This window comes from Ptychodera flava, chromosome 17, assembly GCF_041260155.1.
Source record: "Ptychodera flava strain L36383 chromosome 17, AS_Pfla_20210202, whole genome shotgun sequence".
NCBI lineage: Eukaryota > Metazoa > Hemichordata > Enteropneusta > Ptychoderidae > Ptychodera > Ptychodera flava.
Genome location: NC_091944.1, coordinates 11600461 through 11661408, shown reverse-complemented (window position 1 = coordinate 11661408; position 60948 = coordinate 11600461). Strand labels below are relative to the sequence as shown.

General features: G+C 37.6%; 4 protein-coding genes and 1 long non-coding RNA gene across 7 annotated transcripts in view; 2 read left to right on the top strand and 3 right to left on the bottom strand.

Moving 5' to 3' along the window:
• The first annotated feature begins 316 nt into the window (after nt 1–316).
• LOC139115416 (uncharacterized) lies at nt 317–5692 on the top strand. 2 transcript variants are annotated; one of them, XM_070677515.1, is made up of 2 exons: nt 317–447; nt 2649–5692. In XM_070677515.1, exon 2 carries the CDS (start codon nt 2673–2675, stop codon nt 3981–3983), a length of 1311 nt encoding a protein of 436 aa, XP_070533616.1. In that variant the 5' UTR covers nt 317–447; nt 2649–2672; the 3' UTR covers nt 3984–5692. The 2 variants fall into 2 exon arrangements, with proteins under 2 accessions (XP_070533616.1, XP_070533615.1); XM_070677514.1 differs by having other exon boundaries at nt 2624–5692.
• Nucleotides 3160–7181, bottom strand: LOC139115417 (uncharacterized). 2 transcript variants are annotated; one of them, XM_070677517.1, is made up of 3 exons: nt 7053–7181; nt 5433–6053; nt 3160–4393 (listed from the first exon to the last, which is right to left on the bottom strand). In XM_070677517.1, exons 2-3 carry the CDS (start codon nt 6031–6033, stop codon nt 4323–4325), a joined length of 672 nt encoding a protein of 223 aa, XP_070533618.1. In that variant the 5' UTR covers nt 6034–6053; nt 7053–7181; the 3' UTR covers nt 3160–4322. The 2 variants fall into 2 exon arrangements, with proteins under 2 accessions (XP_070533618.1, XP_070533619.1); XM_070677518.1 differs by lacking the exon at nt 7053–7181 and having other exon boundaries at nt 5433–6122.
• A 2157-nt stretch (nt 7182–9338) lies between these two features.
• LOC139116616 (actin-binding protein IPP-like) lies at nt 9339–9965 on the bottom strand. Its single transcript, XM_070679213.1, has one exon. The coding sequence runs from the start codon at nt 9963–9965 to the stop codon at nt 9339–9341; it is 627 nt and encodes a 208-aa protein (XP_070535314.1).
• A 1591-nt stretch (nt 9966–11556) lies between these two features.
• LOC139115419 (uncharacterized) lies at nt 11557–31885 on the top strand. The gene is made up of 3 exons (XR_011548117.1): nt 11557–11632; nt 30544–30706; nt 31200–31885. It is a non-coding gene; the product is annotated as an uncharacterized lncRNA (long non-coding RNA).
• A 26397-nt stretch (nt 31886–58282) lies between these two features.
• LOC139116465 (uncharacterized) overlaps nt 58283–60948 on the bottom strand; it is a 4022-nt gene continuing 1356 nt past the window's right edge. Inside the window, exon 2 of the mRNA XM_070679087.1 lies at nt 58283–59943. Coding sequence (XP_070535188.1) covers nt 59795–59943 — 149 coding nt within the window. The 3' untranslated portion in view covers nt 58283–59794. The remainder of the gene's footprint in view (nt 59944–60948) is intronic.

The following is a 60948-nucleotide window of genomic DNA, read 5'->3' as shown; positions in this document are numbered from 1 at the left end:
TTCAGTTGCCTTCTGCGGTTCTACATGCAGACTGTCTGACCTTGGTGACTTATCAATCAGGTTGTAAAGCTAGACACCTCCTTTTTTCCTTACCCTGGGCACACGGAACACTTGAAAACCCGAGATGGTAATGGATAGATGGCATATATACCAGTACATCATAATGTATATCAAGGGGTTTTTTTCAAATATGCCAGTATTGCGATGGTTTCACATTGTTTGTGTCTAGGAATACTCTGACTAGTTTTCGCTATACTGCGAGTATAGCTAATCACGTAATCTGGTAATTTATTACAATTCTGAGGGCGCTGTCACTCCCACTTTATTCATTTACATTGCATGAAGATGACACCTCGATGACCTCAGCCGTAGAAATCGAAAAAACAAGGGCTATCTGACATATTGAGTTACGTCTACTTTGAAAACACCGCAAGACCTGTACTGACGGTAAGACCTCGGTTACTCAGCTTTTCGTTGTGTCTGGTTAGGAATTGATTAAGTATAGACAAAGGATATCGAAAGAAAATGATATCCTTCAGATAAAATGTGTGCCACTGTGAGAGTGCATTTCAACGGTTCTCAGAGGTAAGTATGCATATGGGGCATCCCTTTTTCAAACACCAGCTAATACTGTGTAGCGTATGACGAGTACTCTCATTTAAAATGATATGAAGCCATATGAAATTATCAGTCTACATTTACAGTTCTCATGCGAATATTATGTTCACGCAAACGCCGATTTGGTACAGATTTGCGTCTTTAGTTTGAATACTAAGCTTATATCACGAAAGGGGCCCAACCAAGTGTACATCAAACAGCGTTGTCAGTTCAATGTAATTGTAAGATAACTAAATCCTTTGACGACTCGGATTAATCCTGCGACGGAAATACAGCATTCGAAAGCTTAAATAATTCATCAGTATTTAAATGAGTGAGATAGAAAAATGCGATGACCTAAATTTATAGAGTTGTTATACATATAATCACACGAGCTGCTTGATTTGCGCCGTTACATTAGAACTACCAGCAGTCATTGACATTACATATATAACCTTTGCATAACATTGAACTTTATTGATTAACATATATTGCAGCATTGTAGAGTGTTTATATGAAACAGTAAGATTTGGGGGAAATCGGATTTTTTTAACCTTAATGATTTTTGTCAGCAGGCATTGATAATGGTCAGTATGTAAGGAAATAAAAACTGCAGCCATGTTCTGAATGATATATCTTATAATCGTCATAACGAAACAACAAAAATATTAATAACCGTATATTAAGACTAGATTACTATTAACTGGGTTAATTACGTAATTCAACTTACAATTTCTACGAAATGGGTCAGTCCGTACAACAAATTCAGAATTACCTTCCATAGTTTCATTCATTACTTGACACTATCCCATTACATACTGCACGTGTCAAAGCTTAAACCCAGAACTCGCGTTCTTTTTAAAACAACCAAAGACATCGAACATCATATTATCGTAAACCCTATCGATGGCAGTCACGTGATAGGGTATCATAGACATTGCGTCAAGCCCCAATTTCCATTCACTTGCTTTTTTAAACAAATGTAGTATTGGAGAAATCAATTACTGCTAGCCAGTATGTCGTCGATTACGCATGCGTAGTATCATCAAATATGAGCCTCACTGAGTTTAATCACATTAATGATACAGTAATGAAACGACAGTGATAGTGTAGAAATTGATATGATGTCATACCAGTATATTGATGGCGCATATGCATTGATCTGATTGGTCGAGACGAGAAAAGAACCGTGGTATATTCGCGATACCACGGTTGGCACACGCGCGAGCTCTCGGCAAGAGCCAAAATTCTCTTTCTTTCTTTTTTTTTTACGTTCCATGCCAGAATTTCAATATACTGTTATGATATAATAGCAATAAATTACACCCAGCGAAGGTATACCACTTGATTTTGACCAGTTCATTTCATATATGCACTCGCTATCGCTCGTGCTCATGTGAATTGGTCAAAATCTCGTAGTATACTATCGCTAGGTGTGCTTTATTGCTTAAATATTAAATGACAGTGCATGATGTCAAAGGTCGGAGAATAATGCTGATATAATTATAGAATGTTATAGAAGGCATGTACATGTCCGTAGTTCAGTTCGAGTCATATCGTTCTCTAGGTTCATTAACATTATCATGGATTGCCAAGAAACAAATAGTCAATTACTGTACGATGTTGCATTTCAACGCATTTTCTCAAACTTTCGAAGTCACCATATTTGAAGCAGAGAGACGCTCGTATTTTTGTCATTGATATTCGGTGATTTACGACACTGAAATATCACTGACTTGTCACAATATTCGCATGGTGTTGTTTTCAGTAGCAATTCGAGTTATTAGTATATTGAAATGTATGGTTGATATGTTTTATATCTTCAATAATTCTAATCACATTTGAACATTGCAAGTAATTTTATATTACTGACATGATTCTATTAAAAACATTTTTATGATTATTTTTAATATTATGCTGTTTACGTGTTTTACCAGTTTACCAAGAGTCACGACTTTGCCAACACCTCTAATGCTAGTTTTGCATTTGTGAGGGTTTACTAGTTTACTGTATATCCCTTTTACAGGTAACTCAAGTCTGTTGTCGTTCAGTCCCCTAGGTGGCATTAAACCGTTATGGAGGTCGTCAAGTGTGAGAACGAAAACTACAACAGCGACAACCATGACGTTGACATTATTCTTGGAAACAAAGTGTTCAAGGCTCACTCAGAAGTGTTGTCAGAGAACAGTGATTATTTCAAGACACGCCTATCGTCGTCAAATAAAGATGTACACGCGCGCCCTGTAACGTTTGAGTTCGCGGATGCGCAGCCAACGCCTGCAGCCATGGAAACGGTCTTGAATTTTCTGTACGATGGGAAGATCACATTAGCATCTTCCTCCGTCAGAGAAATCTTGGAGACCGCAAGACTTCTAAATCTACGCCACCCGTCATTTGAAAGCACCATGATTGGTTATCTCGATCTTGAAAATTGGTACACATTTCTTGAGGCAAGTAGGGCATTCGAGTTCGAGGCTATGCTGGAGGACATCAGGCAGTTCGCTTCGGATCATTTCTATTTAGTGAGTTCTACGACAGAATACAATCATTTGGAAGACTCGGAGAAAGCTGACATCACTAGCAAAATCATGACGAAAGGGAAATACATGCATTCAACAGTGTCGGCTGTGTTGCTTCATCGAACGGAAGACGGAGAATGGGATTCTGGGAATGTTGTGTGTTGCTATAACGAAAAGGCTAAAGATTGGCTGTTTCTTGGCAAGGGGTTTCATTCTGATAGCGAGCGATTTAACAGCGATCCCATTTTCTACGGGGCTTCTACACATAAACATATCATGTGTTATTCCGAGAGCAGTCAGAATGGTTCGGTCACTGTCAAGTCGTTTAATACAAAAACCAATTCCTTGAAAACCTACGTCTCTAGCACAGAAGAAATATTACAGGGGTATGGAATCACGTCTACAGATGGGTCCAAATTCTACCAGATAGCATCTCGCATCACCAAAGGTAAACTGCCTATCATATTGGTATATGGCGATGCTAGCAATACCAGCCCACTGCATAGCCAGATTATTACTGTGACTTTCTCGAAAGAAAGCCTCGTTTTCGGTGAAGCCCGTGACAATATTAAAAACAATGTCGTGGATGCATGCAGTTTTAACGAATCCTTGTATTTGCTCGTTCAACAAGAAATAATCAAAAAGGGTATGAACCGAAGCGTCTTCCAAGGTATCCTTGTTGAGATATCAATTTCTTCTATTCGTAGCGAAGATGCGGACATCGGTGTGAAAATTGATCGCGAGATTATCATCTCAAGTTCGATGTCGATGAAGCCAATGCTCCGTATACTCTGCAATGATGATTTGAATGTGTTAGTCGTAGCAGAAGACGAAGCAACGTTATCAAAATATCGCGATGAGAAGTGACAGCGATATGGCAATGCCACGACTTTCCAACAACGTCCTCCCGCGGTCTGCTGACTATGATAGGGGATGTTGTGTACGCTTTTGATGCGCTGACATGTCGTCTCCGTTACTTTGACGTCCGCGAGGACAGCGCGGGCGCCCTCAAGCTTCCCTCAATCGTCACAAAGCCTTGGCACGTGGTAAAGATAGCAAAGCTAGACGTACCCGAGCAATTTCTAAAGCGGGGAAAAATGTTAGCTGAGGTTGAAATGATTGAGAGCACACAGCCAGAAGCATTTGCCGAACTTGCAATTGATGAGACACGAGAAGAAGATAGCGCCACCAATCCATGCTTTTGTTTTATTTATCCATTAATATGTTGCTGCTTTCCGTGTCTGGCATTCTACGTCTACTGCGTCGAACACAGGCCACTGAAAATTACAGATTTCAGACGAGTTGTCAGAGTAGTTCATAATTTATTGTGCTTTCCATGCAGAGTACGGCGACGTATTCGTGGCCGAAGTGCAGTCGTGTAAATAACAACAAATCATCCGCTGTTACAAAAAAGTTCCCTTAAAATCAGCAATGAAACAAAGTCACGGTAAATCGTGCTTTCTATTTGCCAACTTAAAATAGCTTATTCGGTAAAAGCACAGAGTACATACATCAAATAAATCGTCAGTATTCCACAAAAGTAGGGACAAAGAACATTGTTTAAAAACATTGTGTTACAAGAAAAGACAGAGTTGCGGGGTATTGCAGCCTGAGGATACAGGGCCTTTGATTATAATGGAAGTAATACACCGAACAAACCGTTCACCGTACGTACACTATTTCGGTAAAAAATCATTTTAGACGTGGACTATGAAAAGAGATATAATATTACAAAATTGTCAGAAGATAGAAAGCTAAGTCTATTTGCATCATATAATGCATCATGGCACAACTAGCAATAAATCAACTACTTAAGTAAATAGCAATGCAACCCTAGAATTTAACGCACATATATACGTTGAGTATTGCTTCAGATGCACCATGTAAGTGTTAAAGTAATCCTTCACAAAAAGAAAGACAGCAACATGTATCTTGTCTGATATCTAGATAAGCACTTCATACATTTTTCTCACAAATAAGTCTCTTCTAAATCTTAGTCATGAATTTTACAGAAGCATATGATAGTTGGATAATCATCAAACAATTACTAGGCACATACATACATACATACATACATACATACATACATACATACATACATACATACATACATACATACATACATACACACATACACACACACACACACACACACATACATACATACATACATACATACATACATACATACATACATACATACATACATACATACATACAAAAAATAGAAATTTATATTGACATTGACTTAATTGATTTTCCTGACCATGGTTTTGAATGAAGGACACTCGGTGATAACTGAAAGTGGCTTCTCACCATTGAAGACGAAATCTCGATAGAATATTTCTCCAATTTCCAGGTACCCTGACTTTGAGTAAAGATTTTGGCTTGCTTGACCACTAGGAGTGGCCAGAATCCAGCTACATCCTTTCTGTCTTGCAATATCTTCGTGCATTTCGACCAGTTTCTTGGCGATCCCCAATCGCCGGTAATCTTTGTGAACACCTAGTTTAAAGACATTGAGTATTTTACATTCTGGGTTTTTCCTGAAATCCGGCGACGTAAAGAAAAGGGATTCGGCTTGCAAAATTAAAGCAGTATTCGGTACAGAACATTCAAGATCTTCTTGGTCAAACTGAGAATAATCTTGTCCTTGTAAAATTTGTCCAGCGAGAACTCCGACTATTTCAGCAGTGGCATTGTCGATGGCAACGAGAGACGTCCCATCGTCAACCGACATCCTGCAATTCTCTTGGTCGTATTCTAGTCTTTCGTCGTAGGGAATGTCGACAACTTGTGCCAGAACTTCATCGTGGACGAAACTGTCCGCCAATAACTTCCCGGCTTTGCTCACATGTTCTTCTTTCAGTGTCAAATACACTATATCCGGTTGATCTGTCCCGAGTATTGCCGCCATACTCGATAAACCAATGTGACCTATGGATAACAAGAATCTTCGAATAATTACCCTTGACCAACTACATTTAAAATGTCTGTGTTCAATTTCGGTATCAAATGTACAGAGTTTTGTTGATTAAAATCATATTCATGTTCAAAATTATTTGTTTTCTGAATTTTCTTCAGGGTGACCCTCAGGGTGAACTCAGTTGTTTTCAATATGTGTTGTTGTCGTCCGCTTCTGCCATTATTAACACATTTCATGGAAAGCGGCATACATGGATAAGTATTAACTTCCACGACATTTTATCTCATTGTCAACTATTAAGTATCGATTTAACAAATAACATAAGAACCTTAGAGCACATTCGTGAGTCTAAAGTTTGATACACTCTCCCTTAGTTAATATTACTTTGGCATTTAAACATGCATGCAGTCGTTGCAACTTTTTCTTTACTGACAGGGGAAAAGGGTCAGGGCTATGCAAATTGTCAGTAAACTGCAGCTGTCACCATGACCTCAAAACAGTTGGGCATCGACTGCAGGTCAGTCCAGTCATGGGTGTATCATCGATTACAATCGCCTTTTGAATTTGAGAAAATTGTAAAAGGTATTATTGCGCTTGAAATATCGATTGAACGACATAAAATGGCTTTGCGTATTCATGTGAGACACAACTTGTTTACCTGTACTGGCTCAAGTGTCACGTGACATTTACATGTCAAGGGATATGTTTGTCGCTCCACCAGTCATTGCTCATCAACATTTCGAAGTCAGCGACTGATAGGCAACATAGGTACAATGTATGACACTGAATCTATTCTGATCATCGTTCATCCAATATTGAGTACAAGATAAAATTGAACCTTCAACAATTCAAACATAGGCTATAAACAATAATTAATTGTTCCTCGATAAACGGCCTCAAACTCTAGGGTGACATGCGCATTTGGTACTCAGCCTGCGGTGTCAGAACACTGCCGTTGTGAAAACTAGACACTGCTACGGTTTTATATGATATGAACTGTCTGTACGTACCTCCACAAAAGCTTCAATGTAATGATTACGTCATGTTTTATACGAAACAGATTACAGAAAATCTGTGCTTCAACCAACAACAAACCTCCGATCTGTGTACACTTTCTTTGAGTTTATCGAGGTCATGGCATTGTCAACCTATGACCTCCACGCATAAATTTACATGAGGGTGTAAACAACGTTTCGACAATTGTATGTACTATGCTGTAGAAGCCGAGACTGTATGGTAAAAGTTTTTTTAAAAGTTTTTGTTTTTAGAAAACAAAATATGGGGAAGGGTATGTGCCCTACGTAGTTGACAGGACAAATGGTCATGTCATTTCTTACAGACCGTCTACAGAATAGTACCAGTGTGTTTCTGCCGTATTTTGTTCCCACTGGAACCCTGGTGGCGGTGCTGCGATTATCAATGATTTGATATGGCAACTTTCAATCCATTAAATCCCTGGCAAAGTTCAAAATGCCATGTTTCTACAAGAATTTGCTACAGTATGTAATTTGTTTACGCTTTTGTCGCGCTACACATAATCGACCCAAGAGTTCGTCTCTTTCGCTCCGAAAAATGTGATTTGAAGTGCACCCCAGCGTTCCCGCGTTAAATATCCTGCATGTCGATACATTAATCTACAAAACACGGAGTCCCCCTTTAACTCAATTTACTCTCATCGCATTACCCAAAACATTGATCAGCCTGAACCAGCGGGGCCAGGTCAGCAGAAATGAGAGTCAAATCACCATAGCCACATACTTGATAGACTGGATTTTGGATCTCTAGAAATTATTTTTTTATTTTTAAGTTGCCTCTTTGCCGCGTCTACAGTAACCATACTGACGGTGAATATTGAGGAAGGTTAATAGTTCAACAGCCGAAGTATTAAAATACACTACAGCGTGAGTATGACTGCACCAAAGCCTTTTACACAGCGCCGCTTACGGTGATTTTTGTGTTTACAAAGCCCAGGCAAGCATTACGACCACAACACGCCAGTGTCTCAGCTACAGTTAGCCGCTAGCCCTCGTTACCGCTATAGTTTGCAACTATTCGTTTCAAATGCCGTTACTAAAATTAGAATTTGACTATCAAAACACCAACATCTCGTGTGTCCCCAAATCGTAATTAGTCGTCGTTTTAAGAAAAAGCTGTCCCGTGATTTCAGTGGCCGTAGTGAACGAGAGAGACTGACATTGACGAAGATCATATAATAGTCTGACAACTCAATTGATTTGACAAAACAAGTGTGTATCGATTTTTTGTTACGGAGCTAGCTGTAAGGACATCAATAGTGCTATTTGTTGTATGGGAAATGACCTCGGTGTCTCAACTGGAGTGTCCGCATTCACGTGTCTATACACTGCACCGCACATATCCAAATCAAATAGGATAAACTCCTCCACTGTTCAAAGGTCAGCAGAACGCATGCGACACACACACCATGCGACTGTCTGCGCCCGGTAAATACCAACCTATTGATCATGCTGAAATCTTGACAGGTTGAGAAAAAATACAGGACGAAATCTCTTCGGACATAAATAGGTATTTTATTCTCTTAAATACTGATAATCTTTACGACATTGGATAATTATTGGCAGCACTTGTAACAATACTCAATATAAGATATAATTATTTTATGTAAATGCGGAAAATTATAATAACTTGATATTGCGGCTCCGATTAATATTCTGCCGCCAAATGTAAATGTGTACAATTAGTGTGTCGGCCAATCGTTTCGCTTCATGAGATTGTCCCTTCACTGTCCCTGTTAAATCAGGCGATTACATAGAGGAATAATAATGGCATTTGTCGTATCCCCTGCTATCTAAAATAACTTAATTGCTTGTCTCTTCCATGATATTGATTCAGTAGATGTTTTAAATAATAACGGAAATAACATAATTATCGCCCATTGAATAAATAGCTTGCATAACATTTGTTAGTTTTTCATGTACATCTCTTTAGGGTACAGTAACAAAATACCATCCAACAACGGATTTTACATAATATTTAAATAGTGTCTCTTGAACCACCTCGGCAAAATTTGTTTCAGAGAAGGTATATACGTTGAGCCTCGGAGCGACCATGGAGTAAAATGCACGTCTTCGTTTTCTGGACAAAGTGATTTAAAGTGTGGCAAACAGTTTCCTTCATCCAAAACAACGATGCAGACTTCATCGCTTCAAGTCGACGTTTCTCAGTGAACAATAATTGTTCACCAGACTGTTGACGTACTCATGTCAATATGCCTCTCACAGGTCTTCAAAATAAGAGTGCACTGTCACTGAAGTATATTAGCAGCTATTTTGAACAAATGTAGAAATGTCCTGTAACTTTGGATGTCTCGCCTTCAGCCTCTTGAATGCTTTGGTCTTGTGTACATTTCTGTAGCTGTTTTCCACAAACTTGTAGACAGCATTTTCAAGTCGATCGGACTCAAACGTAATGGCGATTTCCAATATTGCACCCCAGTTTTCAGGACTAATGTTCTTACTCAGGTCGTCTATGAATGGCTCCGTGATCTGTAAGAAATCGGCAGCAAGTAGGAACTCCAGAACTCCCTTGTCGTAACTCGAAAACGTCTTGTCGTAGACAAAGTCCAGAAAGGTTGAAAAGGCGTTCGAAGTAGGTGTGCGGCCGGAGAACTCAAGTTCCTTCACTTCGTTTTCGTCGTAGCCTTCGAACGAGAACAGAGCTCTGAAATATTCACCGTACTGGCAAAGCATGTCCCTGTGAACCTTGAAGCAGAAACTGCCAACGTAAATCCACGTGTCTGGTGGCACCTTCTTACCGTCGAGAACGAAAGAATAACCCTTCGTGATGAAGCTTTTCTCGAGGGTCGGTGTTTTTGCGTCCGATAAACCACAACGTGGGCTCCATTTCCCCGCTTTCAGTCTCAGCAACTGGCAAATGTTCTCCATTGTCGAGTATGTAGCTCTGCAATCCCGTAGTGATCGACTATCTTCACCCGTGTCGTCTTATCTTGTGACTGAAAACGTCTCCGATGTGACTTAATAAGAGTTTTCTGCTCAAAAGAAGCACTGTCCTTACACAGGGTTGGATTATTCAGATTAAGTTCCCCGGCACGTTTCAAGGTTGCCTTATCTTGATACAATAACTGGTCTAATTGCACCTGCTTTGGCCTTCACGAAGGCCAATCAGAGAACAATCAAAGGTATTGACAAACTGATTAAAATATTTGTTCTGGTATCTCACAGAGAACGTGCGTGCTACTCCACAGTTGTTACATCACCGGATGTCACCCATTGATTTGTATACAAGTAACCTGTCCATTCGTAAAACAGTTCACGGCGATGACAAGTGCTTCTATTCAAAGGCTGTATACGTACTTATTTAGCGTAGAGTATTTTTATAGATGACTTTATTATCAGTGCCAAGGTTTTAACCTACCAACCATGTAAACAGGCAGGCATTCTCTACGCAACAATAAAAATCCATGAACTTCGGTATCTCTTGCCAATAGATCTGCTCATCAAAGATGTCATGGCTAAATAAATCTGTCGTTAGTTATGGCCGTAAAGTGTAATTCTATGATTAATAAAAATGTTTAGAATGACCCCAGCCGTTCATTGGGTAAACAAAAATGGTGAAAGTTGATAACAGTATTTCAAGTTACGATATGGGATGCTATCCGATTATCTTTCACTGTGATGCAGTCTTCTTAAGCCACATACGCCGCAAAGTATTCATGTGTAAGTAATTGTTTCCTGTACTGCCCCACATTGGTGTTCCCTAGTGTCTCGAGACAGATTCTATCGTACAGGTGACTGATATGGGGATTAGAGATTATAAAGCCTGTACATAATGGATGACATTGAAATTCTTCCCTTTTATTTTCTACTGCACTATACAAATTTGCAGTCAGACAGAGCCTTGAGAAAAACTTTCCCATCCAGCGAAATTGTCTTGGTGTCGTGACAATGTGACAGGTAAAGAGAGTGGAAACTAATGTTTTGCTACGTCACAACGTGACATACTGTGATATCCCGACCTTTTAATCAGATTTGGCAAATGTAGTAATCTTTGTTCAATATACACCTGTAGAATCAAGCAAACTTTCCTTCGCTTTTGTCATCTACTGTGGCGTGTATGATGATTTGAAGAAATCTTTCATTGCCAAAGCGAGACGTGTCTGTGTGTCCTTGTAACGGCCACAACTCAATACTGATACGTATGTCATTGATTCGTTTTGTCAGTACTCTTTTGGTTACGTGTTACTTTCTCACGAAACAACAAAGAAAACAGATTTGCGACAAAAGTACGAATTATTCAGAGAAATGCACACCGTAATCCATTGTTGCAGAACTAAAGACGAACAACCTTGCACAACTCAACGATTGTTGCTCGGTCCGTGAACCTTAAAATGAGAAGGCTTACAGCTTAGCCAGTGAGAAATGTTTTTTGGTCATTTGAAAAGTGAAAATCACAAGCTACAGCACGTTGACATCTAAACTGACAGTCTCGACAGCTTTAGAAGTCTTACATTTCTCAGCTGCGGTTATGACTTCTCCAAACTGAGGAGAGAGAGCTACGAAACTAGGAAGACCCAGCTGCCTGTTCATCCGAGGTACAGTCGGAAGCTCAGCACGTTTTACACATCAATTGTGTTCTAAAAGTTACCCTATTTCGGAGCAGTTCGACCCTTATTTCACTCTATGCTTAATTTTCTGGTACATCATATATCTATTAGACAGTTTATCATCAAGTTGTGTGTTGTCTTGAAAGAACTTCATAAAATTTGGCAGTAATGCCGTAAGCAAAGTCTCGTTTGGTGTGAAGGAATATTTCCACTGTAATTAAGAGCCGTTTTGGTTTCATCCTATTTTATTTACACAAATTGGTCCCAACGATGTTATTAGAAGTGCACCCTACGCGTTCCCGCGTTAAATTCCCTACATGTCCATGCAAAAATCTGCAAAACATCGAGGCCCTCTACCTCAATCTACTCTCATCGCATTACCCAAAAACTTTGGTCAGCGTGAACCGGTGAGGTCAGGTCATCAGAAGTGAGAGTCAAATTACCATAGCCGCGTACTTGATGGCCTGGACTTTGGATCTCTAGAAACTAAATTTATATTTTCATATTGCCTTTTTGCCGCGTTTACAGTAAACACACTGATTGTGAATGTTGAGGAAGGTTAATAGTTCAATAGCCGAAGTAGTAAAACAGAGTATGACCTTCCAAGGCCTTTTACATAGTGCCTCTTACGATGATTTTTATGTAAAATCTAGGCAAGCATTACGACCACAACACGCCAGTCGGTCTCACTACTGTTGGGTGCCAGCCCTTGATACCCTTACCGCCATACATTTGTAACTATACGTTTTAAATGATGTTACTAGAACTAATTCGCATGTGCCCTTCTATCGTTATTAGTCGTCGCTTTAAGAGTAAGCTGTTCCGAGATTTCGGTGGCGGCAGTGAACGAGAGAGAGTGTCTTCAAAAATTTGGCAGTAATGGGGTACGCTATAATAGTGTGGTGTGTAGCAAGACTTCCACTGAAGTAAAGTGTAGTTTCGGTTTCAGCCTATTTTCTGTACACAAATTGGTTACGCCACAATGAGTTCAATGGTCGACAACTTCTGTGGTATTGTATTGGTTTGTTTTTTTAAGTTTACAGAGACGTGAAACACAAAGTTCATCGCTATCTCAGAGACAAAATTCGCTCAAAAAGGTTACCCTTGCTGATAATGAATTTCCAAAGCAATACGGGAACAGGTACATGTTTACTTTTTTATTTTGTTATATATGTTATTGCATTTTTATTTTGTTAATGACTTCAAAAGTAAAGCCACGGTCAATCACCGGGCTGTCAGTAGAAATACAGACACAAGGCTACTACAGTAGAAAGACACAGAGATAATACGGACAAACCTTAAAAGGTCAAATACTCTGAAATGATTAGTTTTTGAGTATTTAAAGTTATTCGAAGAGACTGAAAAATGGCCAACATCGAATTTATGATTTTTTGACATCGAGCATTGTCAGCTCTGTATATATTGGTCAGCTATCCTCTCATTCCACACATAAAGAATCATAAAGATTATATTTCAACCTTGCCCAATGACAGTCTTGACAATGTAAAATGTAATCTATCTATCTATCTATCTATCTATCTATCTATCTATCTATCTATCTATCTATCTATCTATCTATCATCTATCTATCTATCTGTCTGTCTGTCTGTCTGTCTATCTATCACTCAATAATATATACATACAAGAAGAGAAAAGTCAATCGATAAACACATAATGTAAATCAAATCAAATCAAATCAAATAAAATCTACACATAAAGAATCATAAAGATTATATTTCAACCTTGCCCAATGACAGTCTTGACAATGTAAAATGTAATCTATCTATCTATCTATCTATCTATCTATCTATCTATCTATCTATCTATCTATCTATCTATCTATCTATGTCTATCTGTCTATTTGTCTATCTGTCTGTCTGTCTGTCTATCTATCACTCAATAATATATACATACAAGAAGGAGATAAGTCAATCGATAAACACATAATGAAAAATGAATGGTAATGCGCGAGCCAAAGCAGTTCCGATTTTCATATTTCTAGATAAAAACCGTTGAAAACATATAGTGTTTCTTTAAGAAATATTTAAGTATAATTACCTTACAAAGAAAAATGGCAAGATCAATTAAATTCAACATACGATTTGGGTCTTTAAAACACTCTTTCCTTTAAAAGTATATTTTCAAAATATTGAACATGACCAGTTTACGGAAACAAATCACCGTCTTTCCATAACAGTAGAGCAATCGTCGAAAAAAATGTCGGAGCAAGAAATCTAACAAGGAGTTGTAAAAACTCATGATAACCACTTGACTATATGGCCCTGGTGACATTGATCCCATAGCGTGAACTTGTATTGGCGGATTTTGTTTTGTATATACACTTACATACCAACCTGTGCAAACACTTGAATTATGGGAAGTGTACAAATCAAAGGGGCACAAACTGTTAGTTATACGCATATATGAGTCCTATCAAGATTAAATGTTACGGTACAGCTGTTACAGACACAGTTTTCCTCTAATTTATTCAATGTAAAGAACACGCACTACGAAGCTCATATTTCATCTATTGGTGAAACTACTGCATGTGCTCACGAAACGAATTCAAAGAAAAACTCACATCATTAAAGTCAACACCAAGTGAGTTAAGCTCTATGTAACAATACAACCAAGTCAATGCGTCTTATCTCTACAGGTATGGTTGTAGGGTTATTGAATGCAATTACAAATTAGGATTTTCCGTGAAATTTTCTCCTATTTCTGACTAAGAAAGAAATGGCACACTTTTTTCGATAGGTTGTGAGTCAATATTTGAACCTGTTCTCCTGGGACATTTTTAACATATTCACCATCATGTAGTAAGTTAGTGCATGCGCATGTGTAACTTCTACTAATTACTTTAAGAACGTCTCAATTATATAGACATAAGCAAAAACTGTTGTCCATAGAGTACTCTATTTGCTAAATGTTCATCTTCTTTTAGCTCTCTATTCCATGAGCCTTTCCAAGCTGCATTGGTAGTAATAGGCCCTCTTGGTTAAGGGCAGTCATCCTAAGATGTACCTCATCATCTTGTCGACTCATCATTTGACATCCAAGATTCTCACTCCCTCATGGTTCATGATTATCCTGTGCAAGTTCCCGATCCTTTTTGCACCATTTAAGATTGCCCCTCACCAGAACCAAAGGGCATGCTAAGATTAGTGTCACACCGGCGAGATAGTAGCTGCTGCCATCACCGAAGTTTGTATTCAGAACGTCTGCAAAGAGAGGTTGAAAATCATACATATTTAACTTAATCCAAAGAACAAAATCACTGAATCCGTTCGCAACCTCCATGTAAAATGGGCAATTTCTAAGTCTCAACTACCTAGAAATAATTGAGACTTGAAAAATTTTCCATTTTACCTAAAGTGCGCGAAGTTCAATGATTTGTTAGCTCTTTCGAGTAATCTACTAAATCCAGGCTTGCGGTGGGACTACGGCCCTGTTAATATCATTACACGGAACTACACTAAACTATGAATTACGTCTGAATTTGCCGGAGACCAAGTTTGAGTCTAGCGTCCTAGAGCTCCGGTCAGAAACGGACATGATTGAGTGCTTATCGAAATGACATTTTAAGCCCGAAATGCTTGCTCAGAAAATCAATGAGACTACACTAGACACGGCCACAGCCCCTCTCACATAGTAACCTCCAAGCCATGCTTACAGATTCAGCAACTATATCCACGTTTCCTCAGGGTCTGTTATTCAACTTGCCAATACCAATCAATTGAAACGTCGATATATCGATGGTAACTATCGATAGCCGCTTTAGTCAATGCGATTGGTCATTGCAGCCTGAACGTTTTGCCTGGTGGCTTCGCACTTGCCAAAGAGCATTAGGCTAGCGGCCCTCGGATGTGAGTGTGTGGGAGGGGGCACACACACAGTACTTTCCAAAAGAAGCTACTTCTATGTTTTCGCGAGGGACTGTAGACAATCTACATCAACATGGAGTAGTAGACGCTTGTCACTCTTTCCAATTTCTATCAATCTTGCCAAAAATTTTATTTTGCCGACAAATTTTTGCTGCTTTCAGAACAAACCTTTCATCACGATAACATTTCCCCACACAGATTTAGACGTGTGGGTCAGGAAGGTCTGTCCTGACTGATTCAGCGTAAAACGCAAGAAAGCAGCAAAAATATCGGCAAAATATTTTTCGCAAGATTGATAGACATAACCAAAAACTTTGAAGCCGTGCCAACACAACGTTGCGGCTTCGCAAACCTCGGGATGCACCAAATTATATAAATAGATTTAATTACCGAATAAATTGCACCGTATTTGGTGCATGGCATGCCCTCGCACTACAAGGTATATACAAAAACAGCAATTTATTTGGTAATTAAATCTATTTATTATAATTGGAATCATTCCTGTATTCAGATTCATGGTCGAATCTCCAAATGGAATGGAGTACCGATTTTTCTGCAAAGTTAAATAGCCGAAATAGAAAAGTCAATTATGACCCATACATTAAAACATTAAGATAATTCTTTGCATTATTCTATTTTGAATGTGTCAAAAAACATTTGCCACTGGACAACAGAAGTGTATCATGATTCTAATATGTTAACATTTGAAAATTATTCTAAAATGTTAACATCAGAAAAAAGCCCAATGCAACAAATTTATGAAGAAATCCTTGTGATTTTAATCATGATATGAAATTTACGATTAATTACCTCCAATGGATAGTCCAATTAGAGCTCCTATTCCGAACGCTATGATAACAAATCTAAGAGCCTCGATATCAGTCTCAGTTTGTCCTCCGTTTCTTCTCTCTTGTTCCTTGCAGAACGCTTTGAGAAGAACGAACATCAAGGGCAGGTAAAATCCGCTTCCAGCAGCACTGATGATATTTATTCCAATAAATGCACCAAACGAATTACTTTGAACGCTACCGATGACGGCAATACCGGCTAAACGAGGGACACACCGAATTTCCAAAGGTTCATAAGCTTAATATTATCTTCTTCACCTCCTTTGCACCTCGGAGGAAATATTATGTAGCACAATAATCCAAATATCATAGCGCTTCCGTAATAGATGGGTGACAATTGTAGATCTCTTTCACTAGCTCCCTTTTCCGTTGCGAGCTGCTTTAGATGTAGAACCATGATGTTTTGGCCAACACCGATGAAGAGGGCAGCAATCACCATGTCGAATATTATTGGTTTTATCAGCAAAGAAAATTTCAAGCATTTCATTTTGTTTACCATACATGATGTATCACATGGAGGAGGTTTTAACAAGAGAAGAAGAGATAGTAAGAGAAGAATGCATATTAACTGGCCGTATAGACACGCCAGAATGGCAAACACGCTTCTTGTACCATAAATTACTTTGCAGTACTCAAATAAAGGTGGTACTAATAATAAGCATATGCTTGCCACCATAAAAGCAATAGCAAGAACTGCTTCCAATGCAAATCCTTTGAAATGTTTGAGGATCAAACCAAAGCTAGGTGGAAGCATCAGTCCAAATCCGATACCTAAGATGAAACAGAGAATTGTTTATTTGTGACATTATCAGCAAACATCGGACTCAATTTATTCTCAACATCAACTTTGCGGACGGCAGAGGGTATAGCATATTGTTACAGCCCCTGTATTGCTAACTTTTGATGATAATTTCACCATTTTTATTTTGAATGTGAACCATAATTCCTTGTTCTTCTCCCCAAAGAATGTTGATATACACAGTATCCAGCTTGTCAACTCAGCCCCTATGGTTGTAAACTGCATTGTTATTGTTGAAAAGCGACTTCTGGTCCGGACTAGAATTCAAATGTAAACAATAACTATGCATTTTACACATATAGACACTAAGTTGACAAGCTAAATAATGGGTGTTTCAACAATCTTTGGAGGGGGTAGAATAAAAGTTGCAATTGATTATAAAATATGAATAATGAAAAATTCATCGAAAGTTAGCATTACTGGGGCTTTAATTAATAGCAGAGGAATCTTTCAACATATGCCATAAAGGGATTGCGAGATACGATATGCATATGCATTTGACCTTGAGAAATCAGTTTAAACGTTGTAACACGGAATTTGGGATTCAAATTTTAAACCCTGAAATTCCTACCTGTTATAAATCCATAGGTTACATAGAGGATAGTGGCGTTATTTGCATAGCAGGACAAAAGAAGCCCAAACATCGATATGATACCGCCGATACTGACCAAATATTGAAGACATTTACTTCTGATATCAGTAAATGTTGTGGTAACTAATCCTGTAAACGTTATGGAGAAAAAATATTCAAATAAAACGTAAGATCTTCTTTTGGCACGATGGTAGCTACTTAACCTCGATTGAGGAAGTTCTAGTCATTCATTTTACTTGTTGTCAGAATGACGTGATCACAGTGCTAAGGCGAAAGCCGCGACGATAAACCCGTTTCACCACTCCGCATTAACCAGGTCTCCACATCATAAGAGAAATCATTGATCTCAAGAGTACGGCAGAAAACAAAACTGCCGGAGGTGGGGGAGTGGTTTAAAGAAAGTCCATGGTCTTTGTTATTGAGCAGCAGTATCAGTCATTTCACAGGGTTTGTTGAATCAGAAATGTGACTAATATCTTAAAGTTGGTCAACTAAGAAGTTCAAATAACGCTTACCCATTAAAAATGTAATACAAATGTTGATGTAAACCATACATCTTACATCTTTGCCTTCCTCATAAAAGTTATATTCATCGTAGAATGACTTCAAATCATCGAGTGTCCACCAAATGCCGTAATTCAGCCCGACTCCGAACATCGCAATAAAGAAGTTCGAAATGCTGATAATGTTCTTAATGTTCTTCATAATGTTCTTCAAGATTTTTGGTTCGCCAGCTTGTTGACTGCTTTGGTCCCCAGTGGAATACAACAGAGAAATGTACGTTAGTGACATACATCGTTTTCTGAACTGCTTATCATGTTATTATTGCTGTTCATCCCCAACATTGCATTGCTGATACTGGGATGTTTTGCACAAATCAAATGCATTGCATTTACAAGAGATGATTTACGCTTACGTTGGACAAGTAGGCTAGCTCTGGTAAAATCCTAATAGCAGTTCAATTGCGAATGACATTAAAATATCTCGACTATTTATGTCTTGCCTGGCTATATTTTTGCACAAGCTAATTATTCACTAATTTTTATGACATATGCAGTATGGAATGCCCTAGAAGCTTAGATGATTTGGCTCTGACAGTCACAAGTATACGAGTTGCACTTCTTCGCGTAAGCATCACTGTCATTTCACTCCTTGGGTAGCAATTGATAGACGTGCCCCTGTATATGACGTGACGAGTGTATAGCTACTTTTTTTCTCCGTTGAGTGTCCACAGTGATACGATTTCATATCTAGTAAACAGGAAAGTTTAACCTTTTGAACTCGTAGTCAAATGGCAAATAAAGCAGGTTAATAAAAAGTAAATCTATCTTACTACTCCTTGCAAGCCAAGATGTGTCGCGTACCTGAACTTTGTTCGCCTCAACTGCTGAGGGCGAGCATATGTTTCAAGTGGGCTGCAACATAGCCGTCAGTGATATGCGGCAGAATTTAGGTTAAGTTGAGTCGATGTGCCAGATAAGCCGAATCGCATTGAACGGGGTCTAAAATCTTTGTATGTCCGTATTCTACTAGGTAACGCTTCAAATTGTCGGTTTAATGTCTGCTGGAAACGGAGTTTTGCCATAGATATCATGAACATAAGGTAAATCCATATTCCTAGACCTGCTTTGTAATAAAACCATCACATTGTAATAGATCTATAGGAAATTCGGTTTCTGTTGCTCAAGCAATCGCAAATACAGTCCAAGAGTTCATTCAGTTCCTACCGTGTTTTGTTATGGAAATTGTTCCACTATGGTAGATGCATGCTCAGGAAGTCACAGACTGTTGCACAAGCATAAAAAACGTCGACTTCTACTCTCAATGTGTGTCCCATAATTTATGGTTCTAGAGATCAATGCCTGAAAACGTTAGACGCTATCGGAGATCGATTTATTCTGTTTATACTAGAAGCGACACCTAAATCGCGGTAAATTGTCAATTGTCAATTGCGAAGAAATGAGAACAAATGAAGGCAATCGTAACATATACGCAATGGTTCAACAAACTGAACTCGTTTATTCAGAAATTCATACTAAACTCAGAGCAGAAACATTGAATTTTACCTCTTATCTGAGTCCTTTTGTTGTGGTCTTTTCAACATTGAATGTTGGGTGTCTTCCGCCTTTTGAACCTCTGCACTTTCGGCCATTTCGATTTCAATCTGTCCACTCATTTTGCAGTAGATAGTTGTCGCAAAGACGGTTTGCTCTACGTATGTGCTTCTCCAGGTGGATTAGTGCGGCTATCTTTGGCCAGAGTTTCCTTTTCTCACGCGTTGTGGGCACTGTATGTGAGAACACTTGGGTTTGATCTTTTGTTCAAACAATATACACGTATATGTCTACATACGTAAATGAAATATACTTTCGTGTAACCAGCTTCCATTGGTCATCCCTAAACACGTAAACGTATGAATTGACGAATGAGATGTCGCGTTGTCTGAAAGAAGAGCTATGTTCGCAACAAAGGTTTTCAAGGGAGCGTGTATTGTACACTTTGAATGACTGTTTACTAGGGGTCAGGCTGGGAGCACAGTTGTCGCAATAGACCTGCAGTAATAGAGGCAATAGTTGTATCGACAAGTTTCACATTCAGGTTTGTGTGGAAAATTGTCAAATGATGTAAAACCTAGATTATCTACGTGGTACGACATAAAAACAGGAAGGATATTCCCACTGATTGCAACGGTGTGTTGCTACATTCCCGCAATTCTGTGCACAGAAATTAAAATACTGCAACAACTTAGGAGTGCTGGCCCTTATTGAATAGTTTACAACCTTTACGGATTCTCAGCCCATTGTAAAAATTGTTCGAGTGAAATATTCTCCAGGGATTATGCTCGGCATTCTTGGTTGGTAGTGTGTTACATGAGACAGACTGCGTTCATGCGTGGACCAGGACTGTGTACACATCATTGCAAGTACTGGTATGTGCTCGCATTTTGATCGTAATAATGCCATGGAACGAGCAACTTAAAATGTTACCCTTCATGGTAATGGATATTTAAAGCCATACGGGAACAGGTACATGTTTATTTATTTATTTGTTTATTTATTTATTTATTTATTTATTTATTTATTTATTTATTTATTTATTTATTTATTTATTTATAATGACTTCCACAGTCATGGTGAATCTGTAAAAATAAAGACTTAGCGACTATACAGACAAACTTTAAAAATTCAAATATGCTAAAATGCAAACTAGTTTTTACGTAGTTACAATAACTCGAAGAGACTGAGCGTCACTTTTTACCGTCAATAAGCAAATTAACTTGTCGTGAGACTCTGCGTCACTAACATAAAAGACTCTACCAAGAAGAACATAAAATAATGTAGTACGTTGAGTTAAAAAAATTGGTGCTAACTTGTAGACCACAAAATGGGGCTGTCAGGTTTACATTAAATTTTACATTGTGAATTTATAAAGATGAAATACATCGTTAAAATACTTGAGTATTTTTTGTGTCAGACAGCAAATTATGAAGATTATACAAACAGTTTCGGTCATCACTATAGAAACCAGCAATTCTCTTGTTGGGAAATGTTGACAATTCATACTACACTCTTTAAACTCTTGGACTCTTGTATACGTATGACAGTCGAAATCGAAGAGGCATATTTCACTCTAGTACAGCGTTTCAAAACATGATCGTTATTAATCCAATGGCTATTAACCTCGCACCCTGAATTGCTGTTACCGTATTTGAGGAAATGCATTGAATGATTTTTCGATTTGTAATCCATTCATTCAACAAGAGTGATCATCACACCGACATTGAATGAAAGCGAACAAATAAAGAACGTGTGAAGATGAGAAGCATATGGTTTTTAGAAATCGAGCGTTGTTAGTTCAGTCTGTATTGGTGATCTATCCTCTCATGTTGTACACGCTGTCAAAATATTGTTCTGCTCTTACAGTAGCGCCACCATGTGTTTGAGTCGGGTTCCTAGTTCTGACTACAAAATTCATGTGAAGAGTCATAAAAACATTAAATTTCAACCATTCTCAAGGTCACAGTTATGACAATAAGGAGTGTCATTTATCTATCTTTCCACCTATCCATCATTCTATGAATCTATCTATCTATCTATCTATCTATCTATCTATCTATCACTGCAAGAGCAGTTCTAATTTCCATTTTTCAAAATTAGAACTGTTGAAAACATACAGTGTTTAAAAGTACAAAAATGACGAAGAAAAAATGTCAAAATCAACGAAATACAAACTACACTTTCGGTCATTAAAGACTTTTGTCTTCTAAGAAATATCTCCAATATGTTGAACACGACCAGTTGACGGAAACAAAATCAAAGTTTGACCATATAATGTAAAGCAAACGTCGAAAAATAACCGTTGAGTATAAGTGAGAAAGCTATCAAAAAGTCTAAGAAACTAACGATAACCACTTTATTTGACTATGGTGACATTGTTCCCATTGCGTGAACTTCAAATGGTGGGATTTTTTGCAGACTTGATGTAGACAATATAAACCTGTGTAAACACTTGAACGAATATTAATCAAACAGACACAAACGTCTAATTATACGCATATATGCGTCCTATCAATAAGGATAAATGTAATTTGCAGTTGAGACAGACACACTGTATTACATCCCTTGTTATTTTTCTCCTTTATACGGTTTTCCTCCCTTTCGTATGTCATTCCTAATTCGATATAAAAGTCAATGATAACCTCAGAAATTATGAGCAAAGTATGGAAGACACGGTTCGATACGAACCGTAACAAGTAAGTTATTGCCGTGGCGTTGGCCATTAATGGAAATCTTGGCCATAAACACTTCATCACCAAGGGACAATCACTATGATTATTAGGTGACGGAGTTTTGCACCATTAACACTTTGTTTTCTTGGTGTTGGCGAAGCGAAGTTAAATGATGGTATCGTAAATATCCGAAATCAGATGGAGGCCCTCGGAGCTGCTTTTACTGGACCGATTCTGTAAGTGCAGCTCCATCGCGCTTTTACGATCAAAGTATGTTTCATCTTAAACAACGACAAAACCAACCCGTGGAACAATGTGAAGCGTTACTAAAGGAGAAAGGGGCAAAAGTTAAAAAATGATCGAGATCTGACCCCTTTTTGATAATGACTTACGATCGCTTATACAAAATTATAAAATAATTTCTAAGCTTATCATTGACCTTTATTCCAAATTAGCAATGAAGCACAACTTAGAGTTTCACAAATATTTGAGAAAATATTTAATCTGCAGATTTGACTCAATATAAAGAATATACCATTAGAAGCGTCGTATTTAATATGTTTGGTGAAAATGCTGCATTTTCCAATGAAACGAAAGCGACAATCAGATCATGAAAGACCTCATGAGTACAATACAAATTTATAAAGCAGTAAAAGAACGTCATTACGACTAATCCTAATATTAACCCGCAAAATGTAATTGCAGGGTCGTCAAATGCAACTTTAGACAAGATTTCCCTCTTAATATTGTCATATTTTCAATGCATAGGAAAGCAAAGGGGGTACTCGTTATGATAGTTTATGAGTAAAAACTGTATTCGTTTTACCGGGATATTGTAGTATAGCAACATTTTAATTACTTGAAGAATCATTTATAGACATTAGACAAGGATTTCCCTCTTAATATTGTCATATTTTCAATGAAGTAAACAATCATTGATGCCATCCCTTGCTCACTATTCTTCAAGCCTTTATAAACTGCTGGGGCAGCCTTAGGCCTTCTCGGTCTAGGGCAGTGATCTTAACGCGGAACTTGACTTATCGCCTCATCATCTGAAAGTGAGGATTCTCGCTGTGTAACATCAACTTCTTGGTTTATCTGTATCACTTTGCCGTCCCCATTGGACGGTTTGAGATGACCTCTCACCAGAACAATAGGCATGCTAAAATTAGTGTTACGCCAGCAAGATAGTAGCTGCTGCCATTACCGAAGATTGTATTCAATACGTCTGCAATGAGAGGTTGAAAATCATGAAATAATTAGCACGAAGTTATTCAAATAAGTGTTATGAATAAATCTCTAAACGCTTAAAAATTTAATTAGTCAGGAATAGAATTTAGAACGTCCAGTTCCGAACGGAAAGGATACGAATGTTTTATACAACTGACGAGTTCGGAAATATATTCTTATAGTACAATTCTTTTTCGAGTATTACGGAAAATCATGTGATACCAGACAACAAAGTAACTCGATCTAATATGTTAACATTTTATCATCCTTAAATTGTAACATTAGCAAAAAATTAGAATTAACCAAAACTACAGACGAGGTATATCGATTTGTAGAGAAACCATAATATGGAATTTACAATTACCTCCAATGGGTAGTCCAATAAGGGCTCCTAATCCGAAAGCTGGGAGAATAAATCTAAGAACCTCGATCTCAGTCTCAGATTGTCCCTGGTTCTCATCGTCTCGTTCCTTGCAAAACGCTTTGAGGAGAACGAACATCAAGGGCAGGTAAAAACCGCTCCCAGCAGCACTGATGATATTAATTCCAATAAATGCGGCAAACGAATTAGTTTGAACGCTACAGATGACGGCAACACCGACTGCAATAAGGGACACACCGAATTTCCGAAGATTTATAATCATGGTGTTATCTTCTTTCCCTTCATTGCATCTTGGAGGAATTATTATGAAGCTTAAGCATCCAAATATCATAGCGCTTCCGTAATAGATGGGTGACAATTGTAGATCTCTTTCACCAGCTCCCTTTTGCATTGCAATCTGCTTTAGATGTAAAACCATGATGTTTTGACCCATACCGATCAAGAGAGCAGCAATCACCATGTTGAATATCAGAGGTTTTATCAGCAAATTAAAATTACATTTCAAGCATTTCACATCGTGTCCGTTAGATGGACGTTGAGGAAATTTAATTACCAGAAGAAGAGATAGGAAGAGAAGAATTCATGTTAACTGACCATATAGAAACGCAAGAATAGCAAAGATGCTTCAATTCCCATACAATTCTTTGACGTGCTCTAATAAACGTGGTACGAATAACAAGCAAATGCTTGCTACCATAACTACAGCAACCAATACCGTTGTGTTGAAATGTTTGAGGATCAGACCCAAGCTAGGTGGAAGCATCAGTCCAAATCCAGCACCTAAGATGAAATAGATATATTAATTATTTATTCGTGATATTATCAGCTAACATCTGACTCAATTTATTCCCAATGTCAACTTTCGGGACGAGAGAAGGAATCGAATAATATTAATTGATATCACAGGAATCTTTCAACATAAGCCAAAAAAAGAATTACAAGATACGATATACATATGCATTTGCTATGAGAAAACAGCTTTAAAGTAGTTAAACGGAATCCACGATTCCTACCTGTTATAAATCCGTAGGTTACAAAGAGGATGGTGGCGTCACCTGCATAGCGGGACGAAAAGAGGCCAAACATCGATATGACACCGCCGATACAAACCAAATAATGATAACGTTTATTTTCGATATCCATAAATTTTGTGGTAACTAAACCTGTAAAAGTGATGGAGAGAAACTATTCAAATAAAACGTAAGATCTTCTTTTGGTACAACGGTGTAGTTAACCTCGATTGAAGAATGTTCTAGTAATTCCTGTTACCTGTTGTGATGGTCACAGTGCTAAGGCGACCGCCGACTATAACCCATTGTTACCACTCCGTATTTAACAGGTCTGTACATCACACAACAGAATCATTGATCCCAAGAGTATGACATTATTATGGTAACGAAAAGTGCCGGGGTGGGTTTCCATGACCTTTGTCATTTAGCAGCAGTATCTGTCAAGCCATAGGGTTGGTTGAATCAGAATTGCGGTTACATATCTTAAAGTTGGTCGACTGAGAAGTTCAAATAAACCTACCCATGAAAAAATGTTATGGTAATATTGATGTAAACCATCCATCTTATATCTTTGCCATCTTGAGAGAAGTTATAATCATCGTAGAATGACTTCAAGTCGTCCAGTGTCCACCAAATGCCATAATTCAGCCCGAAACCGAACATGGCAACAAAGAAGCTCGAAATAATTATTATGTTCTTTATGATCTCCAAGCTTTTTGGTATGTCAGGTCTCGAGTGAAATAAAATGGAGAAATGTATGATAGTATAATCTAGGGAAATACATGATGCATGCATCGTATGTTAGACTGCTGATCATGTAATTCTTCCATGTAAAGTGGTATATATTGATCTAGGATTTTTACAATTTAAACTCAATATTGTATTGTCGACACAAGGGGTTTCTGTACAATTCAAATATCTCACATTTTACAAGGGATGATTTTACACGCTGACATTTAGCAAGTAGGCTGGCACAGGTAAGTCCCAATCGTTCAAGTGCGTTTGACTTTGAAAATATCGATCTTGACTATTTTTGTTTAACCTGTCTGGCTATATTTTTGCCAAGCCAATCGTTCACTACTTTTTATGACATATGCAGTATGGAGATCCCTGGAAATAAGAAAGTAGAGCCATGCTAGATAATTCGGCATCGGTGTTGATAAATAAACTGGTCGCACTTCTTCGCTTAAGTGACATTGTCATTTTACTCATTGTGCAGCAATTTATAGACGAGGCCCGGCATGAATAGGCCACTTCCCCGTGAAGGTACAACTTTGGACTTCTTGCCACTGTGTGCTTTGATATTTTTTATTTGAGAGAGTATGAAACATAACTAGAAGCTGTTTTGTTGTGCCATGCTCAGTTGAGTATCTGTAAGGCTTGGAAATCATCACATTGTAATAGTGCTATTGGTAGTCCCGTTTCGTTTGCTCAAACAATGGCAAATACAGTTAATTCATACCCTATAAATTAAGGTCCCAGAGTCCATCCAGTTCCCAGCAATGTTTTGAAATGAAAATCATGCCGTTATAGTAGTTCCGTACATAGATGGTTGCACAAACATATATAAAAACGTCTTATTTTCCTACAGTCAATTCATACCCCATAATTTATGGCCCAAGAGATCATCCGGTGAAAAATAATAAAAGTGAATGCCTGAATACGTTAGACGCTATAGGAGAAGAGTTGATTCTGTTTACTCCGATTAACACTTTATTAGTGGTACTGAAATGATCACTTTGTATGAGAAAATAAGAACAAATGAAGGCAGTCGTAACATATACTTAATGGTTCACCAGAGGGAACCCGTTTATTTAGACAAGCATATTTGTCTCAAGGGAAAACAATAGATTCTTACCTCCTATCCGAGCCATTTGGTTGTTGTTCTGTCAACAGTTGATCTTGAGCGCCAGGAGCCGTTTGACCATGATCATTAATTTTGCCCATTTTGATAGAACTTCCTTGGCTCATTTTGCAGGCAGATAGTTGTCCCAAATATAGTTGGCTGTGAGTCTGGTAAGGTGGATTAGTGTGGCTATCTATGGCCACAGTTTTCTTTTCTCACGCCCTTGGCACTATAGGAATTTGAGAACACTATGGTTTGATCTTCTGTTCAAACAATGTACTGACGTATAACGAGCTCTCATTGGTCGTTCCTAAGGTATCCTGAAATGTGTATTTATTGACGATTAGTATTCCGTGTTGTCTAAAGGAAGAGCTATATTCGCACCTAAGGTTTTCGTGTGTCGTACACTTCCAACTATACGGTTTACAAGGGGACAGGTTAGTTGTCGCAAAGGACCATGCAAAAAGTTGAAAGGTGAATTTGCAATAATAAAGGATCAAGATGTTTCACATTCAGATTTGTGTGGGAAAATTGTCAATTTATGGAGAACCTAGATTATCTGCATAAGTTTTGATGATTCATAGGACAGGAGCCAACTTTTATAGAAGCATGATGAAAGCAAAGGAGAAAAATGCCTTTTACCTGGTCGTTGGTTTGTTCGTGTCCAGAGGTACATTTGATCTGTTCAACGATGTGTCTTCTTCAGCTAGGTCGTTTGGCAGGTCTTCAGGACCCTTATTGGCACTGTTGTTGGCATCGGCTATTTCGAAGGTTATCCCAATATGACATTAAACTAGTCCAATTATCATTTCCATTCAAGGTAATATATTACCAGGCCCATGGGACAATTGTGATTTACAAATTAAAGTAGGACCATCCTGAACCACTGATAATTAGTGGTGGTACCAGTGTCCGGAACGGGTAAGCGTACCCTGATAGCATGCCACACCCGTCAGGATTGGTCCCAAAATTGTCTAAATATTGTATGAAATGATACAGGATATGAATCACTGTAATAAGTCAAATCCGGGAATGCTGTCGTTAATCATTTGAGTGACCGAGTTGTCATATTTGATCACAATGTCGTCATATCGACCGTAGAACTTTTTGAAAGTCCTAACGAGTCTTTTTGTTGTGTATCCTTGTCTCAGTAATTTTGATGCCAATGAGCTGTGTCTCAGTTGAAAATCAGCGTAGGAATCACAAGCCCTACAATACCTGAGAAGTTGAGACATGTACACACCATAAGCAGGTGCAGATGGAATATTACTTGACAAAGATTGCTTGTCGGGACGTATATGCGTCTGGTGAGGAGGATTAAATGTGACTATGCATGGGCAGACATTCTTTCTCTGGTGTCCCTATTACTCTAGGAATGTCAGAACACCAGGGTTGGATTGATTTGTTCAAACATTAATAGATATTTTGCTTTTGCATGTAACGAATTCTCTCATTGGTCATTAGTGCCATGGGACAATATATCAATGGCGAATGGGATGTCACGTTGTTTAAATTTGAACTATTTCGTAGCTAACGTTTTCAACTGAAGTGTTGTTGTGAAAATTTCCAAATTTAAATTAGTGTTTACTTTTGGGACAGATTATATGCTTAGTTTTACAATCGTTGTGGAATTTCTGTTGTTCCGTGTTGGTTTCATTCAAATGATATCCAGCTTAGGGCTTTTGCTCAGCATCCTTGCGTTGTACTTATGCGCAAGCAATAAACTGCGTTCAGGCTTTGGCCAGAACTGTACACACACTTAGGCTAGCGGTTATTAGATCCAGGCTTGGGTAGTAAATCATGACACAGCATGCGTATAGTGTTTGGATTTGTGACCTGGAGCGTTGTCACGCTTTCTATCATTGACCATCCATTTCTTGATTACAGGTTGACAGTGCATCAAATCGGCGTTTGATCTGGTGATCACGTGACAATTGTTTCTTGGGGAAAAGGGTATGACTTACACCACCCTAAACACCACGAATCTCACCGAAGTGAAGGCAGCGACAAAATAATTGTAATCCTTCTTGTCCGAGTGCACAATGAAGGGCAGTAGAGTCAGAATTTGTCAATCAAATGTTGAATTCTTTAATACTTTCTTCAACGCTGACAGATGGCTAGGTCAATTGCAAGATTTGGCAGCAAGATTTCGGGATAGTCCGAGGAGGGAGGGTTTGGGCCAAATTATCAAAATCAAGGTTTTGAAGAGAAGCTTATCGCTCAAGGTGACAATCGTAATTGTAATGACGTATTCATACCATATGATAATGAACATGATCTAGTGTCGTCAGTGGAAGGATGATGCAAGGAACATAAGACATGTCGAAGATACAGTATAAGGTTTCAAATATACATATTGCTGAATTGTTATTTTGAATTATTCTATAAATGTGATGTCATAGGTAAGTTGACTATATTTGATGAATGCATTCTGGCCCCTTGCACACGGGCTGTAAGTCTCAATAAATAAATAGAAGTGCGCATGCTCCATTGCTATCTCTCTTTATGTTTACTAAATGAAAAAGGCAGAAATGCTACCAATACAATATAAATGTGAATGTTTGCTTGTCATTCCTGTCATACGTAAATCAGCTCACAAAAAAAGTTCATTGATAAGAAACTTAACTAAAGTTCACAAAAGAATGATTTTCATCATAACCTTCCATGGCAATATTGAGTAAAAAGTGAGATTAAGTGTACATTTTAATATCAATCTTTCTCTATTCATAAGGGGGCAATGAATGCTACAGGTCAATACCTTGCAATAGTAAATTAATGAAATCGTATAGTAGGAGAATTTGTAGTGGTCAGGAGAACCTGTAAAAAAAGATTTTACAATGTTTAATTTTGATTTTAGTAACTTGTGGACGAAAACAATCCTAGAGATTATGCGACGTCATTGATAATCGGTTTCCACAAAGCTTGGAAACAACTTGACAGCTTTATCATTGTGTGAGGTTTTTTACATTTTGTACACTAAACCAGAGCCCATTCATCGAACAGAGTAAGTCTCTTAATATGTCCAAAAGTTTCTCTTTGAATAAGTTAAACATTGAACTTGCTCACGTTTGAACGGCCAACTCTTGACCTTGGCAAGAAATTTGACCGCCGGTCTCGTTCCGGTTACGGGTAGGTAAATACACCAGGTTTGTAACAAGAAGTCGATAAATTTTCATCATATGTTTTTTAGATATATTACGTCTAAAACATTTATTAGCACAATTTCAGTCAGTGACTTTTGAAATAATCTTCCACCCTCATTTCCTCAAAAGGAAACCTCTTACGATTATCTACATAAGTTTTGACTGAAATTCTATTATCCCGCAGGCACCCTATACTACCGGTGAGCTGCTAAATACTCTGGTGCAGACTGAGCCCTCTAAAGTGCCGGATGTTAAACTTTGTCTTTTGTATCTTCAGTTTCGTAGACTCTTTTACTTCACCACCGCTTGTGTGAATATTTGTTTCATTGTGAACAGCGTTGAGAATATTGACTGTTTGAGGCTAATTTAAGGTCTCCATCCGCATATCTTCATGGTATTTTGACTGCACAGATTTTATTCTGGTGCTCTTATGCAGGCTTTGTCCAGCATCAAAGAGAAGGTTGCGGTGCCTCTGATCATACCAATGAAGCATGCCAACAGTAACGCCACGCCAGCCAGGAAGTAAGAAGTGTTGTACTTACCCATCTTCTCATTAAGGGGATTTGCAGAGGATAAAAGGAAAAGACAAACAGATAATGGTAACGTGCTATGGGGTGCTTTATACACGTTGCATAACATTAGCTGAGTGAGCTCACACAGTTTGGAATACAAGAAATTTAGCTACTCTTAATGAGATTAAATTTAACTCCAATCCTATGTGTTTCCTCATGGGTGACACATTGCATTTCACTTTCAGACGATGAGCAAAGTTGATTATTTTATAATGAAGTTTTCAAGCCTTATAAGACTTTAAAGAGAAGGATGTGACCTGAACGCATTAATATAACGACATAATTTATTGATTTTTTTTTCTCTTCTTTCTTGTTAAATGACTATTTTTCAGACCAGCTGCTTTTCGATTTTGTTAGTTCGCTTGAGACATTCCAAGTTTTGTAGATTTGTTTTAATTATTTGCCATTTTGTTGGGATGTATCTTTGTCAATAAAGAGTTCAGTGGCCGTTCATTGATAGTACGCAAAGCATTGATCGTTAAGCACATGTTAATTATCTTCATTTCTTACTTTTCCCTAGATATCAAACTGTAACAGCACAGAATTTATTGTCCTAAGAAAATATAATCCTGAACCTCACGATAATAGCTATGTCAAATCGTGACACCTACCAGCAACAGGTAATCCAACAAGGGCTCAGTACAGGGAAGGCAAAGCCAAGAGCCGCAGTTACTCACCATCGACTTCTTGCGTGGTTTTGTCTGCCTTCTCCTGGATGAACGAACACTTTCACCAGAGCAACAATCAAGGGTAGGTAAAAACCGCTCCCAAGACCAATTATTATGGTGACTGCAATAAATCCAGCGAATGATGTGGCAAGAAAACTAAAGATACAAATAAGGCAGACAACAGCGAGGGAAACGTCGAATTTAAGGAGGCGGACTTTGTTGGTGTAAATAGGAATCTGTTGTCTCGACAACAACAGCATTCTGATGAGAATAAAAAAGACAGCCGATGACCGTAGAGGTGCCTTAGTAGATAGGTATCATCAGCAGCTCACTATTGTCTGCCCCTCCTACAGCGAACATCACAATAAGGAAGTTGCAAATGACGATGATCCTCTTCCACCAATCTGGTGGCTACTGTTTAAGGTGGCTGGAAAGGGTATTTTTAACCCACACTCCTTATAAACACATGCGTTGAATTTCAACAGCACAAATATAGATATAGCGATATTGGAAAATCCATTATTATTATGCGACATCATTATGGTAGCATCCTTGTAGATATGTTGGTTTTATTCCAGTGCTTTTAAACATTAAACGCTACTATTTATTCACAGCTTTGAGAAGATAATGGGGAGCTATGTTTAGACTTTGTCAGTTGATAACTATTCAATGTTCCTAGTCTGAACCTAGAATACGATCTTCTTTCGATGTTAGAGGCCAGGGAGTCACAAACAAAAGAACAGATCATACACATCTATGTTGACAAATTTACAAGCCGTTTTATAGGCTAACCGATTAGATCTTTCAATTTACTGCTATGGTGTATAGTAGGTGTAGATTAAACGGACGTCAGCACAGTCTAGTTACTTAATCCAATTTGAACAAAGATTGTACTGTTAGACTTGCAGATTATATTCCACAATCTAAAGTACCTATCACCTGCATAAAACAAACTGGTATACTATTTTTCTACTGAAAAACAAACAAAGACACTCTAAGTGGATGAAACTAGATCTCTGTATTTTCGAGCCATCATTTGATTGTGTCATGTTATTTTTCAATTGCTTTTTGAATACAAAAGTAGTCCAATCATATCAGTCACCAAATTGAAAAGATGGCGTACGTACTAGCGTCAGACTATATTTAACAGGTCAAATATGGTTCTGTTTTCATTGAATTTACTGCCAATCTCAAGAATGCAATGGCAATAGTCGACGATCTGCTCCCTGTCAGCGTGACACCAACAAGCATCGACTCTGCAAGTATGGTTTCATTGACTTACAAATATGGACTTGCTAAGCAAAAACGTAGCAATAGAAGGTCAAAGCGGACTGTATTCTCTATTATGCTGTCAGCGCTGGTACTGTATGTTATCTGCTGAACAATGGCCGGCCACAGTAATCAGTGTACCAAGTTCCTGCAAATGCTCAGAATTAACAGAGTGTGTATCAAATAGACCAAACTGGTCAGTTTTGCCAACAATTACTTCAATTCTGCAGACAACACCCGATCGTGTCCGAAAAGCAGTTTTAAGGTGAGCACTTAATTGTGTGTCGATATCGACCTCATTCCGCAGTCCTGGTTGACTCAACATAAATGATTCATACAGGACAAGGTACTTCCGACAACTGTGACCGACTGTTGTGTGCAAATGTTTTGTGGGAATAATCCGACAATTTAATACATTGACATCAAAACTGACAGTCTCCACAGCATTAGAGGTCTTACATTTCTCAGCTGCGGTTATGACTTCACCAAACTGAGGAGAGAGTGCTACGAGACTTAGAATAGGCAGCTGATCATGCATCCAAGGTAAAGTCAGAAGCTCTGCCCGTTTTACACATCAATTCTGTACTAATAAGAAACTTACCTCTTTCGACGCATTTGTCCCTCATTTCACCTTAAACGTAATTTTTTGGCACGTCACATATCTATTGAGCATTTTATCATCAAGTTGTGTGTTGTCTGGCGAGAATCGTAAAAATATTTTGCAGTAATGTAGCACGCTATTCTTGTGTGGTGATAAGGAAGATTTCCATTGTAGTTAAGAGCCGTTTTGGTTTTATCCTAATTTCACAAATTGGTCCCAACGATGTGACTGGCAGTGCGCCCTTCGCTTTCCCGCGTCAAATTCTCAATATGTCCATACATGTATTTACAAAACATTGAGGCCTTTTAACTCAATCTACTGTCATCACATTACCCAAAACGTTGATCGGCCTGAACCGGTGGGGTCAGGTCATCAGAAGTGAGAGTCAAATTACTATAGCCGCGTACTTGATAGACTGGACTTTGGATCTTCAGAAACTAGCTTTACATCTTCTAGTTGCCTTTTTGCTGCATGTACAGTAAACATAATGATTGTGAATGTTGAGGAAGGTTGTTCAATAGCCGAAGTAATAAAACATAGTATGACTTTCCAAGGCCTTTTACATAGTGCCTCTTACGGTGATATTTATGTTTACAAAATCTAGGCAAGCATTTCGACCACAACGCGCCAGTGTCTCAACTACTGCTGGCTGCCATCCCTTGATATCCCTACCGCTAGCTTTTGTAACTATACACATTTTAAATGATGTTACTAAAACTAATTCGCACGTGCCCTTCTGTAGTTATTCGTCGTCGCTTTAAGAGTAAGCTGTTCGGAGATTTCAGTGGCGGCAGTGAACGAGAGAGATTTTCTTCATAAAATTTGGCAGATATGGAGTACGCTATTATAGAGTGGTGTGTAGCAAGACTTCAACAGTAGTAAACTGTATGTAGTTTCGGTTTCAGCCTAGTTTCTGTACAAAAATTGGTACGGTTACGCCATAATTAGTTCAAAGGTCGACAACTTCTGTGGTATTGTATTGGTTCAACGGTATCGTACTTTTTAAGTTTACAGAGAAATGAAACACTAAGCTCATCGCTATCTAAGAGACAAAAATTCGCTCAAAATGTTACCCTTCCCGAAAAATAATTTCCAAAGCCATACGGGAACACGTACATGTTTATTTTTTAATTATTTATTTATTAATAATGACTTCCAATGTACAGCCATGGTCATTCACCGAGGGCTGTTAGTAGAAATACAGACACAAGGTTACAACAGTAGAGAGACATAGAAACAATACGAACAAGCCTTAATGGTCAAATACTCTGAAATACATAGTTTTTGAGTATTTAAAATTATTCGAAGAGACTGAAAAATGGCCAACATCGCATTTATGGTTTTTTGACATCGAGCATTCTTAGTTTGATATATATTAGTCAGTTATCCTCTCATTCCAAATAGAGAATCATAAAAGAGTAAAATTTCAACCTTGTCTAATGACAGCCTTGACAATGTAAAGTGTCATCTATCTATCTATCTATCTATCTATCTATCTATCTATCTATCTATCTATCTATCACTCAATAATATATACATACAAGAAGGAGATAAGTCAATCGACAAAACACATAATGTAAAAATATATGGTTAACGCGCAAGCCAAAGCAGTTCCGATTTTCATATTTCTAAAACGATTTTTCATATTTCTAAATAAAAGTAGACCGTTGAAAACATATCGTGTTTCTTTTAAGAAAATATTTAAGTATAATTACACGACGAAGAAAAATGACAAGATCAATTAAACTCAACATATGATTTTGGCCCTAGAAAAACTCTTTCCTTTAAAAAATATATTTCCAAAATATTGAACATGACCAATGTACTGAAACAAATCACTGTCTTTCCATAAAAGTAGAGCAGTCGTCTAAAACAATTTCGGAGCAAGAAATCTAACAAAGGAGTTGGTAAAAATTCGTGATAACCATCTGCTGATATGGCTTTGGTGACATTGGTTCCATAGCGTGAACTTGTATTGGCGTATTTTTTTTGTATATATATATACACACTTACATACCAACCTGTGCAAACAATTGAATTATGGGAAGTGTACAAATCAAAGGGACACAAACTGCTAATTACACGCATATACGCGTCTTATCAAGATTAAATATTAAAATAAAGCTGTTACAGACACAGTTTTCCTCTAATTGATTCAATGTAAAGAACATGCACTACGAAGCTCATATTTCATATATTGGTAAAACTACTTCATGTGCTCACGTAACAAATTCAAAGAAAAACTCAGATCATTAAAGTCAACATAAAGTAAGTTAAGCTCTATGTAACAATACAATCAAGTTAATGTGTCTTATCTTTACAGGTATGGTTGCAGGGTTATCGAATGCAATAACAAATTAGGATTTTCCGTAAAGTTTTCTCCTATTTCTGACTAAGAAACAAATGGCACACTTTTTTCGATAGGTTGTGAGTCAATATTTGAACCTGTTCTCCTGGGACATTCTTAACATATTCACCATAGTAAGTCAGTGCATGCGCATTTGTAACTTTTTATAATTATTTTAAGAACATCTAAATTATAGAATAAGCAAATACTGTTGTCTATAGAGTACACTATTTGCTAAATGTTCATTTTCTTTGAGCTCATTATTCTATAAGCCTTTCCAAGCTGCCGTGGTAGTTATAGGCCTCCTTGGTTTAGGATAGTCATCCTAAGATGTACCCCATCATCTTGTCGCTTCATCATTTGACATCCAAGATTCTCACTCCCTCATGGTTCATGATTATCCTGTGCCAGTTCCCGACCCCTTTTGCACCATTTGAGATTGCCCCTCACCAGAACTAAAGGGCATGCTGAGATAAGTGTCACACCGGCGAGATAGTAGCTGCTGCCATCACCGAAGTTTGTATTCAATACGTCTGCAAAGAGAGTTTGAAAATCATATATACTCAACTTATTCAAAAGCAGCTAACAAATCACTGAATCCGTGCGCAACTTTCAGGTGAAATGAGCAATTTTTTAAGTCTCAAGTAGAGATAGTTGAGACTAGAAAAATTGTCCGTTACCTGAAGTGCGAACGAATTTCAATGATTTGTTAGCTCTTTTGAATAATCTACTACATCCAGGCTTGTGCAGGGAACTACGGCCCGGTTAATATCATTACACGGAACTACCGCCATATACTTAACTTTGAATTACATCTGACTGGAAACTGCCAGAGACCAATAGTCCGTGGGCTGGAGGGGCCTACGTGCACCCCCCCCCCCCAATAAACCTACCACATGGGTATTTTTTGTTCTTTTTGGATCTGCTGAACTAGAAAAAGATGTTAACATTGGATATTTTGGGATGCACTACCTGTCTGCACTGGTTTTTGATTTGTATGTACCTCAAAAAATGGCGAAAAATGGGTAGGGGTAGGGGTACTATATCCTCCCCTAAATTGAGTAAACTAGCATAAAATAGCACAAACCTTACATTTTTTGAAAGCTCAGATACTGCTCTTTCTGAATAATACCAACTTTAGCAAAATTAATTTGTGTACATAATATAGGACGACTTTAAAATGATTTTTTTGACAATTTTGAAATTTTTTACCCCAAATACCATGTAACAATTGTGATTTACTTTTTATTAAGCAAATTTTCACAACTTTTTGTGTTTAAATTATTATTCCGACATATTAAACAAGAAAAAAAGTGATAACATCAGATATTTAACTATACACTACTTCGCTGGCGTCAATTTTGAATTGCGTGTATCTGTATGGGGTGTGCAAAAGCTAGGGGTAGGGGTACAACATTCTTTCCTTGATGAAGTAAACTGGCTTGAAATGCCATATACCTTATAGTTTTAGGAAGCTTAGATACTGGTCTTTCTAAAATACATAAGTTTTTAGAAAAAAAATATGACGTCATAAATTGGATGACTTTAAATCGATTTTTTCTGGTAATTCAGCAATTTTAACAAGAAGAAAATACGATAACTATTGTTTCCTCCAAATGAAGCAAATCAAACAGATGTATGGATGTTATTTAGTAATTGCAATGTGCTGAAGAAGAAAATAAATGTCAAAATTCGGTATTTACAATGCATTATTGTCTCTACTCACTAAAATTGCAAGTTTTGCTACATTTGTATATCGTGAATGGTCATTTTATTGTTATGCAATGAACTTCAGTAATGCACAGCCTTAAAAGAAGACTTTTAAACGCACACACATAGTCATATTGTCATTTTCTCCTTAAAGTAATAGATTGATGTTGACTGTCTATTTTTATAATTTACTTTTTAAATATTTTTTTATAAAATAATTTTGATGAGACGTATTTGGAAAATTGTCTTTGCCTCATTGTCTTACTTATACAGCAAGCATTAATAACAATCTATTAGGCCATGGGCTAGAGGGGACGTCTACGTGCACCTCCCCCCCCCCCCCCAACCTTACAGGATAACAAATCTGTATTTTTCAGAAGCCTTGGGATCCCTAGAATAAGAAATAGGATTTTAACAGACAAAATATAGGGACTCAATAGCTGTTACGGTCATGTTTGGAAGGGTACCGCAAAATCACGATTTTGTGACCCACATGGATTTTTATCAAACCTGTCTTCATGTACGTCATCTGCTGAGCTTACTGTTTAACATGACCTGGCTTATGGGGTATCATTAGAAAGGTGATTTATTCTTCTTGAAAATAGTATATAGCAATATGCAATATCTTCTATACTTTCATGGAATAGGGCCATAATTTACCCCACCCAAAAGTTCATTTCGCAAATTACTGTCAAAACTAATCTAAATTCTACCATTTATTTACCTAGACATCATACAAAGGGCAATGCTGTGTATAAACTTTGTGTTATTTGCTACAGGTACATGTTAGAAACCTGAAATAAACTTTTTAGAGAAAAAATATTGGGATCATGTAGCTGTAACAGTCATATTTTGAAGGGTTCCGCAAAATCACAGTATTACTGAATCACATTCGTTTTTGTTAGATCTGTCTTCTTGTAAGTCTTCTGCTGAGCTTATTGTGAACATAACGAAGCATATGCGGTATCATTTGAAAGTTAATTTACTTTTCTTTAAAATGATATATTGCAATATGCAATATCTTCTATAGTTTTCATGACGTGAGACCAAAACTTACCCCATACCCCAAAGTTTTATGTCGCAAGTTACAGTCAAAACTAATGTCAAATTCTACAATTATTTTCCTAGACACTTTACAAAGGCAATGCTTTGCATAAAATATATTTTATTTGGTACAAGAACATGTCAAAATATTAGACTTTAGACAAAATATTGGGATGCTGTAGCTGTAACAGTAATATTTTGAAGGGTACCACAAAATCATGGTATTGCCAACTCGCATAAGTTTTTGTTTAACCTGTCTTATTGTAAGTCATCTGCTGAGCTTATTTTTTACCATAAGTTGGCTATTGAGGTATCATTAAAAAAGTTTTTTTTTCCTTAGATATAACATATTGTAATATACAATATCTTCTTTAGTGTTCAGGAAATAAGACCAAAACTTACCCCATACCCCAAGTTTATATTGCAAATTACTGTCACTATGATTTCAAATTCTACCAAACTTTTACCTAGACATATTACAAAAGACAATGATTTGTATGAAATCTGTTTTATTTGCTACAGAGACATGTCACAAATATGAGATAGACTTTTAACAGACAAAATACTGGGATTGAATGGTTGCTGCTGTCATGTTTTGAAGGGTACCGTAAAGTCACAGTCTTGCCCACTCGTATGTGTTTTTGTTAAATGTGTCATCTTGTAAGTCATCTGCTGAGCTTACTTTTTACTCTAACCTTTCTTATGGCTATCATTGGAAAGACAATTTTTGCCAGAAAGCGACCGACATATTGTAATATGCAATATCTTCAATAGTTTTCATGAAATAGGACCAAAACTTACCCCATATCCCAAATTCGCAAACTGCAAAGTTTTAGAACAGATGTAGTTTGCAAATCAAACTAAGGGCTGGGGTGATGAGGTTTTTGCTATTTCATTACAACTTAAGATGATAATGCACTTTATGATATGCTAAAAATAAGAGTGATAAAATCTTTGTAATGATACCCTACAATCTGGGTTATGGACAAAATAAAGGTTGGCAGATAATTTCATGGAAACCTCTTTAATAAAATTTCACGGGTTTCAGCAACATATCCTGCTATCCTTCAAACCATGATGCTAACAGCTATTAAATCGCAATAATTATCCTGTTATTGTATCTTTCATAGTTGGAAATGTCTCTTTAACTTTATAAATAAAATAGGTTTCATACAAAGTTTGTCTTTTTTATAGAATTTTTCAAAATTAAATGCTAGTTTTGACAGTAATTTACGACATAAAACTTTTGGGTATGGGGTAAGATTTGGTCCTATTTCATGAAAACTATAGAAGATATTGTATATTACAATATGTCATTTTAAAGCCAAATAAATTGTCTTTCCAATGGCAGCCCATAAGCTAGGTTATGGTAAAAAGTAAGCTCAGCAGATGACTTACAAGACGACACATTTAACAAAAACATATGCGAGTCGGTAATACTCTGACTTCACGGTACCCTTCAAAACATGCAAGTAACAGTCATTCAATCCCAATATTTTGTCTGTTAAAAGTCTAACTCATATTTTTGACATGTCCCTGTACCAAATAAAATATATTTTATACAAAGCATTGCCTTTTGTAAAGTGTCTAGGAAAATAATTGGTAGAATTTGACATTAGTTTTGACTGTAACTTGCAACATAAAACTTTGGGGTATGGGGTAAGTTTTGGTCTCACTTCATGAAAACTATAGAAGATATTGCATATTGCAATATATCATTTTAAAGAAAAGTAAATTAACTTTCAAATGATACCGCATATGCCTCGTTATGTTCAAAATAAGCTCAGCAGAAGACTTACAAGAAGACAGATTTAACAAAAACGAACGTGATTCAGTAATACTGTGATTTGCGGAACCCTTCAAAATATGACTGTTACAGCTACATGATCCCAATATTTTTTCTCTCAAAAGTTTATTTCAGGTTTCTAACATGTACCTGCAGCAAATAACACAAATTTTATACACAGCATTGCCCTTTGTATGATGTCTAGGTAAATAATTGGTAGAATTTAGATTAGTTTTGACAGTAATTTTGCGACATTAACTTTGGGGTATGGGGTAAATTATGGCCCTATTCCATGAAAAGTGTAGAAGATATTGCATATTGCTATATACTATTTTCAAGAAGAATAAATCACCTTTCTAATGATACCCCATAAGCCAGGTCATGTTAAACAGTAAGCTCAGCAGATGACGTACATGAAGACAGGTTTGACAAAAATCCATGTGGGTCACAAAATCGTGATTTTGCGGTACCCTTCCAAACATGACCGTAACAGCTATTGAGTCCCTATATTTTGTCTGTTAAAATCCTATTTCTTATTCTAGGGATCCCAAGGCTTCTGAAAAATACAGGTTTGTTATTCTGTGCGGTTGGGGGGGAGGTGCACGTAGATGCCCCCTCTAGCCGTCGGCCTAATAGATTGTTAACAATGCTTGCTGTATAAGTAAGACAAGGAGGAAAAGACAATTTTCCAAATACGTCTCATCAAAATTATTTTATAAAAAGATATTAAAAAGTAAATTACATAATATGACAGTCAACAACAATCTATTTACTTTAAGGAGAAAATGGCAATATGACTATGTGTGTGCGTTTTAAAGTCTTCTTTTTAAGGCTGTGCATTACTGAAGTTCATTGCATAACAATAAAAATGCCCATTCACGATATACAAATGTAGCAAAACTTGCAATTTAGTGAGTAGAGACAATAATGCATTGTAAATACCCAATTTTGACATTTATTTTCTTCTTCAGCACATTGCAACTACTAAATAACATCCATACATCTGTTTGATTTGCTTCATTTGGAGGAAACAATAGTTATCGTATTTTCTTCTTGTTAAAATTGCTGAATTACCAGAAAAATCGATTTAAAGTCATCCAATTATATGACGTCATATTTTTTTTCTAAAAACTTATGTATTTTAGAAAGACCAGTATCTAAGCTTTCTAAAACTATAAGGTATATGGCATTTCAAGCCAGTTTACTTCATCAAGGAAAGAATGTTGTACCCCTACCCCTAGCTTTTGCACACCCCATACAGATACACGCAATTCAAAATTGACGCCAGAGAAGTAGTGTATAGTTAAATATCTGATGTTAACACTTTTTTTCTTGTTTAATATGTCGGAATAAATAATTTAAACACAAAAAGTTGTGAAAATTTTGCTTAATAAAAAGTAAATCACAATTGTTACATGGTATTTGGGGTAAAAAATTTCAAAATTGTCAAAAAAAATCATTTTAAAGTCGTCCTATTCTATGTACACAAATTAATTTTGCTAAAGTTGGTATTCCTCAGAAAGAACAGTATCTGAGCTTTCAAAAAATGTAAGGTTTGTGCTATTTCATGCTAGTTTACTCAATTTAGGGGAGGATATAGTACCCCCTACCCCTACCCATTTTTCGCCATTTTTTGCGGTACATACAAATCAAAAACCAGTGCAGACAGGTAGTGCATCCCAAAATATCCAATGTTAACATCTTTTTTCTAGTTTAGCAGATCCAAAAAAACAAAAAAATACCCATGTGGTAGGTTTATTGGGGGGGGGGGTGAACGGTAGGCCCCTCCAGCCCACGGACTACAAGTTTGACTCCATCCCTGGAACTCCGGTCAGAAATTGACATGATTGAGTGGTCATGGAAATGACATGAAAAACCCGAAATGATTGCTCATGATATCAATGAGACTACACTGAGACACGGCCACGGCCCCTCTCACATGTAACCTCCAAACCATGCCTACAGATTCAGCAACTATATCCATGTTTCGAGGTTCTATTATCAACTTGCCAATACCAATCGATCGAAACGTCTGCATATCCATGGTAACTATCGATAGCCGCTTTAGTCAGTATCATTGATCATTGCAGTTCGAACGTTTTGCCTGATGCCTTCGCACTCGTCCCATAGCATTAGGCTAGCGGCGCTCTGATGTGAGAGTGTGGGAGGGGGCACAACACACGGTACTTTCCAAAAGAAGCTACGTCGGTGTTGTCACTCTTTCCAATCTATCAGCTTTGCCAAAAAAAATATTTTACTCACATTTTTTGCTGCTTTTTTGCGCAATTTCGGTCAGAACAGACCTTTCTGACCTCATGACAACGTTTCCCATCACAGAGACGTGTTGGGGCAGGAAGATCTGTCCTGTGACTTATTCAGCGTAAAACGCAAGAAAGCAGCAAAAAATATCGGTAAAATACATTTTTTGTAAGATTGAGAGATATAACCTGAAACTTGAGGCCGTGTCCACGCAACCTTGTGGCTTCGCAAACTTCGCCAAGCACGAAATTATGGCAAATAGATTTAATTACCGAATAAATTGCTGCTTTGGTACACACCTTATAGTGCGAGGGTACGCATGCGTATTCGGTGCATGACGTACCCTCGTACCATAAGGTATGTACCTAAACAGCAATTTATTCGGTAATCAAATATATCTATTATAATTGGAATCATCTCTGTATTCAGATTCAGGGTCGAATCTCCAAATGAAATGGAGTACCGATTTTTCTGCAAAATTAAATAGCCGAAATATAAAAGTCAATCCTTACCTATATATTACAACATTAGGATATTTCTTTGCATTATTCTATTTCAAGTGTATCGAGGAAAAACAAATTTGGCACCGAATAACAAAATATATCATATAATCTAATATGTTAATATTTGAAAATGATTCTAAAAAGTTAACATCAGAAAAAACAGTGCAACAAATTTATGAAGAAATCCTTGTGATTTTAACCGTGATATGAAATTTACGATTACCTCCAATGGGTAGTCCGATTAAAGCTCCTATTCCAAATGCCGGGAGAACAAATCTAAGAGCTTCGATCTCAGTCCGAGTTTGTCCCTGGTTTCCATCGTCTTGTTCCTTGCAGAACGCTTTGAGAAGAACGAACATCAAGGGCAGGTAAAAACCGCTCCCAGCAGCACTGATGATATTAATTCCGAAAAATGCGCCAAACGAATTAGTTTGAATGCTAACGATGACGGCAACACCAGCTGCAACGAGGGACACACCGAATTTCCAAAGGTTCATAAGCTTAATATTATCTTTTTCACCTCCTTTGCACCTCGGAGGAAATATTACGTAGCACAATAATCCAAATATCATAGCGCTTCCGTAATAGATGGGTGACAATTGTAGATCTCTTTCACTAGCTCCCTTTTCCGTTGCGAGCTGCTTTAGATGTAGAACCATGATGTTTTGGCCAACACCGATGAAGAGGGCAGCAATCACCATGTCGAATATTATTGGTTTTATCAGCAAAGAAAATTTCAAGCATTTCATTTTGTTTACCATACATGATGTATCACATGGAGGAGGTTTTAACAAGAGAAGAAGAGATAGTAAGAGAAGAATGCATATTAACTGGCCGTATAGACACGCCAGAATGGCAAACACGCTTCTTGTACCATAAATTACTTTGCAGTACTCAAATAAAGGTGGTACTAATAATAAGCATATGCTTGCCACCATAAAAGCAATAGCAAGAACTGCTTCCAATGCAAATCCTTTGAAATGTTTGAGGATCAAACCAAAGCTAGGTGGAAGCATCAGTCCAAATCCGATACCTAAGATGAAACAGAGAATTGTTTATTTGTGACATTATCAGCAAACATCGGACTCAATTTATTCTCAACATCAACTTTGTGGACGGTAGAAGGTATGGCATATTGTTCATTAATAGCAGAGGAATCTTTCAACATCGGCCATATAGAAATTACGAAATACGATATGCATATGCATTTGACCTTGAGAAATCAGTTTTAACGTTGTAACACGGGACTATGCGATTAAGTTTTAAACCCTGAAATTCCTACCTGTTATAAATCCATAGGTTACATAGAGGACAGTGGCGTTATTTGCATAGCAGGACAAAATGAGCCCGAACATGGATATGATACCGCCGATACAGACCAAATATTGAAGACATTTATTTCTAATATCCGTAAATTTTGTGGTAACTAAACCTGTAAAAGTTATGGAGAGAAATATTCAAATAAAACGTAAGATCTTCTCTTTGCACAATGGTGGCTACTTAACCTCGATTGAGGAAAGTTCTAGTCATTTAGTTTACTTGTTGTGAGAATGACGAGATTACGTGCCAAGGCGAAAGCCGCGACGGTAAACCCGTTTCACCACTCCGCTTTAACCAGGTCTCCACATCACAAGAGAAATCATTGATCTGAAGAGTACGGCAGAAAACGAAAATTGCCGAAGTGGGTTGAAGATGTCCATGGTCTTTGTTAATGAGCAGCATTATCAGTCAAGTCACAGGGTTGGTTGAATCAGAATTGCGGTTAAATATCTGAAAGTTGGTCAACTGAGAAGTTTGAATAACGCTTACCCATTAAAAATGTAATACAAATGTTGATGTAAACCATACATCTTACATCTTTGCCTTCCTCATAAAAGTTATATTCATCGTAGAATGACTTCAAATCATCGAGTGTCCACCAAATGCCGTAATTCAGCCCGACTCCGAACATCGCAATAAAGAAGTTCGAAATGCTGATAATGTTCTTAATGTTCTTCATAATGTTCTTCAAGATTTTTGGTTCGCCAGCTTGTTGACTGCTTTGGTCCCCAGTGAAATAAAACAGAAAATGTAAGTTAGTGTGCCACGGTGTAACCTGCAAACGTATGGGAAACGCTCCTTCTCAAGATGTGCTCCCGATTTGTGGAACAGTCTTCCGTTGGAACTTCGCCAGTCGCCTACGTTGATCACCTTTAAAAAGGGCTTGAAATCGCATCTCTTTGAGAGAGCTTTTTGATTTTTGTGTTCTTGTTCAGCGCCTTAGAACATTACCTCGTAATGGATTTTGGCGCTATATAAATGCTTTTGATTGATTGATTGATTGATTGATTACTGATTTACATGATGACATAAATCGTTTGTTGAACTGCTTACCATGTTATTATTGCTATTTATCCCCGACATTGTACTGCTGACACTGGGATGTTTTACACAAATTAATGCATTGCATTTACAAGAGATGATTTACGCTTACGTAGAACAAGTAGGCTAGCTCTGGTAAAATCCTAATAGCAGTTCAATTGCGAATGACATTAAAATATCTCGACTATTTATGTCTTGCCTGGCTATATTTTTGCACAAGCTAATTATTCACTAATTTTTATGACATATGCAGTATGGAATGCCCTAGAAGCTTAGATGATTTGGCTCTGACAGTCACAAGTATACGAGTTGCACTTCTTCGCGTAAGCATCACTGTCATTTCACTCCTTGGGTAGCAATTGATAGACGAGGCCCGGTATATGACGTGGTGAGTGTATAGCTACTTTGTTTCTCCATTGAGTGTCCCCAGTGATACGAATCTGTATCTAGTAAACAGGAAAGTTTAACCTTTTGAACTCGTAGTCAAATGGCAAATAAACCAGGTTATTATAAAGTAAATCTATCTTACTACTCCTTGCAAGCCAATATATGTCGCTTACCTGAACTTTGTTCGTCTCAACTGCTGAGGGCGAGCATATGTTTCAAGTGGGCTGCAACATAGCCGTCAGTGATATGCGGCAGAATTTAGGTTAAGTTGATCGATGTGCCAGATAAGCCGAATCGCATTGAACGGGGTCTAAAATCTTTGTATGTCCGTATTCTACTAGGTAACGCTTCAAATTGTCGGTTTAATGTCTGCTGGAAACGGAGTTTTGCCATAGATATCATGAACATAAGGTAAATCCTGCTTTGTTATGAAAACCATCTCATTGCAATAGTTCTAAATAGGTAGTTCGCTTTCTGTTGCTCAAGGAATCGCAAATACAGTCCAAGAGTTCATCCAGTTCAGTTCCTAGGATGGTTTTGTTATGGAAATCGTTCCACTATAGTAGTTGGCGGCGCGGGTAGTCATAGACGGTTGCACAAGCAACCTCCTACACTCGATGTATATCCTATAATTTATGGTCCTAGAGATCACTGCCTGAAAACGTTAGACGCTATCGGACAAGGATTTATTCTTTTTACAACGACACCTAATTCGCGGTAAATTGTCAATTAGCAGGAGACAATAAGAACAAAGGAAGGGAATCGTAACATAGTTTACGTAATGATTCAACAGACCAAACCCGCTTATTTAGAAAAGCATACTAGACTCAGAGCAGAACCATTGAATTTTACCTCTTATCTGATTCCTTTTCTTGTTGTCCTTTCAACAGTGAATGTTGGGTGTCTTGCGTCTTTTGAACCTCTGCACTTTCGGCCATTTCGATTTCAATCTGTTCACTCATTTTGCAGTAGATAGTTGTCGCAAAGACAGTTTTCTCTACGTATGTGCTTCTCCAGGTGAATTAGTGCGGCTATCTTTGTCAAGAGTTCCCACTTCTTACGCGCTCTTGGCACTATAGGAATGTGAGAACACTAGGGTTTGATCCTTTGTTTGAACGTTATATATGTATATGACTACTTACGTAAATGAAATATATTTCCGTGAAACGAGCTCCTATTGGTCATTCATAAACGTGTAAACGTATGAATTGACGAATGAGGTACCGTGTTGTATGAAAGAAGAGCTATATTCGCAACAAAGATTTTCAAGGGAGCGTGTGTTGTACACTTTGAATTACGGTTTACTAGGGGTCAGGCAGGGAGCATAGACGTCGCAATAGACCTGCAAAAAGTTGAATATGTAATAATAGAGGCATTAGTTGTATCGACATGTTTCACATTCAGATTTCTGTCGAAAAATCGTCAAATGATGTAGAACCTAGATTATCTGCGTGGTATGATGGTAATGGTGCTTTGCTTCTTGTACCGCAATTCTGTGTACACAACATTAAAATACTGCAACAACTTAGGAGTGCTGGCCCTTATTGAATAGTTTACAACCTTTACGGATTCTCAGCCCATTGTAAAAATTGTTCGAGTGAAATATTCTCCAGGGATTATGCTCGGCATTCTTGGTTGGTAGTGTGTTACATGAGACAGACTGCGTTCATGCGTGGACCAGGACTTTGCACAAATCAATGCAAGTACATGGTATGTCTTCGCTTTTTGATCGTGATAATGCCGCGGAACAAGCAAGTTAAGATGTTACACTTCATGGTAATGGGTTTTAAAGCCACACGGGAACAGGTTCATGTTTATTTATTCATTACTTATGTATTTATTTGTTTATAAATTTATTTATTTATTTATGTATTATGACTTCCACAGTCATGTTGAATCTGTAAAAATAAAGACTTAGCGACTATACAGACAAACTTTAAAAATTCAAATACTCTAAAATGCAAACTAGTTTTTAAGTAGTTACAATAACTCGAAGAGACTGAGCGTCACTCTATACCGTCAATAAGCGAATTAATTTGTCGTAAGATTCTGCGTCCCTTACATAAAATACTCTACCATGAGGAACATAAAACAATACTGTACGTTGAGTTAAAAAATGGTACTAACTTGTAGACCACAAAATGTAGCTGTAAGGTTTACATTAAATTTTACTTCTTGCATTTATAAAGAAATAAAAATACTTAAGTATTTTTTGTCACACAGGAAATTATGAAGATTATAAACAAACTTATACAAACAGTTTCAGTCATCACAATAGAAACTAGCAATTCTCTTGTTGGAAAGTGTTAGCAATTTAAACTACACACTTTAAACTGTTGGACTCTTGTATACATATTTAGCGTTTCAAAAACATGATCGTTAAACATGATCGCCGTGGGGTTCTCTCTGTGGCCTCTCCGCTAGGCGACTGATGCCGTATGTTGTGGGTTCAAACCCGATTGAAAACTAGCCGTAATGGCTCCTACTCTGCTGGTGGACAGAATTGTCCCCGAGGTTATCGTTCGCCCAGTTAAAGCGATGAATTCGTTTCTTCGCTTCGATAAAGTTTGTATGTGCGATGTGTGATAGTGAGCATGCGTGAGTAAGTGCTTCACGAACTCTACAACGTGTGGAGCGGTCTCAGTCAGAAAAATGTAACAACTTAGCCGGCTATTGAACCACTCTTTTTTGAGAGTGGGGATTTAGCCGTGCGGTTCTCTCTGTGGCCTCTCCGCTAGGCGACTGATGCCGTATGTTGTGGGTTCGAACCCGATTGAAAACTAGCCGTATGTATTATTAATACAATGGCTATTAACCTCGCACCCTGAATTGCGGTTACCGCATTTGAGGAAATGTACGAGTTTCCGTTTCCTAATCCATTTCGTCACGTACGCCGATATGGAATAACAGCGAACAAATAAAGAACGTATGGAGAGGACAAGCATATATGGTGTTTAGAAATCGAGCATTGTTAGTTCAGTCTGTATTGGTGAACTATCCTCTCGTGTTGTACACGCTGTCGAAATATTGTTCTGCTCTTACAGTAGCGCCACCATCTGTTTGAGTCGGGTTCCTAGTTCTGACTACAAAATTCATGTGAAGAGTCACAAAAACATTAAAATTTCAACCATTCTCAAGGTCACAGTTATGACAATAAGGAGTGTCATTTATCTATCTATCTTTCCACCTATCCATCATTCTACGAATCTATCTATCTGTCTATCTATCTATCTATCCATCACTGCAAGAGCAGTTCTAATTTCCATTTTTCTAAATTAGGACTGTTGAAAACATTCAGTATTTAAAAGTATAAAACTGACAAAAACCGTGTCAAAATCAACGAAATACAAACTACAATTTTGGTCATTAAAGACTTTTGTCTTCGAAGAAATATCTTCAATATGTTGAACATTACCAGTTGACGGAAACAAAGTCAAAGTTTGCCCATAAATGTAAAGCAAACGTCAAAAAATAACCGTTGAGTATAAGTAAGAAATATATCAAAAACTTGGTAAAAAACTAGCGATAGCCAGCTTATTTGGCTCTGGTGATATTGGTCCCATAGCGTAAACTTTAAATGGTGGGATTGTTTTGCAGAATTGATGTAGACAATATAAACCTGTGTAAACACTTGAACGAATATTAATCAAACAGACACAAACGTCTAATTATACGCATATATGCGTCCTATCAATAAAGGATGAATGTAATTTGCAGTTGAGACAGACACACTGTATTACATCCCTTGTTATTTTTCTCCTTTATACGGTTTTCCTCCCTTTCGTATTTCATTTCTAATTCGACATAAAGGTCAATGATAATCTCAAAAATTACGAGCAAATTATGGAAGACACAGGTCGATACGAACTGTAAGAAATCAAACAAGTAGGTAATTGCCATCGCGTTGGCCATTAATGGAAACTTTGGCCATAAACACTTATCACCAAGGAACAATCACTATGATTATGAGATGACGGAGGTTTGCACACATTAACACTTTGTTCTCTCGGTGTTGGCGAAGCGAAGTTAAATGATGGTATCGCAAATATCCGAAATGAGATTGAGGCCTCGGAGCTGCTTTTAGTGGACCGATTCGGTATGTGCAGCTCCATCGGGCTTTACGGTCAAAGTATGTTTCAGCTTAAACAACAACAAAAGCAAACCGTGGAACGATGTGCATCACTACTCAAGGAAAAAGAGGCAAAAGTTAAAAATACTGATCGAGAGATCTTATCTCTTTTTGATAATGACTTACGATCGCTTATACAAAATTATAAAATAATTTCTAAGCTTATCATTGACCTTTATTCCAAATTAGCAATGAAGCACAACTTAGAGTTTCACAAATATTTGAGAAAATATTTAATCTGCAGATTTGACTCAATATAAAGAATATACCATTAGAAGCGTCGTATTTAATATGTTTGGTGAAAATGCTGCATTTTCCAATGAAACGAAAGCGACAATCAGATCATGAAAGACCTCATGAGTACAATACAAATTTATAAAGCAGTAAAAGAACGTCATTACGACTAATCCTAATGCTAACCCGCAAAATGTAATTGCAGGGTCGTCAAATGCAACTTTAGACAAGGATTTCCCTCTTAATATAGTCATATTTTCAATGCACAGGAAAGCAAAGGGGGTACTCGTTATGATAGTTTATGAGTAAAAACTGTATTCGTTTTACCGGGATATTGTAGTATAGCAACATTTTAATTACTTGAAGAATCATTTATAGACATTAGACAAGGATTTCCCTCTTAATATTGTCATATTTTCAATGAAGTAAACAATCATTGATGCCATCCCTTGCTCACTATTCTTCAAGCCTCTATAAACTGATGGGGCAGCTTTAGGCCTTCTCGGTCTAGGGCAGTGATCTTAACGCGGAACTTGACTTATCGCCTCATCATCTGAAAGTGAAGATTCTCGCTGTGTAACATCAACTTCTTGTTTATTAGTATCACTTTGCGATCCCCATTGGACGGTTTGAGATGGCCTCTCACCAGAACAATAGGGCATGCTAAAATTAATGTTACGCCAGCAAGATAGTAGCTGCTGCCATTACCGAAGGTTGTATTCAGTATGTCTGCAATGAGAGGTTGAAAACCATGAAATAATTAGCAAGAAATTATTCACATAAGTTTTATGAATCTCTAAACGCTTTAAAACTTCATTAGTCAGGAATGGGATTTAGAACGTCCAGTTCCGAACGGAAAGGATACGAATGTTTTATACAACTGACGAGTTCGGAAATATATTCTTATAGTACAATTCTTTTTCGAGTATTACGGAAAATCATGTGATACCAGACAACAAAGTAACTCGATCTAATATGTTAACATTTTATCATCCTTAAATTGTAACATTAGCGAAAAATTAGCATTAACCAAAACTACAGACGAGGTATGTCGATTTGTAGAGAAACCATAATATGGAATTTACAATTACCTCCAATGGGTAGTCCAACAAGGGCTCCTATTCCGAAAGCTGGGAGAATAAATCTAAGAACCTCGATCTCAGTCTCAGATTGTCCCTGGTTCTCATCGTCTCGTTCCTTGCAAAACGCTTTGAGAAGAACGAACATCTAGGGCAGGTAAAAACCGCTTCCAGCAGCACTGATGATATTTATTCCAATAAATGCGGAAAACGAATTAGTTTGAACGCTACCGATGACGGCAACACGACTGCAATAAGGGACACACCAAATTTCCAAAGATTTATAATCATTGTGTTATCTTCTTTCCCTTCATTGCATCTTGAATGAATTATTATGAAGCTTAAACATCCAAATATCATAGCGCTTCCGTAATAGATGGGTGACATTTGTAGATCTCTTTCACCAGCTCCCTTTTGTATTGCAATCTGCTTTAGATGTAAAACCATGATGTTTTGACCCATACCGATCAAGAGAGCAGCAATCACCATGTTGAATATCAGAGGTTTTATCAGCAAATTAAAATTACATTTCAAGCATTTCACATTGTTTCCGTTAGATGGACGTTGAGGAAATTCAATTTCCAGAGTAAAGATTAAGAAAAGAAGAGACAGGAAGAGAAGAATACATGTTAACTGACCATATAGACATGTCAGAATAGCAAACATGCTTCTCTTCCCATACAATTCTTTGACGTGCTCTAATAAACGTGGTACGAATAACAAGCAAATGCTTGCTACCATAACTACAGCAACCAATACCGTTGTGTTGAAATGTTTGAGGATCAGACCCAAGCTAGGTGGAAGCATCAGTCCAAATCCAGCACCTAAGATGAAATAGATATATTAATTATTTATTCGTGATATTATCAGCTAACATCTGACTCAATTTATTCCCAATGTCAACTTTCTGGACGAGAGAAGGTATCATATCAATTGAAGGTATAATATGAATTGATAGCACAGGAAGCTTTCAACATAAGTCAAAAATAATTACAAGATACATATAAATTTAACCTTGAGAAAACGTTTTAAAGTACTAAAACGGAATTCACGATTCCTACCTGTTATAAATCCATAGTTACAAAGAGGATGGTGGCGTCACCTGCATAGCGGGACGAAAAGAGGCCAAACATCGATATGACACCGCCGATACAAACCAAATAATGATAACGTTTATTTTCGATATCCATAAATTTTGTGGTAACTAAACCTGTAAAAGTGATGGAGAGAAACTATTCAAATAAAACGTAAGATCTTCTTTTGGTACAACGGTGTAGTTAACCTCGATTGAAGAATGTTCTAGTAATTCCTGTTACCTGTTGTGATGGTCACAGTGCTAAGGCGACCGCCGACGATAAACCCGTTGTTACCACTCCGTATTTAACAGGTCTCTACATCACACAAGAGAAATCATTGATCTCAAGAGTATGACATTATTATGGTAACGAAAAGTGCCGGGGTGGGGTGTAATGGCCTTTGTCATTTAGCAGCAGTATCTGTCAAGCCATAGGGTTGGTTGAATCAGAATTGCGGTTACATATCTTAAAGTTGGTCGACTGAGAAGTTCAAATAAACCTACCCATGAAAAATGTAATGGAAATATTGATGTAAACTATCCATTTTATATCTGCGCTGTCTTGATAGAAGTTATAAACATCGTAGAATGACTTCAAGTCGTCCAGTGTCCACCAAATGCTGTAATTCAGTCCTACTCCGAACATCGCAACAAAGAAGCTCGAAACGATAATTATTCTCCTCATGATCTCCAAGCTTTTTGATGTGTCAGGTCTCGAGTGAAATAAAATGGAGAAATGTATGTAAGTAAAATTCAGGGGAAAAACGTGATGCATGCATCGCATGTTAGATTGCTGATCATGTAATTCTTAAATGTACAGTGTTATATATTGATCTAGGATTTTTGCAATTATACGCAATAATGTATTGTTGACACAAGGATTTTCTGTACAATTCAAATATCTCACATTTAACAAGTGATGATCGGTGATTTTATACGCTGACATTTAACAAGTAGGCTGGCACAGGTAAAGTCCCAATCGTTCAAGTGCGTTTGACTTTGAAAATATCTTGACTATTTTTGTCTAACCTGTCTGGCTATATTTTTGCCAAGCCAATCGTTCACTACTTTTATGACATATGCAGTATGGAGATCCCTGGAAATAAGAAAGTAGAGCCATGCTAGATAATTCGACATCGGTGTTGATAAATAAACTGGTCGCACTTCTTCGCTTAAGTGACATTGTCATTTTACTTATTGTGCAGCAATTGATAGACGAGGCCCAGAATTAATAGGCCACCTCCCCATGAAGGTACAACTTTGGACTTCTTGTGTGCTTTGATATTTTTATTGGAGAGAGTATGAAACTTAACTAGAAGCTGTTGTGTTGTGCCATGTTCAGTTGAGTGTCTGTCAGGCTTTGAAATCATCACATTGAAATAGTTCAATTGGTAGTCTGGTTTCGATTGCTCAAACAATCGCAAATACAGTTAATTCATAACCTATGAATTAAGGTCAGCGAGTTCGTCCAGTTCCCAGCAATGTTTGACATGAAATCTTAGTTTTCATTGTAGTAGTTTCGTAGCTAGCTATAGATGGTTGCACAAACATTAAAACGTCTACTTCTCCTTCAGTGAATTCATACCCCATAATTTATGGCCCAAGAGATCGTCCGGTGAAAAATAGAAAAGCGAATGCCTGAATACGTTAGATTCTACCGGAGAAGACTTGATTCTGTTCACTCCTAACAACACTTCATTAGTGTTACTAAAATGATCAATTTGTATGCGAAAATAAGAAAAAATGAAGGCAGTCGTTATATATACATAATTGTTCACCAGAACTGAAGGAACCTGTTTATTTAGAATAGCATACTTACTCTAAGGAGAACAATTGAATTTGTACCTCCTATCCGAGCCATTTGGTCGTTCTTCTGGCAACAGTTGATATTGAGCCTCAGGAGCCGTTTGATCATGATCATTAAGTTTGCCAATTTCGGTTGGACGTTCTCGACTCATTTTGCAGGCAGATGGTTGTCGCAAATATAGTTGGCTGTGAGTCTGGTAAGGTGGATTAGTGTGGCTATCTATGGCCACAGTTTTCTTTTCTCACGCCCTTGGCACTATAGGAATTTGAGAACACTATGGTTTGATCTTCTGTTCAAACAATGTACTGACGTAAATGAAGTATTTTTTCCGTATAATGAGCTCTCATTGGTCCACCCTATCTAAGGTATCCTGAAACGTGTGTAAGTATTTATTGACGAATAGGATACCGTGTTGTCTCAAGGAAGAGCAATATTTACTCCCAAGATTTTAGTGTGTTGTACACTTACAACTACGGTTTACAAGGGGACAGGTTAGCTGTTTAAAAGGACCATGCAAAAATTTGTTAGGTGAATTTGCAATAAGTTGTATAAGTTGTATCAAGATGTTTCACATTCAGATTTGAGCGGGGAAATTGTCAATTTATAGAGAATCTAGATTTTCTGCGTAAGTTTTGATGATTCATAGGAAAAGAGCCAACTTTATAAAAGCATGATTAAAGCAAAGGAGAAAATGCCTTTTACCTGGTTGTTGGTTTGTTCGTGTCCAGAGGTACATTTGATCTGTTCAACGATGTGTCTCCTTCAGCTAGTTCGTTTGGCAGATCTTCGGGACCCTTACTGGAACTGTTGTTGGCATCGGCTATTTCGAAGGTTGTCGCAAAGATTGCTTGTCGGGACGTATATGCGTCTGGTGAGGAGGATTAAATGTGACTATGCATTGGCAGACTTTCTTTCTCTGGCGTCCCTTGTACTCTAGGAATGTCAGAAAACCAGGGTGGGATTGATTTGTTCAAACATTAATGGATATTGTGTTCTTGCATGTAACGAATTCTCTCATTGATTATTCCCTTTAGTGCCATGGGACAATATATCAATGACGAATGGGATGTCACGTTGTTTAAATTTGAACAATTTCGTAGCAAACGTTTTCAAAGGAAGTGTTTGTTGTGAACATTTCTACATTTAAATTACTGTTTACTTTTGGGACAGATTGTAAGCTTAGTTGTCGGAAAGGATAAAGTCAAAGGTTGCGAAAGTCGAATTTGTAATAATACAGCTACTAGTACCGACTTCTTTCACAATAAGTGTATCGTTAAAAGTTGTCAATGAAAAGAACTTAGTTTATCTACGTGGTCTGACATGCTTCAAGAAATGTACCATTGATGTTATGGTGCTTTGCAACTCCGTGAAAATAGAACATTACAAATCTGTCAGTACTCTGAGAAACGATAAAATTTGTCCGATACTGATGTTATGGATCGAATATTTTACAATCGTTGTGGAATTTCTGTGTTCCGTGTTGGTTTCATTCTAATGATATCCAGCTTAGGGCTTTCGCTCAGCGTCCTTGCGTTGTACTTATGCGCAAGTAACAAACTGCGTTCAGGCGTTGGCCGGAACTGTACACACACTTAGGCTAGCGTTTATTAGATTCTGGTTTGGGTAGTAAATCATGACACAGCATGCGTATAGTGTTGTCACGCTTTCTATCATTGAATATCCATTTCTTGATTACAGGTTGACAGTGCATCAAATCGGCGTTTGATCTGGTAATCACGTGACGATTGTTTCCGGGAAAAGGGTATGACTTACACCATCCTAAACACCACGAATCTCGTCGAAGTAAAGACGGCAACAAAATAATTGTAATCCTTCTTGTCCAAGTGCACAATGAAGGCCGTTGTGGTCAATAAAGGGAATAAGCGTATGACTGAATCTGACCAATAGAGCCAGAATTGTCAATCAAATGTTGAATTCTTTAGTCACTGTTCTTCCACGCTGACAGACGAGGTCGAGATCGACATACAATTGAGTGCTCACCTTAAAACTGCTTTTCGGACACGAACGGGTGTTGTCTGCAGAATTGAAGTAATTGTTGGCAAAACTGACCAGTCTGGTGTATTTGATACACATGATACACTCTATTTATTCTGATCATTTGCACGAACTTGGTACACTGGTTACTGTGACCGGAAATTGTTCAACAGATAACACACAGTACCAGCACTGAGAGCATTATAGAGAATACAGTCCGCTTTGGCCTGCTATTGCTACTGTTTTGCTGTAGCAAGTCCATATTTGTTAGTCAATGAAACCATACTTGCAGAGTCGATGCTTGTTGGTGTCACACTGACAAAGAGCAAATCTGCGACCATTGTCGTTGCAGTCTTGATATTGTCAGTAAATTCAATAAAAACGGAACCATCTTTGACCTGTCAAATATCTGATGCCAGTACAAGGCATCAGACTATATTTGACAGGTCAAAGATGGTTCCGTTTTATTGAATTTACTGACAATATCAAGACTGCAACGACAATGGTCGCAGATTTGCTCTTTGTCAGTGTGACACCACAAGCATCGACTCTGCAAGTATGGTTTCATTGACTAACAAATATGGACTTGCTACAGCAAAACAGTAGCAATAGCAGGCCAAAGCGGACTGTATTCTCTATAATGCTCTCAGTGCTGGTACTGTGTGTTATCTGTTGAACAATTTCCGGTCACAGTAACCAGTGTACCAAGTTCGTGCAAATGATCAGAATAAATAGAGTGTATCATGTGTATCAAATACACCTGACTGGTCAGTTTTGCCAACAATTACTTCAATTCTGCAGACACACCCGTTCGTGTCCGAAAAGCAGTTTTAAGGTGAGCACTCAATTGTATGTCGATCTCGACCTCATTCCGCAGTCCTGGTTGACTCAACATAAATGGTTCATACAGGATAAGGAACTTCAGACAACTGTGACCGACTGTCGTGTGCAAATGTTTTGTGGGAATAATCCGACAATCTAATATATTGACATCTAAACTGAGAGTCTCAACAGCATTAGAAGTCTTACATTTCTCAGCTGCGGTTATGACTTCACCAAACTGAGGAGAGAGTGCTACGAGACTAAGAATAGGCAACTGATCATGCATCCAAGGTAAAGTCAGAAGCTCAGCCCGTTTTACACATCAATTCTGTACTAATACGAAACTTAACCTCTTTCGACGCATTTGTCCCTCATTTCACCTTAAACGTAATTGTTTGGCACGTCAAATATCTATTGACCACTTTATCATCAAGTTGTGTGTTGTTTGGCGAGAATCGTAAAAATATATTGCAGTAATGTAGACCCGCTATTCTCGTGTGGTCTTCAGGAAGACTTCCACTGTAATTTAGAGCCGTTTTGGTTTCAGCCTATTTTCTGTACACAAATTGGTCCGAACGATATGATTAGAAGTGCGCCCTATGCGTTCCCGCGTTAAGTTCCCTGCATGTCCATACATTCATCTACAGAACATTGAGGCCCATTTAACTATAAACCTACTCTCATCACATTACCGAAAACTTTTATCAGCCTGAACCGGTTGGGTCAGGTCATCAGAAGTGAGAGTCAAATTATTATAGCCGCGTACTTGATAGATTGGACTTTGGATCTTCAGAAACTAACTTTACATCTTCTAGTTGCCTTTTGCTGCATGAACAGTAAACATACTGATTGTGAATGTTGAGGAAGTTTGTTCAATAGCCGAAGTAATAAAACACAGTATGACTCTCCAAGGCCTTTTACATAGTGGGCCTCTTACGGTGATATTTATGTTTACAAAATCTAGGCAAGCATTTCGACCACAACGCGCCAGTGTCTCAACTACTGCTGGCTGCCATCCCTTGATATCCCTACTGCTAGCATTTGTAACTATACACGTTTTAAAAGATGTTACTAAAACTAATTTGCATGTGCCCTTCTATCGTTATTAGTCGTCGCTTTAAGAGTAAGCTGTTCGGAGACTTCAGTGGCGGCAGTGAACGAGAGAGATTTTCTTCATAAAATTTGGCAGATATGGAGTACGCTATTATAGTGTGGTGTGTAGCAAGACTTCCACTGTAGTAAACTGTATGCAGTTTCGTTTCAGCCTAGTTTCTGTACAAAAATTGGTACGGTTATGCCATAATGAGTTCAAAGGTCGACAACTTCTGTGGTATGTATTGGTTCAACGGTATCGTACTTTTTAAGTTACAGAGAAATGAAATACTAAGCTCATCGCTATCTAAGAGACAAAACTTCGCTCAAAATGTTACCCTTCCTGAAAAATAATTTCCAAAGCCATACGGGAACACGTACATGTTTATTTTTAATTTGTTTTATTTATTAATAATGACTTCAACCGTACCGCAATGCTAAATCACCGAGGGCTGTTAGTAGAAATACAGACACAAGGTTAGTACAATAGAAAGACACAGAGAAAATACAGACAAACTTTAATAGGTCAAATTCTCTGAAATACATAGTTTTGAGTATTTAAAATTATTCGAAGAGACTGAAAAATGGCCAACATCGCATTTATAGTTTTTTGACATCGAGAATATCCTCTCATTCCACATAAAGAATCATAAAGAGTAAAATTTAATCCTTGTCTAATGACAGTTTTGACAATATAAAGTGTCGTTAATCTATCTATCTATCTATCTATCTATCTATCTATCTATCTATCTATCTATCTATCTATCTATCTATCTATCTGTCACTCAATAATATATATACATTTAAGAAGGAGAAAAGTCAATCGACAAGCCAAAGCAGTTCCGATTTTCATATTTCTAAAACGATTTCATTTTCATATTTCTAAATAAAACGTAGACCGTTGAAAACATATCGTGTTTTTTAAAGAAAATATTTAAGTATAATAACACGATGAAGAAAAATGACGAGATCAATTAAACTCAACATATGATTTTGGCCTTAAAAAGACTCTTTCCTTTAAAAATATGTTTCCAAAATATTGAACGTGACCAATGTACTGAAACAAATCACCGTCTTTCCATAAAAGTAGATCAGTCGTCTAAAACATTTCGGAGCAAGAAATCTAACAAAGGAGTTGGTAAAACTCGTGATAACCATCTGCTGATATGGCCCTGGTGACATTGGTTCCATAGCGTGAACTTGTATTGGCGGATTTTGTTTTGTATATACACTTACATACCACCCTGTGCAAACACTTGAATTATGGGAAGTGTACAAATCAAACGGTAACAAACTGCTAATTATACGCATATACGCGTCTTATCAAGATTAAATGTTAAAATAAAGCTGTTACAGACACAGTTTCCTCTAATTGATTCAATGTAAAGAACATGCACTACGAAGCTCATGTTTCATCTATTGGTAAAACTACTTCATGTACTCCCGAAACGAATTCAAAGAAAAACTCACATCATTAAAGTCAACACCAAGTGAGGTAAGCTCTATGTAACAATACAACCAAGTCAATGCGTCTTATCTCTACAGGTATGGTTGCATAGTTATGCAATAACAAATAAGAATTTTCCGTGAAATTTTCTCCTATTTCTGACTAAGAAACAAATGGCACACTTTTTTCAATACGTTATGAGTCAATATTTGAACCTGTTCTCCTGGGACATTTTTAACATATTCACCACAGTAAGTTAGTGCATGCGCATTTGTAACTTTTAATTTTATTTTAAGAACGTCTAAATTATAGACATAAGCAAAAACTGTTGTCCATAGCGTACTCTATCGGCCAAATGTTCATCTTCTTCGAGCTCACTATTCTATAAACCTTTCCAGCTGCATTTATAGTTATAGGCCTTCTTGGTTAAGGGCAGTCATCCTAACATGTACCTCATCATCTTGTCGCCTCATCATTTGACATCCAAGATTCTCACTCCCTCATGGTTCATGATTATCCTGTGCCAGTTCCCGACCCCTTTTGCACCATTTGAGATTGCCCCTCACCAGAACTAAAGGGCATGCTGAGATAAGTGTCACACCGGCGAGATAGTAGCTGCTGCCATCACCGAAGTTTGTATTCAATACGTCTGCAAAGAGAGTTTGAAAATCATATATACTCAACTTATTCAAAAGCAGCTAACAAATCACTGAATCCGTTTGCAACTTTCAGGTGAAATGGGTAATTTTTAAGTCTCAAGTAGAGATAGTTGAGACTAGACAAATTGTCCGTTACCTGAAGTGCGAACGAATTTCAATGATTTGTTAGCTCTTTTGAATAATCTACTACATCCAGGCTTGCGGAGGGAACTACGGCCCGGTTAATATCATGACACGGAACTACTGCCATATACTTCCTTTGAATTACGTCTGACTGGAATCCGCCAAAGACCAAGTTTGACTCCAGCCTCCTGGAACTCCGGTCAGAAATTGACATGATTGAGTGGTCATCGAAATGACATGTAAAACCCGAAATGATTGCTCATGATATCAATGAGACTACACTGAGACACGGCCACGGCCCCTCTCACATAGTAACCTCCAAACCATTCCTAGAGATTCAGCGACTATATCCATGTTTCGAGGTTCTATTATCAACTTGCCAATACCAATCGATCGAAACGTCTGCATATCCATGGTAACAATCGATAGCCGCTTTAGTCAGTACCATTGATCATTGCAGCTCGAACGTTTTGCCTGATGCCTTCGCACTCGTCCCCTAGCATTAGGCTAGCGGCGCTCTGATGTGAGCGTGTGGGAGGGGGCACAACACACGGTACTTTCCAAAAGAAGCTACGTCGGTGTTGTCACTCTTTCCAATCTATCAGCTTTGCCAAAAAAAATATTTTACTCACATTTTTTGCTGCTTTTTTGCGCAATTTCGGTCAGAACAGACCTTTCTGACCTCATGACAACGTTTCCCATCACAGAGACGTGTTGGGGCAGGAAGATCTGTCCTGTGACTTATTCAGCGTAAAACGCAAGAAAGCAGCAAAAAATATCGTAAAATACATTTTTGTAAGATTGAGAGATATAACCTGAAACTTGAGGCTGTGTCCACGCAACCTTGTGGCTTCGCAAACTTCGCCAAGCAC

Excerpts from the sequence above, each read along its gene's own strand:
- LOC139115416 (XM_070677515.1), top strand. The coding sequence starts at position 2,673 with ATGGAGGTCGTCAAGTGTGAGAACGAAAACTACAACAGCGACAACCAT.
- LOC139116616 (XM_070679213.1), bottom strand. The coding sequence starts at position 9,965 with ATGGAGAACATTTGCCAGTTGCTGAGACTGAAAGCGGGGAAATGGAGC.
- LOC139115417 (XM_070677517.1), bottom strand. The coding sequence starts at position 6,033 with ATGGCGGCAATACTCGGGACAGATCAACCGGATATAGTGTATTTGACA. Across the intron at positions 4,394-5,432 it reads TCGAGATTTCGTCTTCAATG|TGGCCTGTGTTCGACGCAGT; the intron begins GTGAGAAGCCAC and ends TGTAATTTTCAG.